Source organism: Manis pentadactyla, chromosome 8 (genome assembly GCF_030020395.1).
Source record: "Manis pentadactyla isolate mManPen7 chromosome 8, mManPen7.hap1, whole genome shotgun sequence".
Lineage (NCBI taxonomy): Eukaryota > Metazoa > Chordata > Mammalia > Pholidota > Manidae > Manis > Manis pentadactyla.
This window is the reverse complement of record NC_080026.1, coordinates 83,585,478-83,657,566: the sequence shown is the minus strand read 5'-3', so window position 1 is coordinate 83,657,566 and position 72,089 is coordinate 83,585,478. Positions and strand designations below refer to the sequence as shown.

At 36.8% G+C, this 72,089-nt stretch overlaps 1 protein-coding gene across 1 annotated transcript; it reads left to right on the top strand.

Annotated features, from left to right (window-relative positions):
* Positions 1–12,631: 12,631 nt before the first annotated feature.
* On the top strand, positions 12,632–60,640 carry TMEM26 (transmembrane protein 26). The gene is made up of 6 exons (XM_036895106.2): positions 12,632–13,146; positions 26,821–26,899; positions 30,888–30,998; positions 35,653–35,873; positions 53,736–53,812; positions 56,581–60,640. The coding sequence occupies exons 1-6, from the start codon at positions 12,956–12,958 to the stop codon at positions 57,003–57,005; spliced, it is 1,104 nt and encodes a 367-aa protein (XP_036751001.2). The 5' UTR covers positions 12,632–12,955; the 3' UTR covers positions 57,006–60,640.
* Positions 60,641–72,089: the final 11,449 nt, after the last annotated feature.

The window sequence follows — 72,089 nt, the reverse complement described above, 5'->3', positions numbered from 1 at the left end:
ACCATTTTTTTTTGCTTTTTTGCTGTTTTGTTTTGGCGAGCGCTTTTTGGAAGTCTTAAAGGGATAGGGACCCCAACACTAGGGAAACAGGGCAGAAAGACCGGTGAGCAGAGGCCTGAGGCTGGCACCGGAGAATAAAGAAAAACGAACGACCACCTTTTTTTTTTTTTTTTAAATTAAAAACTTTTTATTTTTTAAATTAAAAAATTTTTTTTTCTTTCTTTTTTTTTTGGTGGGCGTTGTTTTGTTTTGGCGGGTGCTTTTTGGAAGTCTTAAAGGGGCAGGGTGGGTCACTTAATCCAGAGGTAGGGAATCTGGGATCTCTGGGCACCCTAACCCCTGGGCTGCAGAGAGCAGGGAGGCCCCTTACGGAGATAAATAGCCTCCCAGCAGCTCCTGCTCCAACGCGACTCCACCATTTTGGAGCAGCTGCCAGAGCTAGGCCACGCCCACAGCAACAGCGGAGATTAACTCCATAGCAGCCGGGCAGGAAGCAGAAACCCTGTCTGCGCGCAGATGCGCAGCACAAGCCACTAGAGGTCGCTGTTCTCCCAGGAGAGGAGGGCCACAAACCAACAAGAAAGGAAGTCCTTCCAGCCGTCACTCGTCCCAGTTCTGCAGACTATTCCTATCACCATGAAAAGGCAAAGCTACAGGCAGACAAAGATCACAGAGACAACACCAGAGAAGGAGACAGACCTAACCAGTCTCCCTGAAAAAGAATTCAAAATAAGAATCATAAACATGCTGACAGAGATGCAGAGAAATACACAAGAGAAATGGGATGAAGTCCGGAAGGAGATCACAGATGCCAGAAAGGAGATCGCAGAAATGAAACAAACTCTGGAAGGGTTTATAAGCAGAATGGATGGGATGCAAGAGGCCATTGATGGAATTGAAACCAGAGAACAGGAACGCATAGAAGCTGACATAGAGAGAGACAAAAGGATCTCCAGGAATGGAACAATATTAAGAGAACTGTGTGACCAATCCAAAAGGAACAATATCTGTATTATAGGGGTCCCAGAAGAAGAAGAGAGAGGAAAAGAGATGGAAAGTATCTTAGAAGAAATAATTGCTGAAAACTTCCCCACACTGGGGGAGGAAGTAATCGAACAGACCACGGAAATACACAGAACCCCCAACAGAAAGGATCCAAGAAGGGCAACACCAAGACACATAATAATTAAAATGGCAAAGATCAAGGACAAGGAAAGAGTGTTAAAGGCAGCTAGAGAGAAAAAGGTCACCTATAAAGGGAAACCCATCAGGCTAACGTCAGATTTCTCAACAGAAACCCTACAGGCCAGAAGAGAATGGCATGACATATTTAATACAATGAAACAGAAGGGCCTTGAACCAAGGATACTGTATCCAGCATGACTATCATTCAAATATGACGGTGGGATTAAACAATTCCCAGACAAACAAAAGATGAGGGAATTTGCTTTCCACAAACCACCTCTACAGAACATCTTACAGGGACTGCTCTATATGGGAGCACTCTTAGAAAGAGCACAGCACAAAACACCCAACATATAAAGAATAGAGGAGGAGGAACAAGAAGGGAGAGAAGAAAAGAATCTCCAAACAGTGTATATAACAGCTCAATAAGCGAGCTAAGTTAGGCAGTAAGATACTAAAGAGGCTAACCTTGAACCTTTGGTAACCACGAATTTAAAGCCTGCAATGGCAATAAGTACATATCTTTCAATAGTCACCCTAAATGTTAATGGGTTGAATGCACCAATCAAAAGACACAGAGTAACAGAATGGATAAAAAAGCAAGACCCATCTATATGCTGCTTACAAGAAACTCACCTCAAACCCAAAGACATGTACAGGCTAAAAGTCAAGGGATGGAAAAACATATTTCAAGCAAACAACAGTGAGAAGAAAGCAGGGTTTGCAGTACTAATATCAGACAAAATAGACTTCAAAACAAAGAAAGTAACAAGAGATAAAGAAGGATACAATATAATGATAAAGGGCTCAGTCCAACAAGAGGATATAACCATTCTAAATATATATGCACCCAACACAGGAGCACCAGCATATGTGAAACAAATACTAACAGAACTAAAGGGGGTATAGACTGCAATGCATTCATTCTAGGAGACTTCAACACACCACTCACCACAAAGGATAGATCCACTGGGCAGAAAATAAGTAAGGACACGGAAGCACTAAACAACACAGTAGAGCAGATGGACCTAATAGACATCTATAGAACTCTACATCCAAAAGCAGCGGGATATACATTCTTCTCAAGTGCACATGGAACATTCTCCAGAATAGACCACATACTAGGCCACAAAAAGAGCCTCAGAAAATTCCAAAAGATTGAAATCCTACCAACCAACTTTTCAGACCACAAAGGCATAAAACTAGAAATAAACTGTACAAAGAAAGCAAAGAGGCTCACAAACACATGGAGGCTTAACAACACGCTCCTAAATAATCAATGGATCAATGACCAAATCAAAATGGAGATCCAGCAATATATGGAAACAAATGACAACAACAACACTAAGCCCCAACTTCTGTGGGACACAGCAAAAGCAGTCTTAAGAGGAAAGTATATAGCAATGCAAGCATATTTAAAAAAGGAAGAGCAATCCCAAATGAATGGTCTAATGTCACAATTATCAAAATTGGAAAAAGAAGAACAGATGAGGCCTAAGGTCAGCAGAAGGAGGGACATAACAAAGATCAGAGAAGAAATAAATAAAATTGAGAAGAATAAAACAATAGCAAAAATCAATGAAACCAAGAGCTGGTTCTTCGAGAAAATAAACAAAATAGATAAGCCTCTAGCCAGACTTATTAAGAAGAAAAGAGAGTCAACACAAATCAACAGTATCAGAAACGAGAAAGAAAAAATCACGACGGACCCCACGGAAATGCAAAGAATTATTGGAGAATACTATGAAAACCTATATGCTAACAAGCTGGGAAACCTAGGAGAAATGGACAACTTCCTAGAAAAATATAACCTTCCAAGATTGACCCAGGAAGAAACAGAAAATCTAAACAGACCAATTACCAGCAACGAAATTGAAGCGGTAATCAAAAAACTACCAAAGAACAAAACCCCCCTGGCCAGATGGATTTACCTCGGAATTTTATCAGACATACAGTGAAGACATAATACCCATTCTCCTTAAAGTTTTCCAAAAAATAGAGGAGGAGGGGATACTCCAAAACTCATTCTATGAAGCTAACATCACCCTAATACCAAAACCAGGCAAAGATCCCACAAAAAAGAAAACTACAGACCAATATCCTTGATGAACGTAGATGCAAAAATACTCAACAAAATATTAGCAAACCGAATTCAAAAATACATCAAAAGGATCATACACCATGACCAAGTGGGATTCATCCCAGGGATGCAAGGATGGCACAACATTCGAAAGTCCATCAACATCATCAACCACATCAACAAAAAGAAAGAAAAAAAACACATGATCATCTCCATAGATGCTGAAAAAGCATTTGACAAAGTTAAATATCCATTCATGTTAAAAACTCTCAGCAAAATGGGAATAGAGGGCAAGTACCTCAACATAATAAAGGCCATCTATGATAAACCCACAGCCAACATTATATTGAACAGCGAGAAGCTGAAAGCATTTCCTCTGAGATCGGGAACTAGACAGGGATGCCCACTCTCTCCACTGTTATTTAACATAGTACTGGAGGTCCTAGCCACTGCAGTCAGACAAAATAAAGAAATACAAGGAATCCAGATTGGTAAAGAAGAAGTTAAAATGTCACTATTTGCAGATGACATGATGCTGTACATAAAAAACCCTAAAGACTCCACCCCAAAACTACTAGAACTGATATCGGAATACGGCAAAGTTGCAGGATACAAAATCAACACACAGAAATCTGTGGCTTTCCTATATACCAACAATGAACCAACAGAAAGAGAAATCAGGAAAACAACTCCATTCACAATTGCATCAAAAAGAATAAAATACTTAGGAATAAACCTAACCAAAGAAGTGAAAGACTTATACTCTGAAAACTACAAGTCACTCTTAAGAGAAATTAAAGGGGACACAAACAGATGGAAATTCATCCCATGCTCGTGGCTAGGAAGAATTAATATTGTTAAAATGGCCATCCTGCCCAAAGCAATATACAGATTTGATGCAATCCCTATGAAACTACCAGCAACATTCTTCAATGAACTGGAACAAAGAATTCAAAAATTCATATGGAAACACCAAAGACCCCGAAAGCCAAAGCAATCCTGAGAAAGAAGAATAAAGTAGGGGGGATCTCACTCCCCAACTTCAAGCTCTACTATAAAGCCATAGTAATCAAGACAATTTGGTACTGGCACAAGAGCAGAGCCACAGACCAATGGAACAGACTAGAGAATCCAAACATTAACCCAGACATATATGGTCAATTAATATTTGATAAAGGAGCCATGGACATACAATGGCGAAATGACAGTCTCTTCAACAGGTGGTGCTGGCAAAACTGGACAGCTACATGTAGGAGACTGAAACTGGACCATTGTCTAACCCCATATACAAAAGTAAACTCAAAATGGATCAAAGACCTGAATGTAAGCCATGAAACCATTAAACTCTTGGAAGAAAACATAGGTAAAAACCTCTTAGACATAAACATGAGTGACCTCTTCTTGAACATATCTCCCCGGGCAAGGAAAACAACAGCAAAAATGAGTAAGTGGGACTATATTAAGCTGAAAAGCTTCTGTACAGCAAAAGACACCATCAATAGAACAAGAAGGATCCCTACAGTATGGGAGAATATATTTGAAAATGACACATCCGATAAAGGCTTGACGTCCAGAATATATAAGGAGCTCACATGCCTCAACAAACAAAAAACAAATAACCCAATTAAAAAATGGGCAGTGGAACTGAACAGACAGTTCTCCAAAACAGAAATACAGATGGCCAACAGACACATGAAAAGATGCTCCACATCGCTAATTATCAGAGAAATGCAAATTAAAACTACAATGAGGTATCACCTCACACGAGTAAGGATGGCTGCCATCCAAAAGACAAACAACAACAAATGTTGGCGAGGCTGTGGAGAAAGGGGAACCCTCCTACACTGCTGGTGGGAATGTAAGTTAGTTCAACCATTGTGGAAAGCAGTATGGAGGTACATCAAAATGCTCAAAACAGACTTACCATTTGACCCAGGAATTCCACTCCTAGGAATTTACCCTAAGAACGCAGCAATCAAGTTTGAGAAAGACAGATGCACCCCTATGTTTATTGCAGCACTATTTACAATAGCCAAGAATTGGAAGCAACCTAAATGTCCATCAATAGATGAATGGATAAAGAAGATGTGGTACATATACACAATGGAATACTACTCAGCCATAAGAAAAGGGCAAATCCAATCATTTGCAGCAACATGGATGGAGCTGGAGGGTATTATGCTCAGTGAAACAAGCCAAACAGAGAAAGAGAAATACCAAATGATTTCACTCATCTGTGGAATATAAGAACAAAGGAAAAACTGAAGGAACAAAACAGCAGCGGAATCACAGAACTCAAGAATGGACTAACAGGTACCAAAGGGAAAGGGACTGGGGAGGATGGGTGGGTAGGGAGGGATAAGGGGGGGAGAAGTAGGGCTGTATTAAGATTAACATGCATGGGGGGGTAAGAGAAAAGGGAGGGCTGTACAACACAGAGAAGGCAAGTAGTGATTCTACAACATTTTGCTATGCTGATGGACAGTGACTGTAAAGTGGTTTATAGGGGAGACCTGCTATAGGGGAGAGCCTAGTAAACATAATATTCGTCATGTAAGTGTAGATTAGTGATACCAAAAACAAAGCAAAAAAAAAAAAAAAGGGCAGTTCCTGTGTGGTAACCTCCAACGAGTTCTACACAAGGGTATAAAGGGCATATAAAAGTGTAGGCAAAGGGTCTGTTTGTGTTTATACAGAGGATCAAAGCCTAATTGGGCTACCCTGAAAATGAACTAAGATACGATATGAAAAAGGACTTCCAACATCAGCACTCTCTGGAAGACTCATGCCAGAAGATGATCATCAAAAAACCCCAACAAAGATCCACGCACTGCTACAGCTGTAGATGCACTCATCCCACCAGTTCCTGGACTGCCATGGGAATGAGGAAGGAGATATCTAAGCTGGCCTGTGCATACAGTAAAACAACAAATTTGACTGGATCTATACTGTTGGAACTCAAACAAGAATTTGGAGAAGTGCAAATTGTAGCGCTCCAAAGTCTTACAACTACAGACTATTTACTGTTAAAAGAACATATGGCATGTGAACAGTCCCCAGGAATGGGTTGTTTTAATTTGTCTGATTTCTCTCAGACTGTTCAAGTTCAGTTGGACAATATCCACCATATCATAGATAAGTTTTCACAAATGCCTAAGGTGCCTAACTGGTTTTCTTGGTTTCACTGGAGATGGCTGGTAATTACAGGTATGCTTTGGTTATGTAACTATACTCCTATTATGTTAATGTGTGTGTGCAATTTAAGTAGTAGCTTAAAACCTATATATGCTGAAGTTACTCTACAAGAAGATATGTCAAAGAAATAATCAATCTTCCCATGTTTTCTTCCGCCTGCTACTTCTATAGCTTTTCTTCTTCCTTCGTAATTACAACCCTTAAATAGATTTCGTGCCTCATATCAAATTTACCAAGTATCATAATTCTTCCAAGTGGTAAAGATACCTCAAGACAAATGCTGGGTATAGAAGCCACAGGGCATAAATATGCAAAGAAGTAAAAAGCTAACCGTTTCAAACAATAAGGCTTCCCTCTCTCTTACCAACTTCACATTTCCCTGTATGGCCCCGGAAGATGACTGGTTAGCCAGAGACGGGTAAGATTCCTCAAGGAAGGAACAACCTAAGACAGGCACAGTCGCAGGGGGGCCATCAGGTGAGAAATTGGGGATCAACAGAGGTGAGGCTTAGAACCTCACCCCCCCTGTTCTGAGAGAAATCTTCTGCATACGTGGATGTTTTATTGCCCTTGTCTAGCTTGGATTAACACATAGTCTACAGGCACACACCTGATCATCTACATTTGCTCTCTTACAACACTAAACTATGTTTTCTACCTTTATCTTGTGTCTACCTACCACTTCAGCATTTTATTAAAAATCATAATAATAAAGAGAGAAATATGGTATCCACATATAAATCAAGTATAAAAACCAAATGAGTATTCATATTTGAACCGACTGTTTATAGTTCATAATGCATGAGCAAAACCGAAAGTTTCTGTGATGACTGCCCTTTTACTGTTCACTATGTAACTTATTCATTATGTAAGAATTTGTTCTCCATGTAAGAACTTGTTTGTTATGCCTCAGAAGATTGGAGACTGACGAAAATTAGGCTTGGGGTGGATTAATGATTGTGCATTGAGCATTGACTCCCCTATACAGAATTTTATTGTCGTTAACAACCATTTGATCAATAAATATGAGAGATGCCCTCACAAAAAAAAAAAAAAAAAAAAAAAAAAGGACGGACTTCCAATGGTAAAATAAATAAGTAACCGGGATATAATGTATAGCATAAGGAATATAGTCAAGATATTGTAACAGCTTGGTAGGGTGTTAGCTGGAACCTAGAATTATGTATATAAATGTTCTACCACTGTGTTGTACACTTGAAACTAATGTAATGTAATACTGTGCGTCAACTACCCTTCAATAAAAAATAATTATTTAAAAAAAAAAAATTTAAGAAGTGATAATACCATATTCCACATCTCTTGACCTCTGTCCAAAAATTATCTTTTTAAAATGAAAAGTCAATTAAAATATTTTTTAAATGTCTGAAAAAAAAAAAAAAAAGAATATCTTTTATTTCACATTACCAAGCACTAAATAAGTTGTGATTTTGAGCAAGTCTCCTGCCTACTCTGGGCCTCAGTTTAGGGAATTAGGAAGTTGGACTGGGGACGCTCTGAGGACCTTTCAGCATTAGTACAATTTTTTTGATGACAAGGATAATAAAGCAGGGTCTATTCATGGGAAATAGCAGAAAGATAGCTGACTCTGCTATTCTAAAAATATTCTTAAAATACCACATAATAATTCCTTTATCTGACATTTCTAAAGTGAGCTTTCTAAATTACAAGCTTTTACAAATAAAATGAAATAACCATATAAAATATTATATGTGTCTATTAATTTACTTTTTAAAATAAACTTTCAATAGCATAGACTTACATAAAATCTGCAAAAATAATTCAAAGAGTTCCTATCTGCCTCACCCAGTTTCCCTCTAGTTAACATCTTACATTACCATGTCACATTTGTCACAACTACAGAACCAACATGGCATATTGTACACTAACCAAACTCTAGAACCTACTTGGATTCCACCAGTTTTTCCACTATGTCCTTTTCATGCTCCAGGACGCCATCTGGGAAGGATACCACATCATGACATTTAGCCATCATGTCTCCTTAATTTCTTCTGGTCTATGAGTGTTTCTCAGTTTTTGCCTGTTTTTCATGACCTTGACCGTTTGGGGATGTACTAGAAGGGTACCCTGCAAAGTGTCCCTCAATCAGAGTTTGGCTGATGTTTTCCTCACAGTAGACTGGGGTTGTGGGTTTGCAGAGGAAGAGCACAGAGATGAAGTGCCATTCTCATCACACCATAGTGGGGGTGTGTACTATCAACATGACATCACTGTAACATTAACTTTGACCTCAATGTACTTTTATGGAGCATTTTCATATTCACTACCTTATGTGATTCTTTTAAGGATCACAGAGTCTATGAGGCTGGCATCCTCAACTCCTTTTTACAAAAGAAGCCCCTCATTCTGGAGCTAGAACTAAAGCATTATGACTGCCACCCCATGAAGCTCTTCATACCACCCTCACCACCTCTTCTAAACCATACTGAAAAGGAGAATTTATAAGAAGCAACATCTTACAATGCTTTCCAGTATAAATTTATCTTAGTGCCCCTATAGTTAAGAATTTCCATAATTAAATAATACTATAGCTATAAGCATAGGCTTGTTTGAACGAATTCAAAATGGATCAAAATATCCAATCAACCAATCAACAACAAATAACAAACTATGTGAACCAAACATCATGACCTAAGTTTCAGATGAACTTTCTTTTTTCAAACTGTTTTTTTTTGTGTTTGATAATCATATCTAATTTTCTTAAAGATCCAGGCCTTCTTACCAGAGCCCAAAATCATTTAAAAGAAGGTTGTTTCCTCATCTGTAAAGAGGCTTGTGATTACAGAAAGATATGACATTTTGGGAGTATAACAGTGTAACTCACTTTTCATCAGATACGGAGGGCCCTGATAACTGTCCCACTGAAGACACTAACACGATAATAATTATCATTATTATGATTATACCAATAATAATAATAATAGCTAACATATTTAGCTCTTACTATGAGGCAGACTCTGTGCTAAGCAGTAATTTTATTTCATCCTCAAAATCTATGGGTTAAGTCCTACTAGTAGCCCCATTCTACAAATAAGGAAATTGAGGCTCAAAGAGGTAAAGAAACTCACCCAAGTTTACGCAGATCCTACACTTGAAGCATTTAGTTTGCTAGGGTTGCCATAACAATATACCACAGACTGGGTAAACCACAGAAATTTCCTTTCTCACTGTCCTAGATCACAGAAAGTCCACAACCAAGATGTTGGCAGGTGTGGCTTCATCTAAGCCTCTCTCCTTGGACTGAAGGTGGCTGCCTCCTTGCTGCGTCCTCACATGGGCTCCTCTGTGCGCCTGAATTTCTTCTTTTGATAAGGACACCAGTCATATTGGATTAGGATTCACCCTCATGGCTATATTTTAAATTAATCATCTCTTTAATGACCTTAACTTGAAATTCAGTTACATTCTGAGAAAGTAGGGAGTTAGGATTTAACTTGCAGATTTGGGGGGAACAAAATTCAGCCCCTAAAAGGAGCTATGATTCAAGCTAAGCTATATGACTCCGGAGCCAAAATCTTAATTATTCAGCTATTGTGGGAGATGAGTCTCACATCATTCAGAGTAGTAAAACCACCAGAATTTTTAGACATATTTATCATCACAGCCAATCATGCAGTGTCTCCACTGATCTGTGATCTTCATGTAATAGAATGAGGCATTGAGCTCCCACCAATGACATTTGCTAGCTTTATTATTTACTCCGTCATTTACAAGCAGCTGGCCTTAGAAGAGGACTCAGCTATGGTGCCAGCTGGGGAATAACACATTTCTGTTTAGGAGTGTTGTTTATTCAACCTTCACTCATACCTTCATTTACTTATTCAACAAATATTTACTGAGTGCCTGCCATATTCCAGGCATTTTTCTAAGCACTTTTAATATATCAAACAATTTAATCCTTACAATAGACCTGAAAGTACTATCATTATTCTTAATGTATAGATGAGAAATCAAAGCTCGAAGAGATTAATTTGCCAACAATCACATCACTTAAAAGGTGGAGCTAAGGCATGAAGAAGGCAGCTTTAAATCCTTCACCTACACTTCAGATTTCTCTTCCTTGCTAGCTATTGAAGTGTCTGAAGATTGAAAATTACCACTGATATTTACTTTGTTTTTTTTAAGAGAAAAATGATTTTTCTTTTACTGCTAACTTAAAAAGCTCTTTCTCCTCCACTCTTATACGTAATGTGAAATACTTACCATTCCTACTTAATCTGCATGTTTTAGAACAATAAATTTGTTTTCTGATTCAAATTTGTGAACTAGGAGCTAAGACTTCATCTTTGAAATAATAAAATGATTTTTAAAACCAAAAAGGATGCAATAAAAATAGTGCTAAAAAACATGATGGTGGTGGACCAGGAATTTTGAGGAATTCCAGGAAAACAGAATACAGACTGATTGGGTCCACAGAGAAACCAGAGCACAAGAAAACAGCCTCAGGTAGCAGAGGTGAGCACAGTTTTGCGAGATGTTTGGAATATCATGTTTCTCTGCTCTACTCCTCTTACTATGTGTCTCAGATCATCAAATGGCTCCCCTGGGCTGACTTTCTAGATCCAGGCAATAATTGTCAACATTTACCAAGCACTTAATTCCTGCTCTACATGTATGAACTCACTTGATTCTCCATAATGGCCTGGTGAGTGGTTAGGCTTAGAATCCCCCATTTGCAGAGGACAAAACTGAAGTACAAAGGTTATAACACTACTAAGTGGCTGAGCCAGGGATCCAAGGTAGCCAGTTGACCCTGTGCTAGGGCTCTGATGTCCCCACTATGCTGCTTCCCACTGCACTGGTCTCCTGGGCTTTCCTATGTCACTAGATAGTGTACAGTCGCTAGTCATTGTGCCATCAGCCTATATTGAGAGCACTATAATTAGCAAACCCAGAAAATCAGTTAGGTTTCCTGTAAGATATGGGTGAACGCAGACCCACAGGGAAAAAAAAATTCTTCCCACAGGAACAAAAATAACTGTACTTCTAAAGCAGTTGGATATTTTTTTCCACCTAATGAAGACAAGCATATAATTCAGAGTTTCAACCTAATTTAAAGAAAGGTATGGGCTGATTGCAAGGTGAATAAACCTAACCAAGAAAGATATTCCCATTGTGTTTTTCTTTCAATTTTACTAATGTGGTCAAGAGAGCATTTCTGCTTGTGAGTAATATGAATACATTTCTTTATCTTCTGAGAAAGAGAGAGGCTGAGGCACAGGACCTTGGAAGGCAATCATTAATATTTAGTGAGATTTCAACTACTTAGTTTTATTTTATTATGGTTGTAATTACCTTCCATCTATAACCTGCTATACTAATTTCCCATTTATTAATGATACAAAGTTTCCTTTTAAAATTATCGTTTAAAAAATTGAGTTCATTTAGAGAAAAATGTTAAGTAAATAGTAGTACAGGTGGTAGGAGAGCAAAAGAGTAAACAAAAATCAAGAAGGTGTTTTGGGAAAGCCTAAGGTCAGTTTCCTCTTTGCCTTGGAAAGGCCAAGAGCTTAATTCATTGGTCACTGATCTCAAGGGTGCAGTCCGGGCTCCATGAATTTCTCCTTCTCATCTAACTCCTGGCTTTATCTTCTATCTCCTCCCTTTCTTACCTCATTGCCTTCTTGTCTTGCTACACTATATCCTTTCAGAAAACAAAAAAATAGTGGGGGTGGGAGATAAGAGCGAGGAATGACATAATAAAGAACATTTCTGCTCTAATAACACTGTTCAAAGGGTAGAAGTGACCGGAACTCCCCATCCCCTATTGAGGGACGGAGCTCTCAGAAAGCCCAGTGCGACTGATTTCCTCTAGTCCTGGGAAGTTTAAATTCTTCAAACTGAGCAGGAACCTCTTTTCTAAAACTGCTTGAACAGCGGATTCTTTGCCGCTCCTCTGTCCCCGGCGTAGCCACCATGAGCGCCTGCTCCCGTAAGCGCTGTGAGTTATTAAAGCACTTCGGTGGAGAATAATGCAAGGAGGAACTGCCACAGAGGCGTCCCCTTTCCCTTTCTGGATATGCAGCACCTTGACCTTCAGTCCACCTCACTCCTCTTTCCAATTCCGCGGAGTGGGGAAGTTTTGGGGGACCCCATGGAGGCCTGGGGGTGGGGTGGGGGTAGAGGGCAGGGGCAACTGGCTCCCAGGATTGGGAGGCGGATGAGGAGCGCGGGAGAATAGCGCCCCGGAGCCCGGGCGGCGCAGCCCCAGTCCCTGGAAAGCCCAGCCGTCTGGAAAAGCTGGGTTTGGATTCTCCCCTCTGTGAAGAGTTCTCAGGAAGTTTGGGGGAGGGGCGAGCCGCTCTCTCCAGGTCTGAGGGCGCGGGCGTGCGAGGAGGGACAACGGCAGCTGCGGGTCTCCAGAGCTGTCACGTTCCCGCTCTCGGGCGCGCTCCGGAGCTCCCGGCCGGGTCCTGAGGCCAGGGCGCGGGGCCAAGGCAGAGCGCACAGGCCGGCATGGGGGGGCTGGTCCTGCTGAACGCCCTGGCCACCCGGCTGCTGTTCGTGCTGCACTCGCTGGTTGGGGTCTGGCGAGTGACCGAGGTGAAGAAGGAGCCCTGGTACTGGCTGCTCGCGCTGCTCAACCTCTTGCTGGTTCTGGAGACTGCGCTCACCCTCAAGTTCAAGCGCGGCAGAGGCTACAAATGGTGAGCGCACCCGGGGAAAGGGAGGGCGCCCGGAGCCCCGGGTACCGTCCCCTGTGGCAATCTCTGGCAGCCCCGAACCCATCTCTCTGCAGCATGCCGATTCTTTGCTCGGATTCGGCCCCCCTTTGTCCTGGTAGGGAGCTTCCAAAAAGCGCCAGATGGTTGAGTGTATCTTGGGCACGCCAGAATACCCCAGGGAAGTATTCAGAATACCCAACACTGGGAAGGCTCGCAGCCACGAGTTACCTAGTCCCAGGTTTGGCAACTTGGAAGATGAGAAAAAAATAGGAAGCCCTTATTTGCTCTGCATACAGTGCTCCAAAGTTGGGGAGTCGTAGGGCAAAGGAGATGTCTTTGTGCCCTGCTTTCTGAATTTGGGGCGTGTGGATGTGCATGAGTATTGTCTGTGCATGCAGGTGTGAGAATGCTCTTAGCTAGGCATCAGCGACTTTTGCAAGAGCTCCTGTAAATCAGGCAGCCTCCCAGGGTGAGAACCCCTCGCAGCACGTCTCTAGTTTCAGCTGCTTAAGCTTCCTTCCAGCCCTGGGGCCTTGGTATGGCACCAGCTTCAGGTGTCTGGAATTGGTTGCTCTGGAGCTTGTTTAATTATTGGTCAGTCCATCTTGTCAAAGATGGATGGCCACGCTGGTGGAAGGACCAGAAGGTAGTGGTTCAGACTTAATCTTAAGGTACAAGAACTACAGGCTCTGTGTGATACTTTATTTCCTTCCCAAAGACTTAGATGCCAATAAGGAGAATTGAGCAAAAGATTCTCTTGCCATTACAAAGATTCCCCATTCCTCCACTCCTGGTAAATTTTCATCCCAAACTTCAACAAGTTAGGCCTCTTCCTGTATTAGTTTTTTTTTAAGTAAGATTGGGTTTTCATATATGTCAATACTTCTAAAAATACCCAATGCTATGAGAAAGAAGAAAATAGTATTAGCCAATTTAAGAATTAAGAACACTATGGCATTATAGTTAGCCACCATATTAAGGAAAAGAAATCCAACCAGCTTTACAGTGTACATGTAAACTACAAAAAACATTGTGCATTCCGTGACAGTCCAAGGGAGAGAATGTATTGTCTCTTAAGAGGATGTGAATCTTGCTTAAATGTTCCATTTGGTTGAAAAATTTCTGGAATTATCAATGAAAAAGTTCTATTTGAACCCAATAAGAGTGGGAATGTTACTGCCCCTCTCCCGCCCCTTATTTCCCCCATGAACAGCTTACTAAGCAAGAGAGATATGAGGTACTTTCCAGTGTGCTTTTTGGAAATCTGGAAGAAATATGGTATTGGCTTTCCCAATAAGCCTTAGGGTTAAAGAAACAAAAGGGGATAAAAGTGCTCACCCAGCAGGTCTTATGAGACTGATTTGGTTTTTACTTGAGTAGCTAGCTTTAATGCTAGGGTAGAAAATATCTTCAGTAACAGGAGGACGAAGTCTGAGGCTGAAAAATGTTTGATGGAAAGTTGTCTTGCCAACAACTGTAAGAGCTTCTGGGAGACATGTCAACTTCAGAAGAGCGACTATCTCAGCAGGTCCTCCCTCTCCAAGAGTAGACCAGAGGCTTTAGCTCATATTAAGTAAAAATTCCATTGTAGTTGTATAGAAATATTGTAGCCAGTGATATTTCACCTTCACCTCTATATCATCACTGAGGGCTTATTCAGACTAACATGTAACTTACAACCAAGAAAGGGAAGAAAACTTATTGCAGGCAAAATGGGTGGTGGTCAATACATAAGGTAAACTATGGAACAGGGGACATACAGAGTTACAGAGCATAGCCTCAAAATTGGACACATAATGGGGTAAAATCTGGGCTTTCCTGCTTCCTTACTGTGAGGCATTGACAAGTTACTTAACTCTTGAGCCTCAGTTTCCTCATCTATAAATTCTTATGTCATAGGTTGCTGTGAATTAAATGAAATAATATATGTTGATGGTCAGTAAAATAAAAAAGGAATGGTCTTTTCTAGATCCTATGATTTTTCTTTTTACTATTATAAAATATCCTTTGTCAACTGGACACATTTTCTGTCTCAAGTCAAACAACTTTACTTGAGGGCCTGGCCAATAAACCTTTAGTTCAGAGCCAAAAAGTAGAAAAAAATTCTCACCTTTATTTCAGAACAGCCCATGATGGGTGTTGTATGTTACAGCATTAATTCAAAAACTTCTTGGCTGCTCAGTATCTAGACTAATACTTGAAAATAAGCAAAGAAAAAAGTCAATAGATTTTGCTTATAAAATTACAGGAACAAATGAGTCTTTGTAAATGATCTAAATAGAAATGTGATTAGTAATGCTTTGTTCTACTGAGTTACCAAATACATCTGTCTGCAAAAAATGGTCATTTTTGTGGTGGACAAAGCTCACGTGCTACTCTGTCACAAGTCTGAGAAGAAGAATTAGAAGATGGAATGCTAAAAAAAGCTTAGAAAATTATCCTTGATATAACATGGTAACAATTAAAAAGGACTTCATTTGGGACATACTTCATTCTTGAGTTGAAGATTACTGAGTAAGGTGGGCATAATTTCTTGATTTTAAGTGTTAAAAAAAGTTTCCATCAGAAAAACCAAAGCTGACAGAATTTTAAAACGATAAATATTATGTTAGTATCTATACCTCCATAGTTAATATAAAGACCTATATGTAGATCTGTATAAATATATATATATATATATATATATATATCTTTTGATCCATTGGTCTTACCACTGGATCTAATGGAATCCATTGGAATTTACCCTATAGAACCAAAAGTACTCATATGTCAAGACATATGTACAAAATATTAATTTCCATCTTGCTAGTGTAAAATAAAGCTGAAAGCAACTTAATTATCAATCAATAGACTGGTTAAAAATTACAATATACCCTTACTATAGAATATTTTGCTGGTATTAAAAATAATGAGCTAAATTTTAGCTATTGACTTAGAGGGATATCCATGATATGTTGTCAGGGGAATAAAGTTACAAAGTTATGTATTTTGTGATCTCATTTTTTAAGAAAAGGACTTATCAAAGAATTATCCTTGGATCAATGGAATGTGTTACTTCTTTACAAGTCAAGAAGAAGGAAAACCCTCCTTTACTGAAAATCAATCAAGCAATAAACACCTGAATGGCAGACTAAGTTCTGTGCACATATGAAGTGAAAATTTCTGTAACTTCAGATACATTCACTTCTTTTAGGCTACTCTGGGCTTGTTTAAGCATTGTTCTTTTTACTGAAATTTGCACCTGGCCCCAAATAAATCATATCTACAGAAACCATGGAGCAATAAACAGGGCCATAGAGGAAAATGTGAACAGAATTTCTTGAAACATAGCAAATATATTACACTTATCTAAAGAATGTGTCTTTAGCTATTTTTTAGAAAGGAAAAATGGAACTAGAGTTGCTGAGCTCAGCTATCTGGGGACAGGCAACAGTACATCAGCACTTTAATAACTTGCCAGTTGGAAAAGTTTAATTTGTCGGAATCCTATAGGATGAGGAGGGTGAGCCAACAGCATCCAGAGTAGGTCCAGTGTGTGCTAGTGGCTTTGTTCCTTTTCACCTAGTATTAATTTGATCTGCATATTCACTTACATGCTTCATTCAACAAAAATATTTGGAACATTTAATATGTGTTAGATATGGTTTGAGTCCCATCTATATGGCAGTGAATGAAACAGGTCAAATCCTGACCTAAGAACTCCCATTTTAGTTAGGGGGCTGAGAAAATGAAGATGTAAATATTATACAGGGAAGCTAATAAGTGACAACAAGCAAGTAAACAAGTGAGTGATTGGAACTATGAAGGCCTAAGTGGTGTGAGTTACAGAGGAATGGCGTGACCTTCTCCAGGGGAAGGCCTTGCTGAGGAGGCGACATTTGGGCCGAGTCTGTTACAGAAGAGAAGGAGCCGAGCATAGGAAGAGCCAGCAAAACAAAAAAAAGTGAGAGAGGGAAGAGCTAAACAGGCCATGGGACATTTCTGACATGATCCCAGAAGTCAGATAAATACTGATTTTCTTTTCTACTTTTTCCTTGTCTCTTCTCCTCCCCATGGTCCTTGTCTCCATGTGAAAAATTCCTTCTAAATTTTATATCTTTACCATATTTCATTTGAAGCATCGTGTATTAGAAAATGGCTGGGTGGCTCCCAGCTGCAAACAGGAAAGACAAATTAGGAATCTCAAGAGATTCTCTCCTACATTGATTTCAAATTGAAACCAATTTTGTAAAAACCTGAATGAAATCTGTTTTGAATTTTAGTTGTATTTAGAAGGTTCAGAGTTGGAAATGACGAACCTAGACTTGACAGATATGAAGTCTGATCTTGAACAAGTTTTGAGTAGTGTAGAACTTTTTCAATTCAAGTATAGTTGATATAAAATATTATATTAGTTTCAGGTGTATTAGCATATTGATTCAATAATTATACACACTGAGAAATGCTTACCATGGTAAGTGTAGTTGCCATCTGTCACCATATAAACTTTTTACAATATTACTGGCTATATTCCTTATGCTGTGCTTTTCATCCCCATGAGTTACTTATTTTATAACTGAAAGTCTGTACTTCTTTATACCCTTCACCTTTCTTCATCCATCCCCTTACCCTCTTCCCTATGGCAACCACCAGTCTGTTCTCTGTATTTATGAGAAAAAAAAAATTCTATGCATTTTTGTTTTGTTTATTCTTTGTTTTATTTTTTTAGATGCCCTATATAAGTGAAATCATATGGTATTTGTCTTTCTCTGACTCATTTCACTGGACATAATTCCCTCTATGTCCATCCATGCTGTAGCAAATGGCATGTTCATTCTTTTATATGGCTGAGTAGTATTTCATTGTATATATGTACCACTCTTCTTTATCCATTGGTCTATTGATGGATGCAGGTTACTTCCATATCTTGGCTATTGTAAATATGCCTCAGTAAACATTATAGAGCATTTATCTTTTGAATTAGTGTTTTTGTTTTCTTTAGGTAAATAACTAGAAGTGGAATTACTGGGTAATATGTTATTTCTATTTTAATTTTGTTAGGATCTTCCATACTGGCTGGACCTTTTTGCATCCCCACCAACAGTCAACAACAGTTCCTTTTCTAAGGGGACTTCCTCGTATGATATGATTCTGTAGTTTTTGATAACATGTATCTTCCTCTACCAAAATTCTTTAGGAAAATGTGAGAGGGAAACTTGGGAAATAAAAGCACTCTTCTCCTGCTGATCTTTTGGATCAGAGAGGATGAAATGGAGAGATCTGGAAGGAGACCCTATGATTTCCATATGGCCAACTTGGGCACTGGAAATTCTCCCTGCAGATAGACTATTTCTCTCCTTTTTCACACTTGCTGTCCATAATTCTTTTAGATATCCAAGTAACACTTTCCACTGTGCTTTGGACTTGTCAGCCCTGCCTGCAATGTCTCCACAGTTTTATAAAATTCATTATCTTCACATGTGTTTATGTAGTGCATTTTATATTCTGAGCCGTAAGTTAAATTTGCATCCTTTTTAGAAACACGCATTGAATGTTATCAGGAGAAGACTTTGTTTTTAGTGATCTTAGTCATGCTTTAGGAACAACAGTCTTATCCTAACTTGAATTAGTACTATGCTTCAGTCCCGAGAAGAAAAATCATATTTTCTTCTCTTATTTCAAAATTGACTTGGGACCAAAGCAATAATTACGTCTGCATTTAGAATGGGACCCCCAAGAAATTAGTGAGTGATGGCCATGCTTTTTCCATGAATATGTTCAACTGAGATATCTAGAACTGAAAATTAAGGCTATAATATTTTGTACCATCTTGTACATTTATTAGAATAAAAATTAATGATCCTTAGGAAACAAGAAGTCTTCTGTACCATCTGCTGCCAGCCCTGGTGGGGTCCTACAGTAAGTACTCCTTTTCTTTTTGATTTCCTGAATGAGACTCCTGTACCACACACCTGCTTTAATCCACCTGGAATAGCCTTCTAATAAATTGGCTGTGCCACTTTGTGACTATGTGTTAATAACAGTGATGAGTATGATAATGAAGGTAATGGCAGCAGTGATAAAGGAGGTGGTAACAATTATCAATTATTGGGCACTGACAATGCTCCAAGCCCACTTTACATCCATTATCTCATGTAATCCTCACAGTGACCTTATGAATCAGTTTTCATCTGTATCACTATATTATGATGAGGACACTGCTGCATAGCAAGGCAAGATCACTTATCTAAGGTCACAAATAGTAGTGATAAATCACAAGAACAATTCCCAGCATCCAATGAGCACTCGCATTTATTGAGCCAGGTTTTTGCATTACATGTATTACCTCATTCGCTCCTCGCCAGAGCCCCTGCGGCGCTATACTATTCTTCAAACGAGGAAGAAGCAGCTCAGAGAAGGATTCCCTATCCTAGGATTGAACTCTGTCAGGCTATTTGTTGTGCTCTGTTATCAATAACCAAATTGGGTTTGCCTGTGGACAGTACAACTACGTAAATTTTTAAGGTCAAAATTTCCCTATAGTAGAGAAAAAATCCAAGTATCTTTTATTATTCAAAATTGGGTAGGTAAGCTGACGTGACCTGCTAATGAACACTGGGATGATTTTCTTTACAACAGAATGTAAAAAAGTTCAGACTACACATGGACATGGCTCAGAGACACTCGAGCACAAGGAAACATCCTTGTAAAGCCCAAACAGGATGTACAAGAAAACAGAAAAGGGGAAAATTTCTAGATTGTCTTTATATTTGGTCCTAAAGTGAAGAACCAGTCTCTTACACAGAATAGAAATAAATATGATTGTATTTTATAGAATGAAATAAATTAAAGAATTCATAAATAACACTAATAATGTATTTTATCCTCTCAGAGAGCATTAAAATTCCTGTAGTCATTAGCACTTAAATTCACTTACTCATTCAGCAATCATTTATTTTACTAGGGCTATGATGGTGTTCTTGAAGAAATATAAAATATATGTAGTTACATGAAAACAGGACAAAATGACCCTCTGAAACCAAATAGTTTTCCACAAATTAAGTCCAAGGGTGCAAAAAGGCTGCAGAATAAAGATATAATCAGCAAGGTAGGCTTGTTAGACAAGGAACAATTCCTCACATAAGTGATTTATATACTGGCCTTTGAAGTAGCTAGTGATTTTCCAAGAGCGGAGAGAGAAGAGAAGGGCTTTCAGGTTGAAGGAATATCATGATGATATTGATGATGAATAAATGATGATGATACTTAGGGTTTCAGCTGGAACCAATTCATTTAGGAAGATGTCATAATTTTCTTTGCCTCAGAAATTTTATGAGAAAAATAGTACATAGATCCTAAAATTGATGCATATTTTGTTCCTATAACTAGTTTGGTCACACGGAAGCTTACCGCTAAGGTTCGAATGTGAGCAACTTCACTTTTAACAAATTTTGTTCTTGCTTTAGATATCCTTTTGGAAAATTTTAAGTTAAAGTATATACTACTAATTTTGCTACTGGTTGGTATCATAATTTGGGAATACGACTTTGTTAAAAAACAGCTGGTAACAACAATGAAAATTACAATTCAGTGCTCTAATACTCACCTTCAGAAATATTCTTCTCTTTACAAAACCTAAATATGGGCATTCTTCAAGGACTTTGGAATTATAAAGCATGATTCCATTGCAGTGGGTATTCACAACCCATTTGAAATTCCTTCTGTTGTTATTAGTCTGCTGTCCCATAAAATCAAGAACAAAACAAACATATCATCTGATCTTGGCACCTATTAAAACGCACACACACTCCATATTCAACTTTTGATTTGGGGGTAGTTCTCAGGAGCTTATGGCCATGTATTTGTGGCTGGCCTCCCTCCCTCCATAGTGAGCAGGCACAGGCCAAGGCTCTGGGAGGGAAGTGATTATGACAAGCACAATAGATAAGAAGACAAATGCTTGATGACTGGAGTCAGATTAGTGACTTCCCAGGTGTTCAGGGGTTGTGCGTTCTTGCAAGAGCATTGCGTGCATTTTGAGGGGTTGCAAAGAGGTGGATGACACATTGAGGCTGTCGCATTGGCCACTCTTTCCCCCTGCAAACTAATAGCCCTGCTGATGCCCCGATGGATATCGTCGATGTTAAGACCCACTGAGAGAAAGCAGTCTATTTATAAGGACGACAGACAATCCTTAAATTGTTAGGGTTTCAGGGCTCACAGAAGGGCATCTTGACCTAGTTTCTTGATTTCCATGAAAATAGGCCTATTATTACTAAGTAGACCAGAAATTTTATTGAGGACACTCAAGGCAGTTTAACGTGAGGTTTTGAAACTTGGGCCTCGCATCTTATAACTCTGTTCTGCTTTTGTAGAGTAGGAAATACTGAGAAATGAAATACAAATAAAATCGCAATTCACATTGAAGTAATTTGGAACATTATTTTTGCTTCACTTAAATGTTATCTATTTTCAGATTTCTGCATATGATTAGATGACTAGAATCCTCAATGTTTGCTGAAAGAAAGAAAAGCTAAATGAAGTAATGGGTGATGTGGCTAATTCTTCTATTTGCCTATTGACATTGTTATGTGTTTTTAAAATGAATGAATGTTGCTTTTTCAATAAAACAATGTCATTTCTGTAAAGAGGAAAATGGAATCCTAATTCTAGACTAATGGTGAGTTGCAGTAAATAAAATCCATTGCAGGGCTAAATTGCTAAATGTCATGACATAATTATTTTGTGAAAAACATTGCAATTTGTTGAATTGACAACTCTATGTGATAAATAATATTTTATTTTGGATTAAATGAGCTGAAAAAAATGTGGACATCTCCTTAAGAACACAGAGCAGTGTCTAGCATGTAGCAAGACATATAAACATTTCATTTATAAACAAATAAATACATAAACAAATTTAAAAAATAATTTAATATGGTGCTCCTGCTGTGCACTTTTGAGAGAATTGATGGGCTGGCTAAGGACTGCAGATTGAAAAACAAAAACAAAAATGAAAAAACACACAGAATTTCTGTGGAGAGAAAGAGTATCTTAGGAAGGTTTTAATTTAGAAAAAATAGCTAAGCAAAGTAGTTGGGCTTTAAAGTATTAATGTTGGAAACCTCCTGTATTCTGATAGGATAGTGGTGATTGGTATTACAATAAATCAGAGTTTCTAAAGGCAGATAGCTGATAAGTGATAGTGTATTGTAAATTTTGTAAAAAAAATCCCTCTTGGACATGTCTTAATCAGTTAATCATATGTATATCATTTTTAGTTAGTCTATGAATAGTGTATCTTATTTTTATAAACAACTCCCCAGGAATTTGATTTAACTTATTTCTGAGTTGGCTACATCTCTCTATAGTATTAGTCTGCACACAAAGTGCTTGGAATCTGTTTATTCTCAATGCCATTAAGACACAAAGACTGGAGAGTAACATTATTTGGTAGCACCTAAGAAAGGGCATGCGACCTGATTAATTATACAGAAAAAAGGTGGGATCAGGCCTAGTTTTTAATTTTTAGAATTCATATTCTCCTTGGTTCCAACAATGAATTCCCCTGACATAGCACAATCAAGAATATGGCAAGCCTTCAAAATAAGTAACGGCTAAAATGTCACCTTGAAATATTAAATCTTTCATAGTAGCAAAACAATATTAAATTCATACAAGAACAGAATAATTAGTTTCCTTAGTAACACTTCTGATAAGACTCAATTTATGATGATATTTCAATAAGAGGTTTCTGGTCAAACCAGCAACAGAGTGTCAAAAATATAGCAACTGTAAATCAACCAGGCCTTATCAAATCAATAAATATTTGGGGTGAGCTCACAAGGTGCCCGGCACTGTGGAAGGAGCTGAGGGCATAATGATGAACAGAAACACAGCTCTTGTGCTTGTACTTCTTAGAATTACTGGAAGATGAGTGACAGCAAGTACACACACACACACACACACACACACATAGACACATGTACATATGCACATATGTAATTATAAATTTTAAAAATCCATGGGGTGAAAGTGCAGAGTGCTATAGACAAGCTATAGAAGACAAGCTTGACAAGGAGATCTAATTCAGACTGGACACACAAAGAAAGTTTTCTGTGGAATCCTAAATAGCTGACATGAGCTCAGAGAAGGAGGTAGGTGAAAAGTAGGGGAGGAAGCTGGTTCAAGGGAGAGAAATGGCATGTGTGAAGGCCTGAGTTAGAAGGGTACTTAAACCATTGAAGGACAATGTTATAGGAGCACAGTAAGGAAGAATGACAAGCAACAGAGCCCATGAGGTAGACAGGGCCCTGACTGCACAGTATTTTACAGGTTGTGATGGGCAAATGGCCCATGCAAACCAGGACTGTGTTCCAGGAAGTACCATACACTGAATGTGAAGTTAGGCCTAATGATGTCCCAGGCAGTGTAAACAATGTCCCTTGATTCAGGAGATGTACAGGTTTTGTTTTGAGAATCGTAGTTTAAAAATAGGATTGACTATAAGTTATTTGAAGAAAGGCTCTTCTAACCAGGCAATCTCTGGTCCTCTTTAAGTGTAGGTACTGAAAACATTAAGTAGCTGTGAGTTCATTTGCAGAGCTGAGCCTAGGAAGGCAATAGCATCTCCACAGCACACACTGTCTCATTTAATCCTCACAACCAGCCTTTAAGGTGGATATGATGATCTCCATTTTATAGATAAAAACATTTTCAGGGGAAGTATGAATGAATTTCCACTACCTTGGAAAAGGCAAGATTCAAATTTGGGTCCTAGGTTTGTGAAATTTCTACTGCAGTGTAGCAATTCCTTAGTGAACACAACTCAAGGAGCATCCCTCCTGAAGTGGGAAGAAAGGTCCTTGTAGATGCCAGTAGTCTTCATTAACTTCATTTGCTCAGTCTTCCCTTAATTTATAAATGCAGGAATTCAAGCATTTCAGCACTTGCTTAATAAAGCATTAATTAAAAACCTAGTAAGACACCTGATAGAACTGAAGAGAGGAAAAGGTGAATGAGAGGGAAAAGGGTAGGGGCATAAAGATGTATGACTCAGGATCTGCCTTCAGGGAACTTATATTAGGAAAGCTAAGTCTCATAGATACGTAAGTATAAAATAATAAATAACGTGTCAGGTCATAAGAGAAATGCAATAAGAATAATTCCTGCTATGCCTTTGATTTGCTTCACCAGCAAATCCTCTAAGGTGTAGAGCTGAGGGTGGAGAAAGTGAGGAGAAAGCCTGTGGACTGAGTTGAACATGATTAATTCATGGACCCCAATGTGATCCCTTCTTTTTTTTTTTTTTTTATGCCAAGTAAGTCTAATGAAGAGGAACTGAAATGAGGGAGACTTTACATTTTGTTTCGTTTCGCATGAACAGCAGATTGGTACTGCTAGGTTGTTCAGCTTGGTAAGAGACGTGGTAAAGGAAGAGGAAGAGAAGTAGAAAGACTAGATAATGGAGGCTGCAAATATCAGACTATGAAATTTAGATTTTCTGTAGCAGGCAACACAGAAAATCTTGGATCTTGAAGTTTTTTGTTTTTGTTATTTTGGTGGCCAGTTTCCTACACTGAAACAGAATAGTACTTTTTTTACAATTATAGAAATAAATCTTATACATAAAAGATATTAAGGGTTATTGTTTGCTTTATTTTTCACCTCTTTTAAAGAGCTATCACAGGTTCACTCTATGGTTTCCTTAGATTATTATTGTAACTATTGTTAGGGGAGTTACTTCTAAAATTAATCCCAAGTAAGTCAACAAAATTGCAGTCCAGCCAACATTTGACATATCCAAACATTTACATATTCCAACTGTCCTTCTGACTAGAATTCATTTCCTTTCCCAATCTCACAAAGGAAATAATCTCCTGATGTTTCCCTTGATATGTAAGGTCAAAGAATCAATTGCTCCTTTTCTTTTTAAGAGCATGTCCAACATGGGGACTTTTGAGATCTCTGTAGCCCAGCAATCTTCCAAGTCACACTTTAATAATATCATGACTTGAAACCTTTTGTTTCAAAATTGGTTTTTGCAGGAAATCAAAGGTGGGGGAGGGCCTATATTAAATATTGATCTTTTTAAAGACCTTTCTTTCTCTTGCTCTTTCTCCATTCCTTTCTCCATAAGCTGAAAGGAGATATAAGTGGAAGGGTTAATAGCCTTTAAAAAGTCCATTCTAAGTGTTCTCTTCCACTTAGGTTTGTTCACTTTTCCTTTGGGTTATAATAATATGGGTTCAGTGCCTTTCATTGCAAATATTGAGCAACTAACATTTCTATTCTTCAGGTTATTTTAAATTATCTCATGGGTCTAATAAAAGCATTTTAATAAAATTATATTAACTTACCATTTTGACTTTGAGATGGCCTATAAAGCAATAGCCCAATCTAAAATAAAATGCAATTTGAAGAAATAAATTTAGAAAGTATATTATTTGTATCTTATTTCAAGTTTCTCAGGACATGTTTTCATTGTACAATGTCCTTTAAAAATACTAATAATAGCTACCTATTACCTACTCTGCCAGGCCCTGCTTTACAGAGAGTATAATAAAAACCCCTGTGAGATAAATGTGACAGATATGAATGGAATTGTGTTCCCCCAAATTCTTATGTTGAAGCTCTAACCCCCAATGGGACTGTAGTTTGAGATAGAGCTTTTAGGCAGTAATGAAGGTTAAATGACATCATGAGAGTGAGCTCCTAATCCAACTAGATTGGTGGCCATTTAAGAACAGAAGAGAGCTCTCTTTCTCCCTGTGATACTCATACACGGACGAAAGGCTATGTGAGGACATAGTGAGAAGGTGCCTGTCTACTAACCAACAAGAGAGCCCTTAACAAACCCCAACCATGCTGGAAACTTGATCTTGGAATTCCAACTTCCAGAACTGTGAGAAAGTAAATTTCTGTTGTTAAAGCCACCCAATTTATGGTATTTTGTTTTAGCAGCCCAAGCTAATGTAGTGACTCTCCCCCACTTTATGGATTAGGAAGCAAGCTTAGAGGTTACTGGCAAAGCTGGCATTGAGTTGCATGTGTGACTATAAAAGCCCACTCTTTGAATTGTCCTCTGAATTTACAGCCAGAAAACAATGAATATAGAGAGTTTTTTTTTAAATACCAAACCCTTCATCTGTTGTTTATTTGTATTTTTATTTTTACTAGACATAGCACACACACAAGCCAGTTGATTTTGCTCATTCCTATTCATTATCATATGATTTTTGTGTTCTAGCAGGATGTTACTATTTGAGCTCTCAGAATTCCAGGTTAGTGTTGGAAAATGTAACCAATCTTCCCAAAATTGCAATGTTGAAAAATCTAAGAAGATTTACTATTGCTGTATATGATTTTGTAAAACATATTAAATACAAAATATCCAGTTTTATGCCTGAAACTATTGGCAGTGTCCCATTAAGTCACATTAAAATTAACTTCCATTAATTGGATTAGAATTCAGTGAGAATGACAGCTGCTAGTGCCTTTTACAGTTACTGTGTTTCTCTATAATCCATATGGCAGAAATCACAGAATGCTTTTCTCTCCATTGAAATAAACACTTGAGATAAAAAGGTTTGACTATGTGGTCAGAGTATGTGCATTTGTTTTTCTTTTTAAAAAATTTGCAAAAGCTGAATTATCTTTTTTCCCTCACTTTCACAGGTTTTCGCCAGCTATATTTTTATATTTGATTAGCATTGTTCCATCATTATGGCTTCTTGAAATGCATCATGAGACCCAGGTATGTCCTTTTGGAAAGTAGAATTTTCAGCAATAAACTACTTTTATGGTGTGATCCAATGTGTCAGAAATGCACTTTCTAAGGAACTGTAGTTATCAAGAACTGAGTAAAAGGCTATCAGCAAAAGAAAGTGAATCCATGATCTTTCAAAACCAATAAAAATGTTATATTTATTTAAGACCTAAGGTTACATAATTACTTAATAATTTGTGTTAGAGGTCTTGTTCCTAACACCTCAGACCTAACCCCAGCATCATATACTAGGGTTTATATGGTGGGTGTGTGTGTAAAAATTTGTTTTTAACACTTGCACCTTCAATAAGATTCTGTATTGTGCTAAGAATGGGCAGGAATCAATCACCCAACAACCTATAAAATTACATTTTTAGGAATAGCAAAAACAAAAATGAAATCCCATCCATTGCCTGTACTCTGCTATGTAAATACAATCACTCTTGGAGGGGCTATTTGAAAGTCTGTCTAAAACACAGGCTTTGCAGATTGCACGAGATTCACTTTTGAATGTTCCATGAGCTGTCTTAGTGAAACAGGAATTCTACTCTAGAGCCCAAAACTAAGTGGGACCCACTATTAGGAAGGGTGGCCTATTTGTATTAGGACTACATTGGCCTAGAAAATAAACAGTGGCTTCCAATGAGTCCCTTTTCTATATATAGACAGAGGTACTAATTTTCAAGTGAGTTGTTTTTTGTATGGGCAGGCCTGGGTACCAGGCTGTAAGCTGGATTCAGTCATTTACTGTTATAAATGCTTCTGTATAATTCCATGAGGCTCCAACTTCACATCTTCAGGGTTCAGGTTATAGCATTACATTACAGATGAACTGTAGTTATGATATAATATTATTTTATTACCATCACTGATAAAATGCTTTAGGTAAGATTTGTGAGCATTTGCCCCATACAGATTTCTTTTCTACAGTTGGTCATTTTATGGCTAAGTTAAGCCTTTGATGTGTTTCAGATATTCAAACCTTTTCTGAAAAATGCTTGCTCCAAATTTTAAGTACACAGAGGGGAACTTATATGAAGAAAAGGTTTATCTGACTTAAATCTTCTCTTGAAAAAATATTAAAGTCATAGGCTATTTCTATTCTATTAGAAAGGCTATTTTTGTAACAGTTGATTGGTTGGTTCACTTTATCATGGCTTTTAAAACTGTACCATAAGGATTTAGGGGGCTATTTCAATTTCCTTACTACTTACTGTTTTGAGGGGTATGGAAATCAGCTCTGGTGATTTGAATCATTTTTTCTTTCATATCCAATTCTATGACATGGCTATCATCCATAGTAACAATTAACTTTTTCCAAATGCTTTTATAATATAAATGCATCACACAGTTAATTGATATACAGGTCAAATCCCATTACAACAAATAGCATGAAACCAAAAGCTCTCTTTTTAATAAAAAAAGAGTTTTTGAGCCCCGGGCGGTAACTCTCTAATTTTCATATTACAAAAGAAATTAGACCTTTAGTAGTAATGGATTTGACTCATTTTGACACTGAGAATTAAAATGAATACCCAGAGATTGAATTGGGGAGGGTGGGCAGAGACAGAAGTAGAAAAAAGTGAAAGAAAGTGAAACAAACAAAAAAGTACTGGAATTGCATTTAAAGAAATAAGAAATGGCAGAATAAAGGAAGGTACCACAATTCTTAGTCCATTTGTTTAGGAAAGTTTGGTCATGATAATAACCACATTTCTTCATATAATCCCTTTATTTCAAAGCATTTTCAGACCCATTTCTGATTTATGAACTTGGCAATTCCACAAGTTAGGCATGGTATACACATTTCTATTTTATAGAAGAGGATTCGGAGCCTCAGAAATGTTCACTACTTTTATCAAAGCCACACAGCTAATTGATAACAGTTCTGGTGCTTAGAACCCAGGTCTTGACCCCTACTCTGTTAGACCCCACTGGCTTTATCGCTTATGTGTTCTGTGTTTGAGAGGAGTTTGCATCAAAATCATCTAAATTTTTCATGATGGAAAAGAGTGACTTAATTTCCACTCACATTTTCCATTTACTCTGCATCCCAACTGTTCTAACATATGACTGGGCATCAAGAAAAACATCCTGACCTATTTCATGAAGACATTTTTCCTAGATGATCAATTCTGTACCTTCACCCCTGAATATGGCTACATCTACATGAATGGAAACAAAATGGTTTTGACAACAATTACGACCTTAACTCTCAGGTCTAGTTATGAAGTAGTACATTTAAAGCAATGGTCTTGATGGTGTCACAGTCTGGTTTGACCCAAAGGAATATTTTTTTAAGATAATAAGGTTTTAAGACATAGACCATGAAAAAAGTGGTTTGTTGGCACCCAGATCGTCTACATGAACTCACCTATAGAATGCTGAATGTAAACAATATTATCATAAAACAGGACAAGTCAGGTTAAGTTTTAGGAGTGAGACCAGTTGGTCTTTTCAGTCCTAACACAACCGTCTCTTGAGGAAAAGTCTCATCAGTTTATAACAAATACAATTTTAAGGGTGGGGAAGGACTTAGTTCACAATTTCATAATATGGACAACAAAGCTTATGCTACCAGGTTATCTTATACTACAGTTCAGGTAACTTTTTTTAAAATAACAGATTTTAAAAATCCAGCCTATGGATGTTTAGTGGTAAGGATGTACAAAACATATCAAGGTTGCCACTTTTAATGTATAATCTACTGTCATGCCTGCAAATGAAGTGATCAAAGTTTGTTTCCTATTGACAGTTTGGTTCCCACAAAACTACTCTGCAATGAGAATTTGTTGCTTGGTTCGAAAATTTAATTTTTTCTCTTCATTATCTTTTCTCAGAACCTAGCTGTACAAAAAACAGTGTGCAAACAGCTGTAATTTTGCTCCTAAAAATATGGCATATGGCCATTTTTCTTAATTACTCTTGTCATTTCACCCATAACACTAATTATTTTGATGGAGGATAGAAAAAAAATAGCTTTTTGACAGACTTTCTTTTCTAATTTTTCAAGTAGCTCATAGAATTATCAATGAGATAACCAGAATAATTAAGAAGAATATATTTCTTACAGCTTTAACATTAAAAAAGTTGTTTCTCTCTAAATCCAAATGTATGATTGTGGTTGTGCCCTTGATGGTGGTGGTGGTGGTGGTGTGTGTGTGTGTGTGTGTGTGTGTGTGTTTCAAGCGTATGTTACCCTGCAGATGTTTAAAACAATTTCTAACCTTTTTCTTACCCATTTGTGCAATAATCATTGGCTACAGTTACATTTTCAAGTGTCACCCTTTCTTCTCTTATATGCTTTTTCTTGTCTTTCTCTACCTCAGATTCTTAGCATCTGGCTAGATAAAAGTCATGCATTGTTCACTTACAGAAATTTACATACAAAATGAAGCAACAATAAAGGGAAGAAAAATCACTTGTTAGTCCACTGTCAATTTTTTTATAAACTTAAATTGACACTAACATGTATACTTTGGTGGGTCTGTAATTTTTTTGGTTGTTACAGTGCTTAACTGGAAGGACTGAAAATAATTGACTTACCTTCTTAAGCAAATGGCATTTTTGATAAACAGGTTTCTAGATAAAAAACAAATTCTTAGAATGAAAGCTTTTACCAGAATTATACACGTTTAATGCTGTCGTTAGTTTCTTGTTTGTCGTACAACTGTTCCAAAGTTCAGGAAAGGAACCCCAATTATCTATCCAAAATTCTATAGCTTTCCACAATGAACTCAAAGTGTCTACATCCTCATAGACTTGTGGAAAAATAAATTGTGCGGTTGACGCTCTTCTAATAATAACTGGAAAGCAGTTTTCTTTTTCAACCCTATAATTTGATTTTTAGAAATATTTATGCATACCATTTAAACTCCTCATATCTGCTCATAATCTCTTAGGTACATTGAAGCCATATTAAATTTTATGAATTGTGGTATTTTTTGACATAATTGCCTTTTTACAAAATTCTTAGTATTGCAGTAGCCAATTTGAAGGAATGTTACAGAATAACAGTGGCAAAGACTTCAATCAAACTCTGAAGTCAAGTGAACAAACCAGTGGAGCAGATGATCTCATTGAGACGGTAAGAAATTTTTCCATCATATATATGAGGATTGAGCACATCATCCTCTCACTTAAGGAGGATAACATGTTCTACACCTTTCAGTTCATTCTTTCCTAAGGATATCTGACAATTGTTTGGCTCAGGAATTCACAAAATAATCATATTTTTATATTTATTAAACATATTTAACATGCATAATAGGCAGATATATCTTTATATATATATGTATATATACATATTATATAAATAGATATACTTAACTTGAAACATTAAGAAGCCTTTTAATCCTACAACCCTTAGGTCAGACAATATATGCACAAGGAGAGATACATGTATTTGCGAAGGAATGATATATCAAAAGATTTGGATCTGTCCTATATATTTTTTAGGTATTTATATTAATAAAACTGGGAAGTTCAACCCTTAGGTCGTTCTTGGAAGGTTGTATTTTTCTAGGAAGTTGTCCATTTCTTCTAGGTTTTCCAGCTTCTTAGCATATAGTTTTTCATAGTAGTCTCTAATAATTCTTTGTATTTCTGTTGGGTCCGTCGTGATGTTTCCTTTCTCGTTTCTGATTCTGTTGATGTGTGTTGATTCTCTTTTTCTCTTAATAAGTCTGGCTAGATGCTTATCTATTTTGTTTATTTTCTCAAAGAACCAGCTCTTGGTTTCATTGATTTTTTCTATTGTTTTATTCTTCTCAATTTTGTTTATTTCTTCTCTGATCTTTATTATGTCCCTCCTTCTGCTGACTTCAGGCCTCATTTGTACTTATTTTTCCAATTTTGATAATTGTGACATTAGACTATTCATTTGGGTTTGTTCTTCCTTCTTTAAATATGCCTGAATTGCTATATACTTTCCTCTTAAGACTGCCTTCACTGTGTCCCACAGAAGTTGGGGCTTTGTGTTGTTGTTGTCATTTATTTCCATATATTGCTGGATCTCCATTTTAATTTGGTCGTTGATCCATTGACTATTTAGAAGCGTGTTGTTAAGCCTCCATGTGTTTGTGAGCCTTTTCGCTTTCTTTGTACAATTTATTTCTAGTTTTATACCTTTGTGGTCTGAAAAGTTGGTTGGTAGAATTTCAATCTTTTTGAATTTACTGAGGCTCTTTTTGTGGCCTAGTATTTGGTCTATTCTGGAGAATGTTCCATGTGCACTTGAGAAGAATGTGTATCCTGTTGCTTTTGGGTGTAGAGTTCTATAGATATTTATTAGGTCCATATTTTCTAGTGAGTTGTTCAGTGCCTCTGTGTCCTTACTTATTTTATGTCTGGTGGATCTGTCCTTTGGAGTGAATGGTGTGTTGAAGTCTCCTAGAATGAATGCATTGCAGTCTATTTCCCCCTTTAGTTCTGTTAGTATTTGTTTCACATATGCTGGTGCTCCTGTGTTGGGTGCATATATATTTATAAGGGTTATATCCTCTTGTTGGACTGAGCCCTTTATCATTATGTAATGTCCTTCTTTATCTCTTGTTGCTTTCTTTGTTTTGAAATCTATTTTGTCTGATACTAGTACTGCAATACCTGCTTTTTTTTCCCTATTGTTTGCATGAAATATCTTTTTCCATCCCTTGACTTTTAGTCTGTGCATGTCTTTGGGTTTGAGGTGAGTCTCTTGTAAGCAGCATATAGATGGGTCTTGTTTTTTTATCCATTCAGTGACTCTATGTGCTTTGATTGGTGCATTCAGTCCATTTACATTTAGAGTGATTATTGATAGGTATGTACTTATTGCCATTTCAGGCTTTAGATTCGTGGTTACCAAAGGTTCCAGGTTACTTTCCTTACTATCTAGGAGTCTAACTTAACTCACTTAGTATGCTGTTATAAACACAATCTAAAGGTTCTTTTCTATTACTCCTCCTTTTTCTTCCTCCTTCATTCTTTATATATTAGGTATCAAATTCTGTACTTTTTGTCTATCCCTTGATTGACTTTGTGGATAGTCAATTTAATTTTGCATTTGCCTCGCAATCAGCTGCTCCACCCTCCCTACCGTGATTTTACTACCTCTGGTGTCAGCTATCCAACCCTAGGAACACTTCCATCTATAGAAGTCCCTCCAAAATAGACTGCAGAGATGGTTTGTGGGAGGTAAACTATCAGCTTTTGCTTATCTGGAAATTGTTGAATCCCTCCTTCAAATTTAAATGATCATCTTGCCGGATAAAGTAATCTTGGTTTCAGGCCCTTCTGCTTCATGGCATTAAATACATCATGCCACTCTCTCTGGCCTGTAAGGTTTCTGCTGAGAAGTCTGATGTTAACCTGATGGGCTTTCCTTTGTATGTGATCTTATTTCTGCCTCTGGCTGCTTTTAACAGTCTGTCCTTATCCTTGATCTTTCCCATTTTAATTACTATGTGTCTTGCTGTTGTCTTCCTTGGGTCCCTTGTGTTGGGAGATCTGTGGATCTCCATGGCCTGAGAGACTATCTCCTTCCCCAGATTGGGGAAGTTTTCAGCAACTACCTCCTCAGAGACACTTTCTATCCCTTTATCTCTCTCTTCTTCTTCTGGTATCCCTATAATGCGAATATTGTTCCACTTGGATTAGTCACACAGTTCTCTCAATATTCTTTCATTCTTAGAGATCCTTTTTTCTCACTGTGCCTCAGCTTCTTTGTATTCCTCTTCTCTAGTTTCTATTTCATTTATCGTCTCCTCCACCATATCCAACCTGCTTTTAATACCCTCCATCGTGTTCTTCAATGATTGGATCTCCGACCTGAATTCATTCCTGAGTTCTTGGATGTCTTTCTGTACCTCCATTAGAATGTTCATGATTTTTATTTTGAACTCCCTTTCAGGAAGAGTCATAAGGTCCATATCATCTAAATCTTTCTTGGGAGTTGTATTAATAATTTTACTCTGGACAAGGTTCCTTTGACGTTTCATGTTTGTATATGGTGCCCTCTAGTGTCAAGAAGCTCTATTCTGAAGCTGCTCAGCCCGTGAAGCAATGTCAGGGGTTCGCAGGGGAGCAGTACTGGTGCCTGGGGGGAGGAAAGAGTTGTTCCCCGCCTCCCGGCTGCTGTGCCTGTCTCCACTGCCTGAGCCAGTGGGCCGGTCACACAGGTATGTTTTTGTCCCAGAGCAGCTGGATATGGATCCCTGCTTTCCATAAGCAGCCGGAATCCCAGTCTCTCCAGGAACTCTGCTTGTATTAACTTTCAAACCCAGTAGTCATGCGAGTGTCATGAAAGCACCATGAAATGTAGGTTTGTGCTCCCAGAGCAGATTCCAGAGCTAGGTATTCAGCTGTCCCAAGCGTTCCACTCCCTCCCTGCTCCGTTTGTCTTCCTCCCAAGGTGAGCTGGGGTGGGGAAAGGGCTCAGGTCCTGTGGAGCCACAGCTCTGGTACGTTACCCCGTTTGGTGAGGTCTGCTCTTTTCTCCAGGTGTGTGCAGTCTGACGCTGTCCTCTTTCCTGTTGCTCTCTCAGGATTAGTTGCGCCAATTAAATTTTCTAATTGTATCCAGTTTTAGGAGGAAGCCTTTGTCTCTCCTCTCATGCTGCTATCTTTAATCCCTGTCTGATTCTATGAATTTTAATAGAACTATCTTTGGGTTCAAATTCAAGCTCCAATCATAGCTTACTGGTATCATTTTGAATGAATTCCTTAATCTCTGTATCTCAGTTTTTTCATCTGACAATTGAAACTATTAATATTTACCCTGCTAGTATGCTTCCTGTAAGAATTAAATAGGATGTATGTGAAGTCTCATAGAAGAAATATAAAGTAGTGTGCAAATGAAAGATTATTGATCTTTCTGTATGACTTTAGTCAGGCAGCACCTGCCTTGTCTCTTACCCTCTGTTATCCTTTACACATGACATCAGCAAGTGATCAAGAAGGCTAAGCAGATTTTACACAAACACAGTTAAGGCATTTCTGTAAATCAGTTGGAATCACAATCCAGTCTACTTAAGACCTACATCCATCCCTGTAGTCTTTAGAAGATCATAACCTATAAGGGCAACAATATACTTTAAAACTTACTTAGAAGTTAAGTGTGCAAAAGTTATAATCCAGAGTACATGAATGGATTATAAATTTATCTCAGAGTCCAAGAATAAGGGCAGAATAAAATCTGGTTGCTAGATTATAGCTTTTTTAAGGATATGTTAAATATTCAGAAAAAAACAGTAACATTATAGTTATTCTCTTTCTTTAAATTTAGGTAATAAATAAACATCATTATATATTTTCTCATTTGGTATAGTAGTATTTTAAAGCAATAAAAACAGAAGAGGAGATATGTGCCGTGTTAAAATATTCCCAGATTTGGAAATCTAGAATTGAAATCTCTGAAAGAAAAACACAGATATCTTCTTCATGATTTTAAAATGGTATTTAAAAAATTCTGCTGTGTGTTATACTTTGTTACAGAGTATAATAAAATGAAATATGATCTTTTAAAACATCATAAAGTTGGCTCTTTAAATATCATATGGTATAACCCCACTAGCAAGCATAGCTTTTTTTTTTCCTAAAGTGTTCATCTGAAAGGAGTTTTACTTTCTCTAGTAAATGAATAGTCATTTTCTGAAAATGACCTTCCACAAAAGCTCTTGATTGAAAGCCATGGTGAAGAAAGCATTTCTTTCTGCAGTGGTAGCTCATAATCCTTCTGTCTGTATGACATTTCTGTTAAACAGGCCAAAGTTTTTGTAAATAACTTATCTACAGTATGTGAGAAAGTTTGGACTTTGGGACTCCATCAGACGTTCTTGTTAATGCTAATAATTGGAAGATGGCTTCTTCCCATTGGAGGTGGGATCACTCGGGACCAACTCTCTCAACTTCTCCTTATGTTTGTGGGGACAGCTGCTGATATACTGGAATTCACAAGTGAGACCCTGGAAGAACAAAACGTGAGGTAAGAAGGCCCTGTGATGAGATGACCTTCTTTTCAGGCCCACACATTTGTCTCTTCATTCTATCATTAACATTCTGCATGAATAAGGATTTTTCTGTATATCATATGTCCAGTGATAGAATCATAGAATTTGCTGTTCAGCTAGATATTAGGTACCATCCCCCAGTGTGTCTGTAATTATATGTCTATGTATAAATGTATAGAGAGATAGACAGATGCATACAGGAAGCTCCTGCTAGAGAAAGGAGGCAATGCTACTGCCTATGGGTGAGATAGAAGAGTAAAGCTCTGCAAGTCTGTATGACCAGAGAGAAGTGGGGGCCATATTATCTGAAAACCTTCCGGAGGTGGAATGACCATCCCTAGCTCCTCTTTCACGTTCTCAAGTGTCCAGGAAGGTGGTCAATCAAAAGCTTCTCTTCTAGAGCAGAACTGGCTACAACTCCAGAAAAGCACCGAAAGCACACATGGAGAAATCTCTCTCCTACACAGTTGGTGAATTTATATTCCCTGGTGTGAATGGAGAAGAGGGTAGATTAGGTTTTATCTTACTAAATTTTATTTTTAGTCAGTTTCATTCAAAGTGCCCAAAGACTTTTGGTATAGATGCTTATAAATTAAAACTTATTGAGTTGGTACTTTTCTTTTTGCCACAAGCAAATAAACTCAGCATCCGTGATCACATCCGTGTATGGAACTACTTGCTCACCTTTAGAGATTTCAGTCTCAGTGCCTGGATGTACTTTCAGCTAGGGTTGTTTTGCACTAGGCTATAAAAATAATTTGCAATGAGTCTGGCTTTTAATGCTGCAGTTTACTTTATGCTGTGTTTCTCAAACAATGAAATGTAAAGTTGAGCAAAATACATTGACTTACTGAGTTAACTTAATATCCCAATAACAGCACAAAGTATATCTATAACCATAGGCTACTTAACATGATCATTTCCTATTTCATTTATACTAATTTTTCTTATACCTTATTCAGTAATCAGAATTTTGAAAGAATTCTGTATAAACTGATCATTGTCCTCAAAATGTTGACTTTCATTCTATTTCTTTAATACCTTAAATTTGGTCAATGCTTTACACTATAAATTTTCAGACACTGTTAGACACTTTTAACACAATGGAGTTACAAGAAAAACATGAAGAAATCATGAACAAACTCATAAAAACAATAAATAACTACAGGCACAATGACATGAACATGAGAAAAAAAAGATGAGTAATTATACCTAGATAGAAATAAATACATACATGCTAGTATCTAGGGAGATGGAAGTGATGTAGGGTAGGAAATGGACTATTCAGGAGGGATATGTTTTGGGGGGCTGGTAATAAATATGTGAGAAATGCCAAACTCAGCTATCTTTAAGGTCTATTTACTGTGCCCATCCACAATGACACCAAGGGGCATTTTATAGATCAGTGTTTGCCAACAGGTGTTGAATATTGAATAAGTTAATGATTAAAATATTAATGTTCCAGTAAAACAAAACCTTGAAAATCACAGGATATTCATTCATTCACTATCTACTGATTAATTATCTAATATGTGGCAGGCCATGTGCTAGGTGGAGGTTGGAGAGCAAATGGTGAGCAACTGATAAGAGAAAAGACACACAGTCCTATCCTGATCCAGCTAATTTCAGTTCTGTAATTTCTTCTGCCACCTACATATTAATCTGAAAGTTTCATAAATCTTTTTTCTCTCATTTAAAACTTATATTATATCCCAAGAATGGGTTTGGTTAAATTATGACATAGTTGTTTTTAAATATCTTTACAGGTTTCATGGTCTCAGACTGAAGTAATTTTATTTTAGTATGACTTCATTGTGCCAGTGACCCAGTGACCTTCTGTACATAGTTTCTGCTCCACTCCTGTGTGTCTGCATCACATTCAGGACTCAAAATCAGGGCCCAGAAAGAACCTAGAATTATTTCTCCCTTCTAAAGTCCACCTCCCAAGTTCTGATTTTGTCTCTGGTCCCATCTAGTCTGCAAGAATTGACACTTCAAATGTCTGTCCTTATTTTGGCCTCAAAAAGACAATCATGAAGAATAAATTTAATATTTGTGTAAAGGACAAAGGGTACTACTTCATTATAACCTACTTAGCATTGCCTATTATTACAACATTTTATTTTTTCTTTGATTTTAGTCCATAATTCGAGTTGAGCGATTTAGGAAAAAGTCAGCAATTATGTCTACATCTCAATGATGTCTACCTCTTTTTCCTCAAATATTTTTAAATCAACTTCATTCTGTATGCAATTCATCTGTCTAATTCTTATGAATTTATATGGACTGGTGAGATATTGAAAATTTTTCTTAGCAGCTTGACTTGACACACCATGAAATTCAACTATTGTAATTCTACAGTTCAATGATATTTAACAAAATTTTAGTGTTGTGTAACCATCACCAGAATCCAGATTCCTTGAGGCTGTTTGCAGTCAATTCTCACTCCCACTGCCATCCCTAAGCAACTATTGGTAAGATTTCTGCCTCTAGGTTTTCCTTTTCAATATATTTCATGTAAATGGGATCATAAAATGTGTAGTCTTTTGTGTCTGGTCTTTTCACTTAGCATAATGTTTTTGGGGTTCATTCACATTGTTGAAGGTAGTTAGCTCATTTTGATTTGCTGAATAGCATTCCATGTATATACCACATTTTATTTATCCATTCAGTAATTGATACAGGTGTGTATTGATATTTTCTTGCTATTAAGAATTATATTGCTGAGACAGTACTCCAAAGAAGAAATTCATATGGCCAACAGACACATGAAAAGATGCTCCACATCACTAATCATCAGGGAAATGCAAATTAAAACCACAATGAGATATCACCTCACACCAGTAAGGATCGCCAGCATTGAAAAGACTAAGAACAACAAATGCTGGTGCGGATGCGGAGAAAGGGGAACCCTCCTGCACTGCTGGTGGGAATGTAAGCTAGTTCAACCATTGTGGAAAGCAATATGGAGATTCCTCAAAAAACTAAAAACAGAAATACCATTTGACCCAGGAATCCCACTCCTTGAAATTTACCCAAAGAATACAAGTTCTCAGATTCATAAAGACATATGAACCCCTTTGTTTATCGCAGTGCTTTTTACAATAGCCAAGATATGGAAGCAACCTAAGTGTCCATCAGTAGATGAATGGATAAAGAAGAGGTGGTACATATACACAATGGAATACTATTCAGCTATAAGAAATAAACAAATCCTCCCATTTGCAACAACATGGATGGAGCTGGAGGACATTTTGCTCAGTGAAATAAGCCAGGTGGAGAAAGACAAATGCCAAATGATTTCCCTCATTTGTGGAATATAACAATGAAGAAAAACTGAAGGAACAAAATAGCAGCAGACTCAGAGACTCCAAGAATGAATTAGTGGTTCATAGTGACTATGCACATAGTGGATCAGTGGCATCTTACTACACTGATGGACAGTGACTGCATTGGGGTATGGGTGGGGACTTGATAATATGGGTAAATGTAGTAACCACATTATTTTTTCATGTGGAACCTTCATAAGAGTGTATATCAATCATACCTTAATTTAAAAAAAATAAGAATGATATTGCTATGAACATTCACTTACAGTCCTTTGTATGGATGTTTCATTTCTCTTGGGTAGATACCTAGGACTAAAATGACTGGGTTTTATATTAAGTACATGTTTAATTTTTTAAGAAACTGCCAAACTGCTTTCCAAAGTGGCTTTACCTTTTTATATTCCATTTTCTCCATAGCCTTACCAACACTTTTTTTCAGTCTTTTTATGATAACCATTCTAGTGGGTTCATAGCAGTATCATATTGTGGTTTTAATTCACATTCCCTAATGAGTGATAGATAATGATGTTGAACATTGTTCCATATACTGATTCATTTATTTTCTTTGGTGAACTGTCTGCTCAAATTTTTGCCTATTTTTTGTTGGATTGATTTTTTCATTATTGAGTTGTAAGAGTTCTTTATATATTCTGGACACGAGTCCTTTATCAGATCCATAAATGTAAATGTTTACTCCCAGTACACAGGTTTTCTTTCATTTTTTGTCATTTGAAGAACAACTTTTTAAAATGTTTGCTGAAGTCCCATGTATCAATTTTTATTTTATGTACTGCTTTGGGTGTCATATCTAAGAAATATTTTCCTAACCTAAAATTACAAATATTTTTCTCTGTAATATTTAACTTAATTTTTGTGTACTGTGAGGTAATGATCTAAGTTTGCATTTTGTCTTGTATTGTTTTGTTTTTGTGGCATTGTCCCAGCACTGTTTTGTGTCTCAGTTGGAACCTATTGAGTCAGCACCATTTGTTGAAAGACTTCTTTTTCTATTTGATTGCCTTGGCATCTTAGTCAAAAATCAATTGACTCAATATGGAAGGGTGTTTTGGACTTTCTATTGTGCTATATTGCTCTATATCACTATCCTATGCCAGTACGACACTATTGTGATTACTGGAGTTTTATGGTAAGTTTTGAAACTGGATACTGTTAGTGCTTAACAGCGTTTTTTTTCAGAAAGTATTTTGGCTGTTCTAGGTCCTTAGTATTTCCATATAGCTTTATGATCAGCTTCTCAAATTCTACTTTTAAAATCCTGTTAGAGTTTTGATATGGATTATATTAAATCTAAGCATCAATTTGTGAAAAAATGGCATCCTAATATTAAGTCTTCTAGTCTGTGAACATGAACTATTTCATCATTTATTCAGTTATTTCTTAATTTCTCTCAGTAATTTTCAATGTATAAGGCTTGCACTGGTTTTCCTAAATTTATTCTTAAGTATTTTTTTCTTTTTAATGAAATTATTTCCTCACTTTCTTACTTAATATCATTTTCATGCTTTTTATTGCTACTGTAGAAATACAGTTGACTTTGTTATGTAATTATGTACCCAGCAACCAAGCTAAACTTGCCTATTAGGTTTGTAGATCCCTTAGGATTTTTTTCCATATACGGGATAGTGTCATTTGTAAGTAACAACAGTTTTGATTCTTTCTAATCCAGATGCCTTTGATTTCTTTTTCTGCCTTATTGCACTGGTTAGAATTTCTAATATAACATTGAATAGAAGTATTAAGAGTGGACATTTCAATCACAAAGGATAAGCATTCTGTCTTCCTCTGTTAAGGATGATGTTAAATATAGGTTTTGCACAGATATCCTCTATAAATGTCCTTGATCGTTGGAGGAAATTCCTATTTATTTTTAGGTTACTGACTTTATTTTCTCTCTTCCTTCCTCCCACCTTCCCTTCTCTCTTTCTTTCCCTCTCTCTCTTCCTTCCATCCTTATATGGACATTGCATTTTTTTAAGTAACTTTTTTTGTTTTTATTAAGTGTGGTAGTTGTCCTTTATTAATATAGTGTATTATATTAACTAATTTTCAGATGTTAAACCAAGCCTAACATCCTAGAATAAGTCACTTTGTTATGGTGTATAATACTTTTTATATGTTTCTGGGTTTGGTTTGCTAATGTTTTGTTAATTTTTACATCTATTCTCATGAGGCATATTGATCTGTAGTAATATTTTCTAATGATATCCTTTTCTAGCTTTGGTACCAGGGTAATACTGGCCTCAATGAATATACCTCAGGAGCATCTCTTCTTTCTTTTCCAAGACTTTCTATGGGATTGGTGTTATTTCTTCTTCAAGTATTTTGTAGAACTCACCTATGAAGCCATCTGTGTCTAGACTTTTGTTTGTGGGAATACATTTTTTTTATGAATACCCAAAGAATATGGCAGTTTTATTAAAAAATGTATATATATATATATATATTTTTTATTTTGGTATCATTAATATAAAATCACATGAGCAACATTGATTCCCCCCATTATCAAGTCCCCACTACATACCCCATTACAGTCACTGTCCATCACTGTAGTTAAGATGTTATAGAGTCACTACTTGTCTTCTCTGTGTTATAATGCCTTCCCCATGCCTCCCACCACCACCATGTTATCTGTACTAATTGTAATGACCCTTATTCCTCTTATCCCTCCCTTTCCACTCACCCTCCCCAGTCCCTTTCCCTTTGGTAACTGTTAGTCCATTCTTGGGTTCTGTGAGTCTGCTGTTGTTTTGTTCCTTCATTTTTTGCTTTGTTGTTATACTCCACAGATGAGTGAAATCATTTGGTACTTGTGTTCTTCCACTGGGCTTATTTCACTGAGCATAATATCCTCTAGCTCCATCCATGTTGTTGCAAATGGGAGGATTTGTTTTCTTCTTATGGCTGAATAATATTCCATTGTGTATATGTACCACATCTTCTTTATCCATTCATCTACTGATGGGCACTTAAGTTGCTTCCATATCTTGGCTATTGTAAAGAGTGCTGCGATGAAAATAGGTGTGCATATGTCATTTAGAATCAGGGATCTTGTTTTCTTCAGGTAAATTCATAGTAGTGGAATTCCTGGGTTATTTCTATTTTTAGTTTTTAGAGGAACCTCCATACTGCTTTCCACAATGGTTGAGCTAGTTTACATTCCCACCAGCAGTGTAGGAGGGTTCCCCTTTCTCTGCATCCTTGCCAGCATTTGTTGTTCCTAGTCTTTTCTATGTTGGCCATCCTAACTGGTGTAAGGTGATATCTCATTGTGGTTTTAATTTTCATTTCCCTAATAATTTGCAATGTGGAGGATCTTTTCATGTGCTTGTTGGCTATCTGAATTTCTTCTTTGGAGAAGTGACTGTTCATATTCCCCGCCCATTTTTTAAGAGGGATACTTGCTTTTTGGGTGTTGAGGCATGTGAGTTCTTTATATATTTTGGATGTTAATCCCTTGTCTGATATATCATTTATGAATATATTCTCTCATACTGTAGGATGTCTTTTTGTTCTGCTGATGGTGTCCTTTGCTGTATAGAAGTTTTTTAGCATGACGTAATCCCATTTTTCATTTTTTACTTTGTTTCCTTTGCCCAAGGAGATGCATTCAAGGAAATGTTGCCTGTGTTTACATTCAAGAGATTTTTGCCTATGTTTTCTTCTAAGAGTTTTATGGTTTCATGACTTACATTCAGGTTTTTGATCCATTTTCAGTTTACTTTTGTGTATGGGGTTAGACAATAATCCAGTTTTATTCTCTTGCATGTAGCTGTCCAGTTTTGCCAACACCAGTTGTTGAAGAGGCTGCCATTTCCCCAATATATATCCATGACTCCTTTATCATATATTAATTGACTGTATATATTTGGGTTTATATCTGGGCTCTCTAATCTGTTCCATTGGTCTATGTGTCTGTTCTTGTGCCAGTACCAAATTGTCTTGATTACTGTGGTTTTGTAGTAGAGCCTGAAGTCGGGGAACATAGTCCCTCCCCGCTATATTCTTCCTTCTCAGGATTGCTTTGGCTATTTGGGATCTTTTGTGGTTCCATATGAATTTTAGAACTATTTTCTCTAGTTCATTGAAGAATGCTGTTGGTATTTTAATAGGGATTGCATTGAATTTGAGATTGCTTCAGTCAGGATGGCCATTTTGAGAATATTAATTCTTCCTATCCATGAGCACAGCATGTTTTTCCATTTATTGGTATCTTCTTTCATTTCTCTTATGAGTGTCTTGTAGTTTTCATAGTATAGGTCTTTCACTTTCTTGGTTAGGTTTATTCCAGGTATCTTATTCTTTTTGATGCAACTGTGAATGGAATTCTTTTCCTGATTTCTCTCTCTGCTAGTTCATCATTATTGTATAGGAATGCAACATATTTCTGTGTATTAATTTTGTATCCTGCAACTTTGCTGAATTCAGATATTAGATCTAGTATTTTGGAGTGGAATATTTAGAGTTTTTTATGTACAATATCATGTCATCTGCAAAGAGGGACAGTTTAACTTCTTCCTTGGCAATCTGGATGCCTTTTATTTCTTTGTGTTGTCTGATTGCTGTGGCTAGGACCTCCAGAACTATGTTGAATAAAAGCGCAGAGAGTGGGCATCCTTTTCTTGTTCCTCATCTTAAGTGAAAAGCTTTCAGCTTCTCGCTGTTAAGTATAATGTTGGCTGTGGGTTTGTCATATATGGCCTTTATTATGTTGAGGTACTTGCCCTCTATTCCCATTTTGTTGAGAGTTTTTATCATAAATGGATGCTGAGTTTTGTTCAATGCTTTTTCAGCATCTGTAGAGATGATCATGTGGTTTTTGTCCTTGTTCTTGTTGATGTGGTGGATGATGTTGATGGATTTTCAAATGCTGTACCATCCTTGCATCATTGTGGGAATACATTTTATTATTAATTCTATATCATTATTTCTTATAAATATATGCAGTTATTGTATTTCTCTTGGGTCTGTTTTGATTATGTTTTTGTTTTGTGGGCTTATTCCATCTTATCTAAGTTTTCTTATTTTTTATATAATTTTTTTCATAATAGTCCTTATAATTTTATCAATTTCTGTACAGTCACTTTTTGTGCCCCCTTTTTGATTCTGAGTTTGGTCATTTATGTCTTTGTTTTCATTAAACTCATCAATTTTATTGATCATTAAAAATAACCAACCTTTGATATCATTGAACTCTCTATTGTTCATCTGTTTTCCATTTCATTAATGTGTGCTCTTATGTTTAATTTTTCCTTTCTTCAGCTTGCTATAGATTTGATTTGTTCTTCTTTTTTTCCTAGTTAGGTAAGATGAAAGCTTAGGTAAAAGAGCATATTCTCTTTTAACATGGCATTCAAAGCTACAAATTGCCCTTTAAGCACTGCTGTCCCTGCATTTCAGAAGTTTTGATATATCTTTTTGTTTCATGTAGTTCAAAATACCTTCCAATTTTTCCTTGGATCTATGGATTATTTAGAAGTGAGGTGTTCCATTTCCTTATGGGGGTTGCCCAAATTTCTTCCTATTGTTTTTTATTTTAATTCTGTTGTAGCCTGAGAATACACTTTAAATTATTTTAATCCTTTAAATTTATTGAGACTTATCTTATGGCCCTAGCATACAGCCAATCCTGGAGAATGTTTTGTGTGTCCTTGAAAAGAAAGCATATTTACGTGTTGTTTGGTTGAGTTTTGTGAAAATGTCAATTGTTGTTCAATTCTTCTATATTCTTCCTGATTTTCTGTCTAGGTATTTTGCCAATTATTGAGAATGGACATTAAAATCTTCAACTCTGCCTATTTCTTTTTTCTAGTATCAATTTTGACTCATGTATTTTAAGTCTTGGTTTTTTGGTGTGGAGACATTAATTTTTAAAGCATCTCCCTAATGAACTAATTTTTTTCCCCTCATCAAATGTCACTCTTTTTTTCTAGTAATATTTCTTTTCTTTAATTTTTTATTAAGGTATGATTGATATACACTCTAATGAAGGTTTCACATGAAAAAACAATGTGGTTACTACATTTACCCATATTATCAGGTCCCCACCCATACCCCAATGCAGTCACTGTCCATCAGTGCAGCAAGGTGCCACAGATTCAGTATTTGCCTTCTCTGTGCTACACTGTTATCCCCGTGATCCACCACACCATGTGGACTAATCATAATACCCCTCAATCCCCTTCCTCCTCCCTCCCCACCCATCCTCCCACACCCCTCCCCTTTGGTAACCACTAGTTCATTCTTGGAGTCACTGAGCCTGCTGCTATTCTGTTCCTTCATTTTTTCTTCATTGTTATACTCCACAAATGAGGGAAATCATTTGGCATTTGTCTTTCTCCACCTGGCTTATTTCCCTGAGCATAATATAGACAATGGAATACTATTCAGCCATAAGAAAGAAACAAATCCTACCATTTGTAGCAACATAGATGGAACTGGAGGATATTATGCTCTTGTAATATTTCTTATCTAAAAGTCTATTTTGTCTCCTATGAACCTTGCCACTCTATTCACTTATGATTACCATTGGCATGGAGTATGCTTTCAAACTCTTTGTATGTTGGCATCTAAATTGTGTCCCCTTTAGACCACATGTAGATGGATTTTGCATTTTTCCCCCTAGTCAGAAAATCTTGTCTTTTGGTAGGATGTATATTAGTTCCCTAGGACTGCCATAACAAAATATCACAAACTGAGTGGTTAAAACAACAGAAATTTATTCTCTCACAGTCCTCAAGGCTGAAAGTCCAATTAGATGTTAGCATCTAATTTCTAGTTTCTACTAGAAATTGGTTTCTACTGGACACTCTAAGGGAGAATCCATTCAATGCTTCTCTCATGACTTCTGGTCATTACTGGCAATTCTTAGTGTCCCTGGGCTTATAGACACATTATTCCAATGTCTGTCTCTCTTCATGAGAATATGGAATTCTCCTCAATGTGACTGTCAGTGTCTCCAAATTTTCCCCTTATTATAGGGACATGAGTTGTTGGATTAAGATTCATGTTACTCTAGTATGATCTCAACTTGATTACATCTGGAATGACTATTTTCACATAAGATCACATTGCAAAGCACAGGTAAACATGAATTTTGGGGGGACATTATTCAATCTATTAGAATGTGATTAGACCATCAAAATTTTATGTAATTATTAACTTGGTTGATTTATACCTGACATTTTGTTACTTGTTTTTCTGTGTTTCATGTCCTTTTTGTTCCTCTGTTACTCATTTACTGCTCTAAAAATTATTTTAAATAAATGATTTTAATATCTTTATTTTTATATTATTTTAGTAGTTACTCTAGGGATTACAATGTATATTTCTTCTGTTGATTTTTTAAACTTTTTTACTGAGGTACAAAACTACATGTATTTTAAACTTCACATTCTAAGTTAATAGCTCCATTTCTTTTCCACTTTTTTGCTATTATAATATATGTTACATCTTTATATGCTGTAAACAAAGGAATACAGTTTAATAATTATTGTTTTATAAGCTTGTACTTTTTAAAAGAAATTGAGAGAAGAAAAGATTGACTGTGTATTTATTTTACGTTTCTATTTACCCACATATTTTTAATTACTCCTGGTGTCATTCCCTTTTAGCTTGAAATATTTGTTTATTGTTTCTTTAAGGAAAACCTACTAGCAACAAATTCTGCTAGTCTTTTTCCAAAAATGTGTTTATTTTGCCTTCATGTTTGAATAGTTTTTCTAGATATAGAATTCTTGGTTGACAGTTTTTACTTCAGTATTTTATATGTATCATCCCATTGTCTTCTGGCCTTCATTATTCCTGATGAGATGTTAGCCATTGATCTGTTGTTAGTTTGTTGTTACAAGAGGATCAGTTTTCTTCTGTTGTTTTCAATATTTTTTCTTTATCTTTGACTTTCAGTATTTTGGCTGGGATGTGTCTAAGTGTGGATCTCTTTGTCTTTAATCTTACCACAACATTGTTGATCTTGGATCTGTAAATTAGTGTTATTCCTCAAATTTAGGAATTTTCAGCCATCATTTCTTCAAACATTTTTTCTGCTCTGTTCTCTCTTGCTCCTTTTGTAACTCCAATTACTTATATGTATGCTTAATTATGTTCCACAGGATTCTTAGACTCTATTCACTTTTCTCCCATCTATTTCTCAGATTGTGTCATTGATTGTGTCATTGCTCTTCAGACTGGATAACTTACATTAATTTACCTTCCAGGTCACTGATTCTTTTTTCTACCATCTCAAATCTATACATAGCGTCCTACTATAGAATTCACCTAGCAAATTTTCCATTTCAGTTCCCATATTTTCAACTCTAGAATTTCAGTTTCATTTTTTATAACCTATATTTATTTAGATGATTATTATAGTCATTTTATTGAGTTATTTACATAATATTTTTCTTTAATTTATGTAACAGACTTTTATTTCATTGTTTGAACATTTATAATAGTTGCTCTGATGTCTTTACCTGCTAAATCCAACATCTGGACCCCACTGGAGTCAGTGTCTATTGATTCATTAATATTTTTCCCTGACTATGGGTAACACATTTCTATTTCTTTGCATGTCTCATACTTTTTTATTGAATACTGGAAATTTTAGATTATATTTTGTAACAATTTGCTATGCTCAGGTTTGCCCACCACTCCGGCTTCTTCTTCTTGTTTTTATTGTCTCTGTAAATTGCCTGAACTTAATCTGAGGAATCTACCACCCCTTTCAATGCAACCATCAAGGTCTCTGCTCTATTTTTTTTTGAATTCTTATTTCTGTTTTTAGTATGTCTTATTAGAGTCGCACCTATAACTACATATTTTACAGTCAGCCAATGATTTGGACAGGGTTTGTGATCAAACTCTTTATGACTTCCATCCTCTGCCCAAGGATCTGTGTAAGGGTTGGAGAGTACATTCAAAGTTCATATTTTCATTATGATTTTAGATTCATTATATGCCCATTTTTAAAATTTCTACTGGGCCATCTTAGATCTTCCCTACACATGTTTGGCACACATGACTTCTAAAGTGTATGAAAGTGAGAAAGCTGGAGATGATACATAGTATGCTCCTCTCAGGAGACATTTGGAATGGAATTGTCAGTGTGACTAGAAGAATAAGTCAGTTCTAGAATTTCTTAAACCCTTACCATGGGAAACAAAGAGATGTTATCAACAGATTATTCAATTCATCCAATCCAAGTCATCAAAACAGTAGTGTTCTTGTCTAAGAGTTTTAGAAGTTTTTGTACATCAAGCCAAAAACTGAGGTTGGAATGAACACATTCAGCCTTGGAAAACTGTATTATCAACCTAAGCTGCCTGTTTCTAATTTAGAAGTTTAAAAATAAAAGGCTTTGCATTTTGCAAATTAAAAAGAAATTTATCTAGCCTTTCTATGACTCTCTTACTCTTGGAATCTCTTTATTAAACTTCAAATTAGTCCACCAGTAGCCTCAGCTGGGATTGCAACCTCAAAGTAGCAAAGCTGTAGTCTTTTCCATTCATTTACAACCACCTTTATTACTTTTACTTACCATGCCTCTGAACATGGGACTTCACACTCACTACAAATCAAGTCAGGAGACTTTGGCCATGAAGGGTCTCTGGTTTTGGTCAGTCTGAGCGACCAAGCCAGCCTTAACATTCCCCTTAACTTGAAATTCTAAAAAGGTTTATTACTAAACATAGGATTCTGATATCCTTTTTCTTAGAGAATTTACTTTGTAAAACTTGCACCTCTAAATTCTCTCTCTGCCCCTTTGAGATGTAAATCTTCTTCCAGCCTCCTTCCAGTTTACAGCCCAGGAAAATCTTTCTTGAGGATGTAGGAACCATCCCTTTGAAATGTGGTCATGAAGAAGGATAGGATCCTTATCTCTCAGTCTCTTTGGGATGATAGGAGTCTAACTAAATCAGTTTCAACTAGCAAACACATTGTCCTCATCACTTTGTTCAACCTTGCACTCTAATGTCCTCTAGTACTTTTCTGCTAACTCACTGGAGTGTTCTAAAACTCTCCTGTTTTGTTTCATTGGGGATGAATTCAATCTGTCTCTCCTATTGCAGTAGTCTTGAATAAAGGCTTCCTTCAGTGTTGAACTCTGGTTCAGCTTCTCTTTGACATAGCCTTACTGCAGGGATATGGTAATATATCAAGGAAAAGAGTATCTCAGATTCCCACTGTTCTGAACTGAAGTTCTACCAGTTTTTCATGAATACATGTTTCTCAATTTGTTATTTGCCTTTGGTTAATTTTCAAAGATCTATTCTTAAGTGATTCCCATAGCATTACTTTTACTTCACTATGAGCATGTGACCACACAAAGGAGAAATTTCCTATGGTTACAAAATGTTATTTTCATTTAGTTCTTTTTGCTTATTGAAACATTTTCCTGGGCTAGATACTTCATTTTCTTTCTTTTCTCTCCCCTTGCTTTCTTTTTTTCCCCCATTCTCTGGAGAGGTTTGTTGCATGCTTTCTTAAAAGCTAAATGAATTCTACCCACTGCCTATCTTTCATCTGCAGAAATATTTATACTTCTTTAAAAGAAATAGCTAAGTAAATTAGCAATGTATGACTTTATTTTTACTTTTCACCCAATAGATTTGCTGCACTAATCTATGAAATCTAGTCTTTCATCCTCCTAATTCTCCAAGTACAGAAGTGATACTCACATCTACACTTAGGACACTTCTCATGGTCTTGTCTCTTTATGACTAGAGTCCATTGTCTTCTTACACACTTCTAGTTGATATTTGTGAAGAGAGATTACACATGAAAAAGTGGGGTGAGACAATGGGGGAGACAGTTACACAATGGGAAAAATGTGGGATAAATTCACTCCAAAATTCCTTCACAAACTTTTAGTGTTCACCACGGAAGCTCAGTGGTTTATTTACATTCTCTTCAACCTTCTTAAGTAACTTTTACTGTCTGACTTAATATTACAAATTTGTTTGTTTCAAAAATTTTCTGGCCATCTTTTCCAAAGTTATTTTTGATAATTTTACTAACATGCTTCTCAACACTCACATTCTCCCATATTTTGTGTGTGCTCAGATAATACTTCACATGCACACAACAGACATTAATCATTGTAGTGTTAGAGTTTGGCTTATGTAGGACCTAAGATTGTGTTACTATTTCTCCTGAGTTTAGATAATGGGGAAATTAAGACACAGAGACTTTAAAAATTATGATCACCTACGACTACAACTTCTACTGCTACTACTGTTTATTTATCACTTACCGTATACCAAGCGCTGTTCTAAGGGTTTTTGTTGTGATAAGTTACTTAGTCTTTACAACAACACTCCGAGGTGGATACTATCATTATCATCATTTTACAAGCTGAATAGAGGCAGGCAAGAGAAGTTGAGAAAGTCTCAAGGTTACATGGTAATAAAAAATATACCTAACTTGTAGTCATCTACCGTACTTAGTCTGTTATCAAGTGCTGTTCTAAGAGCTTTGTATGTTTAACATATTTAGACAACATACTTAATAAAATTATTATATAAAATCCAATAGCGATTATCATAATCATCATCCCCATATCGAAGGTGCATAAACAAAGCATAAAGATGTTAATTACTTACTCATATTCATGCAGCTAGTAAATGACCAATCTGATATTGGAGGCCCACATCTTATCTCTCTGGCAAGGGCTGAAGCTAGTATTTGAAATCTGGCAAGCTAGCACCAGAGCTCATGCTTTACTCTGCTTTTTGCTGTCTTGCAGACAAAATTGCACATAAGCTTTTGGTAGAATTATTGAAGTTAGAGATTAGAAGAAACTTCAAATGTAACCATGTATTGAAAAATCTATTTTACATCTGTTGCAAAGTTCTCTCCAAAATTTCATCAAGTTTTTGTCCAGACTTTCTTTGAAAATTCTCACTAATAGAGAATGTCCTAACCCCAGGGGCAACTCATTCTATTTTGAGTTAATATTATTAGCAAGTACTTTCCTCTATTATGATGAAATTTGGATTCTTATAGAACAGATAAAGCCCTTTGAACCACAATTGGCTCTCTGAAGTCACAAGAAATATGTTTAATTCCTTTTTTTCACATGATAGCCCTTTAAATGTGTGAAATAAAGTTCTTAAGGATTCTTCTCTAATTTTGTTTCTTGAACTATCCACATATAACCTGGCTCTGTGTCCTTTCACCATCCTAGTCCCTCTCTTTTGGATCAAAAATTTTCTAAGCATTCCTCCTAAAACATGAAGTATAATACATATTTCAGATATATTCTGAACATCGTAGACTAGAGCAGGGATAAAAATTTCCATTTCCTTCATGGAAATAGTATGGTATAATGGTTAAAAGGGCAGATAATGAAATCAACTATCAAGTTTTTATTTCTGCTCCCAATACTTATAGCGACATAACTTTGCACAAGTTTCTTCAACTCTCTATGCCTCCATTTCTTCCCTGTTCGACCAAACAGAAATGATAAGTGTGCCTATTTTGTAGAGTTGGTATGAAGAAACAAGTAGACATCTACCTAACACACAGTATGAGCTCAAAACCTGTAGGTAAAATTATTTTAAAATGCAGGCCTTTATTGAAAGTCTACTATATATAGACTTTGACATTGCAAAGAGGGAAAAGTTATAGACTACATTCCCTAGGCATTTCTGCTTAAAATTCTAGACTTTGTATTTCTTGTGAAGCTACCTATGATTGCCTTTGATTTTGGAAAATCATAAATCATGTCACACTGTGAGCTCATAATTAGATAATAGTAAGGAGAAATTCCTGAGCCTTTTTTATGGGGGCCTCTGTGAAATGCTACCTCTTCTATCCTATTCTAGGTCATCCAGTTATATCCTGTCAAGATATTTTGGAACCTTGTGTGTATCTTCTGGGGTATTTGTTTCCCAACCAACCTCCGTGTCATATGTGCATATGAGAAGCCTTCCATCATTGTCAGCAACCACATCATTGATGTGATCTGAAATAGAACAGTAACAAAGGCAGAGCCTGCAGCAAACCATCAGGGAACTCCCTTTGGGGAGTCATTTATGCAGTTAGGAATCTACCTAACTGTACTCACTCCCAGAACATTTCTTAATCTTGCTCATAAGAACACTATGGAGGCTTTTCCATAAGCTTTGTTTAAATCCATATATCAATTCTTAATTTATATATCACTACCTACTTGTTAATTCTAACTTTATTTTAAAAAAGAGAGAGAAAATAATCTTAGTTGACTGCAACTGCTCTCAGAGAACCTGTGTTGATTCCTAGTAATTATCTTCTTCTTCATAAGAGCTCTCAGGAATCTTTTAAATAATCACTTATGTAATCTAAATAGGGAATAATAGTAAGTATGCCTTTTGTAGTTTATACTTCTGCTTCATTTTGAAAGTTAAAACTTCATATTTTTGTCATCAACTTTGTCTCCACCATTAACTGCCAACCCAGATAATGACAGCTTAGAAATCTCGTTTACAAGTTCTCTCAGAGTTTTAAGATCTAATTTTTCAGGCTCTCAATACTTGAAGCATTTAAAGATATCCCTTACAATCACCTTATTTAGTTTGGTTTCAATTCCTCTTCCCTGATGCTTTTCTATCCCTCTTCTATCTGAAAATCCCTCTTAATAGAGAAGTTGGCAACAAAATCTATTATCATGCCACTAACCTCAAATTGATAACTTCTTCTGTATTTTTGCTAAAATGAAGTCTTTGATACTTCTTTAATATCCTTTGTATTTGTGTAACTTCTATTCTTTCCGATTTTAGTTTTGAGACCATTCTCCTAGGTCTGTGGCACTTTTGTACCTACCAGGTATGTGTCCTCCTCTTGTGCATTCAACAGTTCCTTCCACAAATGTTTGTTGAGTGTCTGTTATTTGTCAGACACTGTTCTAGGCACTAGGGATACAGTGGTGAGTAAAACAGTCATATTCCTTGATGTACATTCTGGTATCTGAAATAAATATTTGATTATTGGATTTATTTCCCCACCATTTTTCCAAATGAAGATAGCTTTCTTTCACATGCTGAGCTTTTAATTGCTGAACATCATTTAGTCCTTTTGAGATGTATTTTTAAGTTAGAGTCTCAGGATCTTAGAACAATTTTCACTTCTTCTTCTTGAAATCAGCCTTATAAATTTACAGGTCCATGTCTAATTTTTTTCTGAACATTTCTCTCCCATAATGTTTCCATGATTTTGTAAAACTAAAGACAGCAATAAGGGACCTAGATGCTTTGCCATAATTCACACAGATGTTGGCACATTTGGAAGTTGGTTTTAAGTCTCAGATTTTTTTTTTTTACTTCTTTTTCTTTATTCCATTATAATCATGCATGGATTTTTCATGAGTTTCTTATATCACCAAGATATTTTGACAGCTCTCAAGGGGTTTAATAGGGTATACTCAAATATAAGAAAAAAAAGAGAACAGACTTTTCTGCACGTGGCCATTTAACTTAGCATTATTACTAAGTTAAAATTTTGTCTGCATTCTAGGAATAGCCCTACCCTGGTCTATGCCATCCTCGTCATATGGACCTGGAGCATGCTGCAGTTTCCACTTGACCTGGCAGGTAACTGTCTTGATGTTTGTACAAAGAAACAGAAAACCATAACTCTTAAATATCAACTGTAATAGACCTAAGGAGGCATTTGAGAGGATTATCATTTTTATCATTTTGTTATTTTGGTGTTAGTTCTGATACAGTTTAAAGAAAAGTAGATTGAAATCAGAAAGCCATGTGTGGATCCATTCTGGCACATGAGTCTGAGATCAGTGAATGGACCAGAGCACAGTTTTATATTCATTTGAAACAGTGATTCTATCACTTATGATTTATAAAACCTCCTGAGAATTAGTTAACACATCTTTGCCTCAGTTTATCAGCCATGAAACGGAACGATGATTGTGGTAACCAGAGTTGGGGATTCTTGTGATGACTAAGATACAGTTTATAAAGTTAAGGGTGGTTGTAAAGTGCTTAGATGCAGCTGCTGACATATAAATATCTTCACTTGATATTTTTAAAGGGTCATTTTCATTCCTTTGTTAATCTTATGGATTAGAACATCACAGGAAGTAAGTGCCATTTCAGGGCCAAGTGGAAAATTAAAATTTTCCTTAATAGTGGCCTCTGGGATCCCACTGGTCTTACTTTAGTAAAGATATAAACCCCTGAGATTTTTCAAGAACTAAAGTGTTTTCCAGGCATTTCTAGTGTACTAGTGATGAGCTATAGCTGCATGGTTCAGTGCAGGACCCAATAGCCACATGTGGCGATTTAAATTTAAATGTAATTAAAATTAAATTAAATTAAAGTTCAGTTCCTGAATCACACTAGCCACCTTTGAAGTGCTTAATTGTCACATGTGACTACATATTAGATAGAACTAAAGAAATAGAATATTTTTACCATTACAGCAGGGTCTACTGGACAGCATTGATCTAGGAGCCCTGGAATTTCGATTTGGGAATTCCCTGGATGCCACTTTACTCTGAAGAAATTCTAGGATTTATTAATTACATTTCCTTAAGTCTGACTTTTTTTTTTTTATTGGCACCCTTCCTGATTGCCTCCGGAATACAATTAATCTTAGGACAGGGATACTTAATTTTTTTTCTGCATCTTTATGGCTCTGATAGGCCAGTTTCAGAGGACGTTTCAGACCTTAGCAACAACCAATTTCTGAAACAGAATTATCACCAGAATAGATTGAAAGAGTGACCATGGCTTTTTGGGAACACCAAAAATCTATTTACTAGTTAATTACATAAAAAAAAAAAAGTATGCCAATCACACACACACACACACACATTTTGTCATAATGTGTCCTAGAAGGCACTCCATACCCATCGATCAGCTGGTGTCTTGTGACAGAATACTAGGCACCATCACTTTAGATGGTGAATAATATTCTTAGGAGGTCCCCTGGGAGCCACTCCTTGTCCCTAACTCCTTAAGAAAGGCTATTATTGATCTCATGTTGGTTTTCTTTTATCATTCACTCTGTTACTACTCACCCTCCCATATCCTGCGGTTTATAGTCTTGCTAAGAACATTTTTATTTAAAGAAAGAAATTTTGTAAACTTTCAGGGGTGATAATGTTATGCAGCTGTTTGAAAAACAAAGACCAAATGTTACTGCTGATTAAATCACTATTGTATTTTCCAACAAACAGTACATTATGTTTGCCCATATCAAAGCAGCTTCATAATCTTTGCAGTCTCTAGCAGACTAAGGCATTCTTTGTTTGAAAACTCCAAGTGGAACCCTTCATTATTATAAAAGGATTATTTTCTGCCCTGGACCTTGAATTAAATTAACATTTTAGAAATTAAAACAAAGAGGTTCATCTGTTGATTGGACCTCCTTTTGTTCAACTGGAAAATCAGTAATTATATCCAGTCCTCCTTGTAAACTGTGAAACAAAACCGTAAGGAATTAGAATAAACTAACAATGGCATTTATTTAGGCCTTTTTTCCCCACCATTAAAAAATATGTTTAATATGATTAAGTTTGAATTTGAATATAAGTCCTTGAATTTTCATAGCATAATTTACATGTATGGCCAAATGAGTCAACCTGTAAATGGGCATATCCCAAAGAGAAGTCCAGAAAGATCTGGGCCACATATATTCTGCTCCATCTCCCAAACTTCAGTGGTCAGTAAGTCTTCATTACTCCCAAGGGGATGATAAAGTGAGGAAGCAGAGAGGAGGCATTGGTGTTACTCTAATAGAAACAAGCAGAGCTAGTGAATAGGAGACCCTCTTCTCACAGGTATTATTGTTATCCCAGTTTTCAGAGGAGGGAACTGAGGCCAGGGAAATTTAAGTAACTTAGCATCTTGCTGCTAGAAAAGGAGGGAGCCAGGAGAGACAGCCAACTCTGTTTTTTGGCCCAGAGCACCCTGCCACGGTGTCCCCTTGCACTAAAGACCCAAGGATGGATGTGACACTCTTTTATTTTGTATTCTCTTTAGCCTAGTCAACTGTGCTTTCCCCAGTATGAGGACTAGAAGGTGATCTGAGATTTCTTACATGGATGGAAACTAGAGAACTGACTTTCTTTGGTGTGTTTTATTGAAATTACAGCATGATCAATTTTAAATATAAAATGACTGGCATGTAAATATAAAATATTTATATTGGATTATAAAATGAAGGATGTTAAATGTTGAGTGTGGTTTCACTTGTTCCACCCAGAATTAAATGATAGGATTACTGCCAATCGTTAACTAGCAGAGCACCCACTATTGAGGACTTTTCCCCATTTCACTCTGTCTTACCTTTCTGCCCTCCCCAGAGGTACACTAACTGGTCTGTCTTGTGTTTTCAGTACACAGTGTTGCATGCCCCTTGTCTGTGACAGCGAGGGGGTTCCCAAGCCTGTTATTTTGCCAGTACAGTGCTGATCTGTGGAACATCGGAATCAGCGTCTTCATACAAGACGGTCCCTTCCTTGTCGTGCGTCTCATATTGATGACCTATTTCAAAGTGATAAACCAGATGCTGGTGTTCTTTGCGGCAAAGAACTTCCTTGTGGTGGTGTTGCAGCTCTACCGCCTGGTGGTGCTAGCTTTGGGTGTGCGTGCTGTGCGAAGTCAGCTGGCAGGCCTGAAGGCAGCAGGTCACAGCTGCTCAGGTGACCTGGCTGAGAGTGGAGGCTCACCTGGGGACTGGGAGGGAGGCTCCAAGGAGGACGTGGCTGTTCCCTTGCAGGCCTTGCGGATCATCTCCGACAACCCTCACACCACACCGTAGTTATTTACTGACAGCAGCATGCAACTGGAATGTTGGACTTTCTGGTTCTTCTTACAGACAGAATTATGCTCTCTCTCTTTTATTAACCTTGGCATATAATAACTTTCAAAAGGAAAACATAAAAAGTGGTGTTAAACCAAAGCCGAGGAATTTTTTTTTTGACTGAATGGAAAGAACTTTGATTAGTGGCTCTCGCTACAACTCCTGTGTGATGCTATCAGATGTTACAGTTGTTCAACGACTAAGTGATTTGTTTGTCTTGAACTGTTTGAAGAGCTCTGGACAGGGTTACAGTGACATGCCCTCAAAAGATTTAGTGCAGACAAACTGTCTCGGCTGTTACCTGAAAATAGAGAAGCTTTGAACTTTGGCTCTATTGTCAGACTATCTCATCTGATCTTTTCTGCAGAGTCCCTCTGACATCAAAAAATGTACATTCAATGAATGCAGAACAAATGAAGGGAAAAGTGCCTTTAAGATTACCTCACTGTGGGCTGGAATCAGTGAAAATCTCCGCCCAGCTTCATAGCTTTGAGAGCCCTCTTCATCACTGCACAGACATTCCCAGGAAAATCATTTTTCTGGGCTGATGTTGTATTCTGTCATGGTGCATATGCTCTTAAAGAAATGTTATTGCTTTTGGCTTGGGCACTGCAAAATTCACAGCAACCATTTCAGTTACAGATCTGCTGGTTGCAAGGCAGGAAATAGTGGTAATGCTAGCAAAGTCACAATTTCCATTCTGAGCATGATTTGCGGTATTCGTCAGTATTTTTCTTAACTCCAATTTACCATTTTCTGTATTGCCAAGTCAAATTATGTGGGTTGATGTGAAGAAGCACTGAAACAATGAGTATAGGCATTTCAGGCCCTTTAAGTATTACCCTAATTTCTGGTGTCTGCCAGCAGTAACTTCTCTGAACTGCTACTCTGGAGATGGCCTTTGGTCTCTGGGAAGGTATTGGTAGTGGAGGCTTGCCTCCGCCCCGCACACAGCCAGGAGCCCTTGATTAGTGACAGGGACGAGAATCAGGAGATCCACTTTTCTTCCCTGAATTACAACTTGATTTCCCCAGTGTTGAAATAGTCACACTTTCCCTTTATACACCTCTGTACTTTCCAGATGGAGGTGATTCCGATTCTTTTAAAGTGATTTTTGCCTTTAAAGATATAGTGTGAAAATTTACCTGGCTAAATAACAGTAAGTATATGAGGCAAACAGTTCCAAAACTGTTCTTTTAGGGTTCAAAGTGTAATTCCTTCTTGTTATTATGCTCAGTAGTTCAAAGGGGCATTAAAGATAAGGCAGGCTATGACCTCAGACTGAGTATGATCTATTGACAACCAATTGGAACAATTGTACCTATGAGGTTGTGTGACATGAAATCTGTTCCAAACATCTAATAAAAAGTCTCATAGGCAAATTCTGTTTCAATACAGAGAAACATATTTTCTAATTAATGGCTTCTTCAGTGCCTGATATCATATGTTCTTATTTCTTTTTTCCTTCCATGTATTTCTAATTTTAACAACATGGTAATTGTAAAATTACACATCAAAGGAATGGAATACATTTATAAATTTCCATAATAATTTTATGAAAGTTAAGACCGGGAAATCATGTTTATATAAAGTAAACAACTTTTAAGGGTATGATGTTTAAAATGCATAGCAATTGAAAGCAAAATAATAGCTGCTATTTATAAAAATGCCTCAGCAGAATCTGTTTCTATGTTGACTGTTTTATGCTGAATGTTTTCCTCCACAACATGTATGTGCTGCTTATTATTGCAGATTCGCTCATGGCATACTTTTCATGTTTTAATTTTTTCCTTCTAGCAAAACAAACATCAAGTCTCTAAAAATAGATAAAGTATAAAGTAATATGGCTGTTGCAAGGATATTTTTAAATGCTTTCAAATCTGAGACTTGGCTTGGCTTCATGAATGAGTTTCTAGTGTTTAAGTAAAGTATTTTGTAATTAGCATTCCTCCGAAGGCCTGGGAAATAGTCAATCCAGAGTCTAGCTTTACTTAGAGTGCCAGGAAGGCAAAGAGCACCCAGAACCATCTCAGCAATTAATGGTGGCAAAAATAGACACATGCTTTGCAAGTTTTCCAGGAATATCCGCTAAGGGCAGCCTTTGTTAACCCAACTGCCAGTATTCCCACTCTTGGAATGACTATTCCCATACCAGAAAAAAAAATCTATATTCATTTACTTTATTAAAAAAAAGAATCAAAGTCCAGCTTGTATCCCTAGGACCATCAAAAAAAAGTTAAAAATGTGTTCAGTTAATTGTTATATTTCTAACATAAGACTGCTAAACACTGAAATACCTGAAAATATCCAAGCATTTGCTATATAGTGGCTACAGAAGCGTTGCCTCCTGTGTGTCGACATTCTGTGACTTGCTTCCATTTTTTTTGCAACAAGATGACTGACTCCAATCACCTGTATAATGTGACACAAGCCATACCTCTCCACAGCTCCCAAACACATCTCAGCATCCCCAACCCATAAAGAAAGTGGCTTATTTGTGGTCACTGGTGCTGTTGTTATTACTGTCTGTGTGCTTATTTAATTGATTAACGCTCAATCAAGTGTCTTCCTAAAAACATACCCTTCCATTTGTGAGAAAATACAGTGTCCATGTTGGAATGATGCTGTGTGGGAGCACACCTCAAAACCAGCTTGTGGGTTTTCTTTATCTTTATTCGATGAGTCCCAGAGCACATGACTTGACATTGTGAGATTTGTAAACTGTCTTTGATTATTCTGTTAATTGTTATTTAAGCTGGAACTGAGGATGTAAGAAAACAAAAATTTATATTGCCCAATACAGTCTTTAATCTTCCAAAATGAAGATTTCTTACGCAAATTTATCAATTGGCTCTGTTGTAATTCCACTAACATGTCACAGCACTTCAGGCTTTTTAAGACCAGAGAGACGGAGCCAGAAATATCAGGATTCACTATTGCAATCTTAATCATTGGCTCATTACTGAATAGGAACTTCTCAAAGCCCTGGGAGGGCATGCATTGTAGGTGCCCGCATGTTAGGGTTTCCTCCCAGGTTTCAGAGTTCAACACTGACTCTTACTATCTTTGGCATTTAATCCAGTAACTCCCAAGCAATTCTGTTAAAAGAGAGAAATAATTGCAAAAGACCAAACCTCTGTCCACCTTCACCCTACTTCAATGCCAGGAAAGTAAAATGCTGAAATATATTGCAAAGCCTCAGAGTGTAAGTGAAAAACCAAACAATCTTGAATTATAAGAAAAAAAAAAGTTTTACTATTTTTCTAATTTTAGATTTTTCTTTTTACTTAGTGGACATTCTGATCCACTCTCAGAAACATTTGATTTGGGGTTCTACAAGGCAGCTGGAGGACATTAATATCTTTGAGGCTTCAGATAACTTTCTATATGATGGGAGTAACTCTAAATAATGTTTGAGTAATCAACTGCTGCAGCTATATTTTATAGGTGTCTCTTCCTTTGAATTTTTCTTCCTAGAATATTTTATAAGGATATTTTCTCTGAATTATTTATATTTGTACTATTTTGATATGAATGACCTTTATTATACCCATTAAATAGTTTGTGTACAACTTTATTTTGATGTCTGTTTTTTGTATGCACTTCTTGTCTTTGTTCTCTACTATAACTCATATCATTTAGTTTTTAAGCTCAGGTTTTTAAAAAAAATCTGATTAGAATATAACAAAAGTGGCATTTCAGACTAGTGAGGAAAGACTGACCAATTTTATAAATGATGTTAAGAAATTTTGTGAACCATCTGGAAAAAATAAAGTGAGATTTTTATCTCATGCACTACATAGAAATAAATTCCAGATGGATTAAAGATCTAAATGTAAAAGTGAAAACTATAAAATATTAGACAAAAATGTGAAATGTGTCTTCAGCATTTGGGGAATGGGACAGATCTTCCAGGGAGACTTGAAACCCAGAAGCTGTGAAAGACAAGACTGACAGGCTTCCTATGTGAAGTTTTAAAAATTCTGAATACATCACTATTATTTTCTTTCCCAGAAAAAGGTGTCAGTGTGCTCATACAAGAAAAATGAGGGGTATAGGAAATAGAAATAGAAGCCAAAATTATCATTTGTAGAAGACTGAGTCTTGAACATCTAAGAAAAGCATATGAAAACCTAAGAAACTATTAAAAATAATCTAAAATCACCAAAAAATCAATGACTTTTCTATATATATAAAGAAATAGCACATAGAGTATGTATTTGAGGAAGAGATTTCCACTACAATATAAACTAGAACCATAAAATACATGGGATTAAACTTAATAGATATATAAGATCCATGTGAAGAAAACTTTAAAATGATTTTGAGGGTGGTAGGTGAATAACTTAACAAATAGAAAGATATATTTTACTGGGGAGTGGTAAGAAAATGATATTTTGAAAGGTATTGGTTTCTTCTGAATTGATCTATAAATTTAGCACTATCTCCATGATACCAGTGAGACTAATTCTAATGACTATGCAAACTAATTATAAAGGTTTTATGATAAAAATATGCATGAAAGAATACCTAGAAAATACTGAAAGTAAGAAAAAACCTAGAGATCTTTCAGTATATTTAAATATTTTATATAGCTGCAATGACCAAGAGAGTTTGATTCAGTCAGGTTGAAAAAGGGAACAAAGTAAGGTCGAAAAATATCCTGGAATACATAAGTATTTTGATATATGGTAAGTTATGGGACTGGGCTGTGTGTGTGTGATAGAGTATTAAAAGTGGTTTAAGGTCCTCAAAGTACCAAACTGGATTCATACTTAATATTTATATTCAAAACATTTCCAGATGGATCAAAGAATTAAACATAAAAAATAACAAATAGAGAACTTTGCTTTTATAATTGCAATGGCAAGAATGTTTTCTAAATAAGACAAAACTAGAAACCATAGATGATTCATAAATTTCAATTTATAAAATTAAAATTTTTAACATCATAAAAATACCATAAGTGACTTCAAAAGTTGAACAAATTGGGTGTATATTTTTGCAACAAATGTACCACAGCATTCATTTTCTTAATGAGTAAACAATTCTTACAAAAATAAAAAACAAAAAACAAACAACATTCTTTGGAAAAATGAGCAAACAATAGGATACGATTCACAGCAAAAGGAATAGTTAAGGAAACAAATCAAACCACAATGAAATACCATTTCCAAATATGGACTAAACCACAAGAAACCATTTTTCAATTATCAGGTTGGCAAAGATTCAAAACAATTTCAGAATGCTATATTAGAGGGGAACAAGAGAAGCAGGCATTTTTATTCGTTGCTGGTGAAGATATAAATTGGTACAACCCCTCTGGAAGACAATTTGACAGTATCAGTCAGAATTAAAAATACATTTATCATCTGATCCAGAAATCCAACTTCTAAGAATAAATGAGTGCAGATAAATGTGTGCAAATAATTTTACAGATAAAAGTGTACAAAATGTATGTATAAGGTTGTTGAGAGCAGTAGCAGCCGAGTGATCAATAGGATCATTATTAAATTATGGAAAATCTATACTACATATACCATGTAGTTTTTAAAAAGAATAAGTAGATCTATAGTGCTGATTAGGAACAATCACTTAGATACTTTGTTATGTAAAAGTAAGGGAGCAAACCATGAGTGAATGTATCACTCATTTTATAAATGTTATCCATGCCTTTACAGGTGGCTAGTAAACATATGAAATGATGCCCAAGTTTCCAATGATCATGGACATTCTCACCTTTTTTTTTCACTTTCTGCTTTCTACAGTTTGAAAGTTTTAAGTATGTATTACTTTCGTAATTTTTAAAATAATTATTAATTAAAAGAACCTTACCAACTCATCAAGCCTGCTGCCCTGTACAGATACTCTGATACCATTTTTCAAATAAAGCAAAGGCACATCAACCATTTTTACCCAAGAAAATACTTTGCCATTATAAGGATGATGTTCAGATGCTTTAGATAAGTTGAATGTTTAAACCGTGTCAAATTCTGCTTGCCCTATGAAGTGTCAGATCTTGAGAAATAACAAATAGATCTGTAAGACCACAGAAAAATCAACCTGACCAAAACAATTAATTGGGTCTTGATGACTTCTATGGAGACCACGTTGCAACAGCCTGCCTGACACTTTCACACTCCCTGACATTCATGGAGCCACCTAAACAAACTCTAGAGGCATTTCACACTGAATTACAGTCAAGCTGATTTGCCAAGGAGGGAGGGAGAGAGAACTAAAGGAATCCTGAAAGAGAAAAGTTCAGAAAGAATCTGATGCATTGGTTTCCAAGTTTGTATTCATAGCCTATCTAACTTACATAAGTCAGCTTTTTAGATTTTGTCAGATATTTACTAAATTTATAATTGACTGTGGTAAGTGATCAAATGGATTATAGGCAAATCCAATCAAATTACTGAGGAAAACAAAATTTCTAAACCAACCATATGTCAGATATCATACAGTCTTTGTATCCAAACTAAGAATTTCGGGCAAGCAAAATTGGATCTACAGAACAAAATATGCTTTCTCTGTGGATGCTGTTGTTCAGCTTCTGCCAAAATCATACTTGGAGAATTCAGATGGTTGTGGCTTGGGATCTTGGGGGTTGTTTCTACCTTCTGGCAAAGAATGTTCTTCCCTGTTACTCAAAAGTTCCCATATGACCTGAGTGACAGCTAACAGCTGGGTCATAAGCTGTAGTTACTTCATCAGGTCTCTTGGTTTCAACTAATGCCTACAACTAGTGGTTTTTATTGATATCTTTCCTGGATTCCATGCCCAGATTTGGATCTTTGCTAGATATTCTGTAAGCATGACACACTCAATATATATAAAATACATATTTTACCACATTCAACTCCCAATATACTCCCCTCCCTGGGATCCACACAGTGGCTAGCAGTTTCGCCAGCCACCGATGCTAAAACTGGAGATATCCAACCCTTTGCTCTTCTTTCTTATCCCTCCTACCTAATCCCAAAGTCTTTCACGTATGTTGCTTGTAATTCATTTCAATCTTAAATCTATCCTCTCTATTTCAACAGCTGCTATCCTAATTTAGTGTCTCATCTTGTGTTGTTGCAGTGACTGCAGTCATTTCCCAACTGGTCATCCAACCTGGTTTAATCCCCATCATAATATCCCAAACTGCATTCAAAGCTTTTCTAAAATGCACAATTGATCACGTGTCTCTTCTATTTAAAACACTTTGATGATGCCTCACTGCCAATAAAATCAAACATAAAATCACAAGGATATCATTTAAGACCTTTCTCAAGCTGGCCCTAACCTGACTTTTCAAATTTGTTTCCCATCACTGCTCTCATAAATGCACGTGCACACACACACACACACACACACACACACACACACACACACTCACACACACTCACACACACACACTCACACACACACACACACACACACACATCACCACCATAACACACTACTCATGTTTCCCTAAACTAGCCATCATCTTTTACATTGCTATGTGTTGTGTACACTGTTATTTCTTTTTTCAGTGATTCCCTCCATTGCCACCACTCCATTACTGATTCCTTTCTGCTCACCCTTCACCTCTCAGGGTGGCCCTTTTCCCCCATGGCCAGGGAAGGAAGAAAAGCCTCATCAGCCAAAATTGATCAGCACCCTGTGGGAGCCCCAGAAGAGTGGGCACATGCATTCTCAGACGATAGAAGCATCCTGCAGTCCTGGATCCCTGATTCCTAGGGTTTCCTTTGAAGAAGCCATGTTGAAGGGAACACCAGGTAAGAGAAAGTGCATGTAGAGTACAAGATTTGTCACTTATTTTGGTCCCAGACTAAACCTGCAGGAGAAGTAATGGATCAGTGGTCCCCAGAAGTTTTCACCTCTTCTTCTCAGGAGAACTGTGCAGTTTCTCCTATATTTACTAATGCAACAGCTTCTCTTAATATTGCCTTATTAATACACTCCCCTGTTCCTCACAGATATTTCCCCTTCCAGCACTTCTTCCCACTGGTTGATCACCAACTTTGGCAAAATAACCCACAAAAACTTCAGAAGGCTTAGCTCAAAGCTTACATTCACCTGCTCCCAGAACCAAGTGACTCATCTCCTTTACTGTGTATTCGTCGCACTTTGTACTTGTCTCTGTCTCAGTGTTAAACAGAATACATGTAATGATATTTTTATGTGTCTGTCTCCTCCAGGCCTGTGAGCTATCTGAGGGCAGGGGCCATGTCATACTCTATTATAATAATCACACAGCACCAGACACACTGAAATTGTGTCTGTTTCTAGAATTCACCAGGCTTCTTTCTTTCTGAGGATTTTGTTCTTGCAAGTGTTTCTTCCTAGCACGACCCCAGCAGCACTCCCCCTTCCCCTTCTCCACCCCATTTCCCAGACCTTGCTCCTTTTTGATTGGATTCTAGCTTAAATGAAAGGGCCTTAGAGAGTCTGCCATTTTTTCCCTTCCTCAATAATCTCCATTGATCTTTATTTTTTTCCTAGCATTTATCATTAGTTGAAATTATCTTTACTTTATGTGCTTATTTATTTACTCACTATCCTACCTACAATGAAAATGTAACAGGTCAGGGGTATCTGTCATGGTCATCTCTGTATCCCTAGTGGCTATCAGATAGTAGCTGCTCAAAAGCTGTTCTTGAGTGCATTATATTTTCTGTGCTTATGTATGCCTATAATTCTTTTACAAAACTAAAATCATACTACATATTTGTGGATATACCCTCCTTTGTTCATTTATTATCATTTCTTAAGCTTTTCCTAAGGTTAACTATTCTTTGTGGATATCTACTCCTCTGTGTGAACATAGAAAAAGACCTACTTGCCAAGCACCACAGGCCATCATCGTCCGTGACACTCTGCCCTTGGTGCCACAGAATGCCCTTTCTCTGTGGCCTCCTCCACTCCCGTGGTGATAGGAGAAACTTCACCTCCTGGTTTTCATATCCAGTTTTATCAGTCCGGTCTATGTCTAAGGTTCTGCTTATCCTTCACTCTCTAAATGTACACGTTTCTCTCTCCCTCTGGGCGAATCCCCCCCTTCGCAATTTCACTGTCACCGATGATCCCTAAGTCTGTATCACCATTGTTTCCCCCAAGCTTCTCCTTCACATTCCCATGCAGATGCTCTTCTGGCACTTCCAGCTCAACATGTTCACAATTAGATTCAAAACATATACTCTCCCAGTTCAGGTCCTCCTCAGTTTTGTTAACAGAACCACCATCCTTCAAGACATTTTGACTCCAATTAGGCTGCCATCCTGACGGACTCTCCTCATCCATGCATTTGCTGAATTCTATTTCATGTTTTGCATAATGAATATAATTTTGTTTCTCTGACTATATAAGCCATATGGGTTCAATGTAGTGATTTCAAACAGACATAAAAGTAAGAGTGTAAAAATCACATGGGATCCCACCTTCTTCCAATGTTAATCATTAATTATTTGGAGGCCATTCTCTTATGTACTTCTATTTCAGATAGAAAAGGGATAGATAGACATATAAATGGGATAATATACTAATTAAATCTTTAAAGATTAAAAAATCAAAAAGGTTTCAAAAATGGTGGCTTAATTTAAATTTGTATGATGAGCCACTTCAGCTCTCAAACTTGTCAGTATTACCTCTATGAAGTCATATATAACCTCATGTGAAGAAATGAAAAATGTCTGTTTTAACCCTTTTGTGAATTTGAAGGCTGGACCAAATGGTGCCCCTGTGGTAAACCCTGAAATTGGGACTTTGTTTTATTTGTCTTTCTGTGCCCCATGGAGACTCTCATGTGGAATAATTGCTTGCCCTATTATTCCCATAGAATGATCTATGGCATCAACAAATATATTTTAATGCCTACTATATACAAGCAACTGCTTGTATATGTGAGGGATATACAAATGAATAAGACATTGCCCTTACTTTTGAGGAAATTTATATCTGTGGTCTTTCAAAAAAAATTGCAACTATAACCTCCATAAACTTTGCTTCCTGCCACCTATCTTCATTCCTGTGAAGGACTCATTTTGGTTCCCTGTAGGTTTTGTGTAGAACCTGAAGGCCCCAGCCTTATTCCCAATATGCTTTTGAAATACGAGAGGGGATGCAGAAAAGAAAGGCAATCTGAGAGGACCGATTTAAAAGAAATGAAAGTTGTCCAGTTTTTGAAAACATTTTGTAGGTGATGGCTGTTGATCCCTGTGGGATGGCCACCCTAGGATCTGTCGAATGTTGCATGAGCTCATCTTGGACCAATAATGATTTGGGGTATAATCTGCTGTCTTCTTTTTAAAGGATGCAGCTACTCTGGAGAGGCTTCTGTCTGAACTCAGCCATATTTTCTATGCTCAAAGTGGTGGGGCACTATTCATGTGAAGGTACCATGGAACACTTAAAAGCATTGCACAAACCTTCAGAATAATCAAAGTATATTCCTAGATGTCCAGGGCAGAAGATGCTCATTTGTCACATGTTGGGGAGAAAGGAGATTTATTTTTGCAGATTCACTGGGCTGAAAGGAAGAATACTAGGGACCATCACATCTAACAATCTCAGTTATAGCAAAACAATTTTAAAAGGAAGACATACTTTGTACTGAAGATCACAGTCTCTTTCGTTAACTCTTTGCAATTATTTTTCAAAAAGTTTAAAAATTATGCTTAAGCGATATAAAAGCCTTAGAGAAGGTGCTAGTTTGGGGAACATGTCAGTCATTTTTTTAGAGCAGATGTCCACCTCTTCTCTTTGGGAAAGCATTTCAAGCTGCATGCTGCTGAATCAGATGTGACAACAAAGTTGGTTCAGCCCAGCTGATTTGGGCCTGAGAGACAGCAGCACGAGTAGCGATGGCTGGCATTTCTAGATCCTCTGTTGCTTGTACTTTAGACACTGTTGAGTCAGACCTTAATGAACTTGCAGACATTTCTGGCTCCACTACACGCATGTGCCTTTTCACAGCCTGAGTACTGGTGATCTATAGCACGCTATTAATTTGAGTTTTAAAATTGCACACGTACCTGCACAGATATAAAATCAGCACCAAGCAAAATAAACTTAGCCTCAAATCTTTGTGTTCTGTGTTCTTTCATAGAAGACTAAACATGCAGATACTGATCAATTTATTACACTGTGCACGGCACCTGTGGGGGTGACAGCCACATCCATCAAAGCTCCAGTCCCTTAAAAGGGATAATGTTCAGGAAATATTTGAGTAGGTATCACAGGATTCACCCTTGCCTTATGGCTTTTCTAAAACTTAATAAAAGTTCTTTTTAAATCAGAATATTCCCAAGATTCCAGACCTCATTTCTCCAACTTCTTGGAGAAGCCAAAGCAAACATCAAACATTATAATTTCTATTTTTTTAGATGCAAGTACCTCAAAAATGCTCTTTCACTTAGTGTCATGCTGTTGAATACCTTTCAGATGTTGTCCACACAAGGATTTTATTTAAGATAGGCTCTGCTCTTTATCTGTACTTTGAGTCACATACCTTTGGAGCATTTGTGCTTGAAGGGATGTTAGATCTCCTTACCTCTCTGGAAGTGATGAAAGGAAAGCTGGAAGAAGAGAAGGGTCATCCCAGTTGCTCTCCGGTGAATGGACAATTCAAGACTGAAATGACCTGTACACAAAAGCAACATACAAATGAAAACATACAACAAAACAAAAAATAAAGCATGTTTAGTTTTCTGCTCATAACACACAATAACACCTTAAAGTAATTCTGCCCAATATTTAGACTTCACAAAACACTTTCATATCAGTTGTTTCAATCCTCACAACCAGTCTGGAGGCAAGTTCTGTTGTTTCTTTTTCCTGATACAAATGAGGAACACTCAGAGTAGCCTAAAGATTTGCAAAGATCATGTTTTTGTGTCTCAAAAGGGGCTCAAGTCCGAAGACTCAGAACCCCAGGCAGGGATGCATTATGAAATGATTCTGTTCCATCAGCAAGCAGCAGTAAGCACAAACCAACTTCAAAATGTAAATAGATTTGCCTTTACCATTGGTTTGAAATTTTCCAAACTTAGCTTTAACCAGCAAACTTGTCCTGCTGTCCCTGGAAGTGGGTCCAAAACCACTTCCGTACAATGTCCTCATTTGGCAGCATGATCAGAATGGGATTAGGTTACCAATCTATTTCTTTGGGCCCTAAACTGGTTTGCTCCCAACAGCTTCCATCCTCAGGAGTATTAAAGTAATTTGGCTGCCTCTTCCCAAAGAAAGATTTGTATGGTGCACATTTGTTCAAAGAAAACTATTCCATTGTTTCTGTGGTGCTGGGATTAATTATGTCAGAGTTTTTTTGATTGGTTCCTTTTCTATATTTAATGGAGCTGGGAAAAATCAAACTTATTTTTCCTCCTTCCTACACTGAAACCTTTACCACATTTTCTAAGACAAGATCATAAAGACACAGTGACAAGGGAAGAAGAGAGATTCTTCAACAGAAGACCTTTTGAGTCTCCGTTCCCTTCCCTTACTAGCTCTTTCTCTTAAAATAAGCACTTTAGGTCACGGGGACCAGAGTGCGCAGTAGGTAGAAGTGAAACCAAACCTGTGCGCCTTTCTCTTCTTTCTCTGATTTCTTTATTTGCATAAATTAAAACCTATTCTAAACTAGCTTCTTTCCTTTGGCATGAAAATAAGTTCTTCAAGTGCTCATTAAATGCCCAGTCACCTCATCCTGTCTTCTGCTTCCTTAACTTTTTGCCTCTCAACTTTTCATGGATATCTTGTCAGACTGGTATAATTTTTTGTGTGTAAATCCTGAATTGGTAACCTTGGAAAGTCTGAATCACATCCAAAAGGAATTCATTACTGAATGGGGGTGACTTTGACTTTCATGAAAATGAATGCACCGGAACCATCAGCTTTGGAAAATAATTCATTACACTTTTTTTTTGGTGGTGGTGTGGTTAAAGTGCCTCTCATAAAAGCATCTGTTGTATGAGTATCCTATGTGACCTATCTCTTATGAAAGAAAACGTTAGGACAGTCAGCTATTTGGAAACATTGTACATGCAAGCTTTTATGCTGACTTTCAGGGAGAACAAGATGAATCATGAATACTTAAAAAATTTTCCCCATGGTTCTGCTTAAATCCTAGTTTAATTGTTTCAGAGTATGCACCTGGGAGCTGCTGTATATAACAGGGTTTTGGGACTTGGAGCCTCCCAGAACTGTCCAGCTGAGTGGCCAGTGGGAATGTAGCTCCCTGGAATTTTCATCTCAGTTCTTTCTTGTCTCATTATTTGGACAAATTCTTTCATGTCTCTGTTTTACTCAAGGCAAAATAATACTGACAACTAGTCCCAGTCTTCTGAAGGTTAATGAAAGTTTTAAGATCTTTCCCTTAATTTAGAAAACATGACATAAAAGAACAAAGCATAAGATTCATGTATCTAACACCCAGATCTAAAAAAATTTAATATTTTGTCACATTGCTTTAGATATTTTTCATATTAAGTACATAAATAAAACAGGGATTAAGTGAAAATCCTCTCTGTGCTCCTACTCGGTTGAATTCTTCTTTCTCCCTCCTTAGAGACCCACCCTTTCATATATTTGGGATATATTCTCCCAGTCCACATTTAAAAATCTTTACTACCTATCTTTAAACATTATGTAATATTTAAGCAGACACTTCTAACTGCCTACCCACTCACTGTTTCTCCCGTCTTCCATCCTATCAGGACCCTGTTCTTGTCCAGGAAGTCTATTCATTACCCCTCCAAGTCTCTGGGGCAGCTAAATTGGAAGAGTGGGTAGGGAAGATGTGACCTACTTTTTTGTTCAAGGAACCGTAAGCAGAGGTTTAGAAGGTGAGGTTTCTAGGAAAACGATTGTTTTCTTGGTAAGAGGGGGTATATTCACATTCAGATGCATCAGTTACTTTCCCTCATTTTGGATCTGAAGCATGGATACAAGGTGTGAAGTGAAAGCTATCATTTTGTAATCTTGAGATGAAAAAAAGAAGATAGAAGGAACCGTGAGATTTGAGGGATGCTGGTTGTAGGCTTGAGCCCCCCTGAAAATAATATTTCAAAGTTCTCCAGCAAAAGTGGACTAATTAAGCAGATTTACACATGCTGTATACCCTGCTCCCCTTCTGGAACACTCAACCTGGCTGTGTATGCACCCCATTTCTCTCTTCATGGGACTGACTGATGGCATCTTGGGGCCACCATCATCTGGGCAAAATTATAACGGTTAAGCCATTGTCAGGCAATTTCTTTAAATGCCATGAAACACAGTCCTAACTGGCAATAAATTATTTTGTGTTTAAGATTGTTACAGAAATGGTGTTAACCTGACAAGTTGTTTTTTCAAGTTATAGAACAAAAATGATGACTATGATCTAGCCACCTCAATACATATCTAATAAATTTACTTCTAAATTATTTTTTTCCATCCATTTCTTTTTTCATGGATATTGAGATTGTGTCTAACTTTTCACCATTACCAACAATATTGTTCTGCATCACCCTGTGGATTCAGTAGCACAAGTTTCTCTAGGATGGATACTGTATGTGGATTCTGATAGATCTTTTTGAAATTCTTAATTTGGGTCTAAGTAGCCTTATGAAAGTAGAATTATTTGTGAATTTAGAGGCAGTTGGGCAATGGCAGTGTACAGGACTCTTTAAACTAGATGATGTCACATTTCCTTACTGCCTTACCATATTTGTTAAGCTTCTGACAAAAGTGGAAACTAAAATCTGAGAAAAAATAAATCCAGAAACAGCAGTAACTGAGTAAGAAAATTTTTTATTTCTACCAGATCCATGTCAGTTTATTCTGTTACTGCCCTTCTGCCCATGGAACTCTACACCAGGATTTTTCAACCATGACACTGTTGACCTTTGGGTCGAGATCTTTCTTTGTTGTGTGGCCTATCCTGTGCACTGATGGATGTTTACCTGCTTCTCTGGCCTCTGCCCACTAGATGCCATTAGCACACCCCTCACCAGTCATGAAAACTAAAAATAACTCCAGACTTTGCCAAATGTCCCCTGGAGGACAAAATCA

Excerpts from the sequence above, each read along its gene's own strand:
- TMEM26 (XM_036895106.2), top strand. The coding sequence starts at position 12,956 with ATGGGGGGGCTGGTCCTGCTGAACGCCCTGGCCACCCGGCTGCTGTTC. Across the intron at positions 26,900-30,887 it reads AAATGCATCATGAGACCCAG|TATTGCAGTAGCCAATTTGA; the intron begins GTATGTCCTTTT and ends CAAAATTCTTAG. Across the intron at positions 35,874-53,735 it reads CTGGAAGAACAAAACGTGAG|GAATAGCCCTACCCTGGTCT; the intron begins GTAAGAAGGCCC and ends TCTGCATTCTAG.